We start from the raw sequence: 72,089 nt of genomic DNA on the forward strand, positions 1-72,089 counted from the left end.
ATTTTTCCCTTCTATGGCAATATCAAAATCACACTCTAACATATACTTATGACTATTGGTATTTTTTTCCGATTTAAGCCCTTTTACTCCTTTTCACTTAAAACCGAGTAGCATAATTTTTTTAACATAATTTAAAACCTCATATTCTATCATAAAACACCAAAATACACAAATTTCAGCTATGGGTATTTTTCCAAATATGAACCCTAGGTTGAATTATTGCTAGAATAAACTTAATCAAGTTACCGGGACTCCAAAAACGTAAAGATCATTAAAAACGGGGCTTGGAATCACTTACTATGAAGCTTGAAAGTTGAAGAAACCCCAGCTATGGAGGAGAGCAAAAATCAGCAGAAACTAATTGAGAAGATGACCATTTTTGTGTTATTTTTCCCTTTTTAATTCATTTAATATCCAAATGACCAAATTGCCCCTCCTTACTAAACTTTCAAAAATTCCTTTCATGTCCTAATTTTTGTACATGAACTTAAAATTGGTCAAATTGTTATTTAAACCCTTCTAATTAATATTCCAAAGCAATTTCATACTAAAAACTTCTAGAATGCAAGTTTTGCAAATTATTCGATTTATTCCTTAACCTCAACTTAAGCACTTTATGCATAGAATTTCATCACGAAATTTTCACACAATCATGCAATCATACCATGAACCTCAAAATAATAATAAAATAAATTTTTCTACCTTGGATTTGTGGTTTCACAACCACTGTTCCGTTTAGGCCCTATTTCGGGATGTTACATGAGGAGATCTCAATTTTTGGAGGCTTAAAATATCGTGTCCTAACGTGCTAGATGTGGTATTTTATTCCTTTGGAATAAGCGAATCTTAAAATTCAACTCGAGTTGTGCACACACTTTTAAGGGGAACGTATTTTAGTGTTTTTTTTTAATTTTTAACATTAGGACATAAATTAATCAATTAGGTACCAATTTTGGGCATTACGAGGGTGCTAATCCTTCCTCGTACGTAACCGACTCTCGAACTCGTTTCTTGATTTTTCGTAGGCCAAAATCCATATTTTAATAAAATGATTTGTTAGGTGATCCGATCACACCTAAACTAAAAAAGATTGCTGGCGATTCTATATCTCGTTTTAAAGTCGACCTCCGTTTGTTTTTTCAAACTTAAAAAAATGGCTTCGACAATGAGAAAAATACAAAAGAAATTTATAGCTAATAAAAATTTATAATGTTTCATGTATATTTGTATTTAATTTTTTATTAAATTAGTGTTATGAGTTAACTCACACTAACTCCATTAAGAAATAATTTTAGAAAAGATATTTGATTTAAAAATAAAAAAAGAATTATAAAGGTATTTTAGGGCAAATTACCAATAAAAACCCCGTTTTTTTTTAAATTTATCGTAATGGGCCAGGTCAGAAATTATTAACCGGAATGGGCCAGTTTTTACAACACATCCATGTCAGCGCGTTGTCAGGGAAAAAAGCAAGAAGACGCTTCCTCAATGAAGCGCTTTGCCTACGTGGACAGAAAATGCTTCCTTGAGGGCGCACTTTCTGTCCACGTAGGCAAAGCGCTTCCTTGAGGAAGCATTTTCCCAGTGTTTTTATTAGGGTTTTTTGCAATTAGGGTTAAGGTTTTGAGAATTTTGGGTTTTTAAATTTTAGGGTTTTAAGGAAAAAAATAAAATAAATTAAGGTCTAGTATTTGTTAATTAAATTAATTACTAATTTAAAAAAATTAGATTATGGCTTAGTGTTTATGGTTTTTAAAGAAAAAATCAAATAAATTAGGGTTTAGGGTTACTTAAGTAAATTAATTATAAATTTTAAAAAAAATTAGATTAGGATTTTAGGGTTTAGGATTTTAGGGTATTTAAAAAAAATCAAATAAATTAGGGTTTGGGGTTTAGGGTAACTTAATTAAATTATTTGTTAATATAAAAAAGCTTCTACGTGGACGCTCTTTTGCTACAGTAGTCTCTGAAAAAATAAATTTGAGAAGACGTGTCTACGCAAATAGTGTCAAAAAACGCTTCAAGCAGGATGCATTGTCAGCAAAAGTACTGAAAGAAGCTCCCACGTGGATGCTCTTTTCCTACAGTATATCTGAAAAAATAATTTTGAGAAGACGTGTCTGTGCAAATAGTGTAAAAAATACTTCAAGCAGGATGCATTGTCAGCAAAAGTACTGAAAGAAGCTTCCACGTGAACGCTCTTTTGCTACAATAGTCTCTGAAAAATAATTTTGAGAAGACGTGTCTGCGCAAATAGTGGTAAAAACGCTTCAAGCAGGATGCATTTTCAGCAAAATTACTGGAAGAAGCTCCCACGTGGATGCTCTTTTGCTACAGTGGTCTCTGAAAAAATAATTTTGAGAAGATGTGTCTGCATAAATAGTGTCAAAAACGCTTCAAGCAGGATGCATTTTCAGCAAAAGTACTGAAAGAAGCTCCCACGTGGACGCTCTTTTGCTATAGTGGTTTCTGAAATAACTTGGGCTATAAATGAGCCAAATTTTGTTCTCAGGTTGCATAACTTACAACAAAAAAAATAGAGAGGCTAAGAAGGATAAAAATTAAAGATGAGTGAACGCATTAGTGCTGTTATTTACTATGATGGTGAGGTTTTTCACACCGAGAACGATGTTTTTTTTTCGGAGAATACAATACGACTGGTTTTAACCAGAACATAGATTTGACAGAACTTCGTAAAAGGATTAGGCGTAAAATATTCGGAACGACGCCAATAAAAGTGTTGTCTATTAGGTATCGATTTTGTGCTTCTATTGATCCAGTAACATATGACTCGTTCGACATCAAATGTGCTCGTAGCTTGGAGGTAATGGTGCTAGTGGAGCACCATATATTGAGTTATATGTACAATTTGCATCGCCAAATGATACATTTGCGGCTGCTGTTCGAGAGGAATACACGACCCCTGCCCGACACTCCGTTAGTGGGTTACATAACACGGAATCGCCAGCTTTTGGTAGCGGTATGGAATACACAACCCCTGCACGACACTCTGTTAGTGGATGGGACATACACCTAGGTGGGCCGATGTTTGATGCTGGAAATACGTACTGGGGAACGACATCAACTTATAGTGCTTGGCAATCTACATCCAATTGGGGACGTTATGAAACGCCCAGAAGAAGGATGATGTACTCCCCATGACGTCCACTGGTGAGGGGACCTCATACGTCGCAGATGATGGTGGGTTAGATGATGAGTCCGATGTGGATCCACCTCGAGAGCCCGGCCGCGATGGTACAGAAGTTGGATTATTTTCTGAACCGGAGCCTATTCCAACTAAACCTGAAGATGTTGAAGGGGGTTCAGATGAAGAAGAAGATCCACGATTCAGGGCATACTCGCCTCCAGCCCACATGCATAATGTTGATCTATCTGCAGATGATACATTGGAGTTTCCAGATCTACCACACAGAACACGTGATCATACAAGTTCGTTATTGGATTCGAGTGAATTTGAAGTTGGTAAGGAGTTTTCCAATAAGGATAGTTTTCTTGGTGCATTGAAACAACATAGCATCAATAACGGTGTTAACTACCACGTGGTTAAATCTAAATCCGATAAGTTTGAGGCGAAGTGTGCAGTGCAAGACGGAAGTTGTTCATGGAAAATCTACGCCTCGTTGAAGAAAAGGACAGGGTTATGGGAGATAAAAAAGTATAAAGGTCCACATACATGTGTTGCAGGTACAGTATTTAAGGTTTTGAATAAAATTGTTATTATGTAATGTTACATTATTTAACGTACTTCGTTGACAGGTATTTCACAAGATCATCCCAAGATGGATTCAGCTATGTTAGTTAGCTTAATACTACCCACGGTGAAGGTAAATCCTAGGACTTCAGTGCCAGTCTTAATTGCCAATATTCGTAACCAAATGGGGTACACGCCTTCTTACTGCAAGGCTTGGATAGCTAAGCAGAAGGCTTTGGAGAAGATGCATAGTGGGTAGGATGCTTCATATAATGAAATATGGCAGTGGTGTCAAGTGCTAGAGAGATACATCCCAGGTTGCATAACAGACCTTCAAACAGAACCTGCATACTACAACGACCGATTGCTCCGTGGATGCCAAGTATTTAAGCGTCTCTTTTGGAGCTTTAAGCAATGCTGAGACGCATTTGCATATTGTAAGCCATTGGTACAAAGTGACGGTACCTTTATGTACAGTAGATATACCCATCGGCTATTGCTAGCAGTTGCACAAGATGGTAGTGGAAGAATCCTTCCAATTGTGTTTGCAATAACACCGGGGGAGTTAGCTGATGACTGGGATTTCTTTCTTTCTAGGTTAAGGATGCATGTTTGCCCCCAACATGATATATGCGTTATATCGGATCGAGGCACTAGGATACTAGCTGCAATTGAGCAACAGAGAAGCCTATGGCATCGCACACACCATCGGTACTGCCTAAGGCACATTGCTTCCAACTACTACAGGCAATATCCATCTAAAAGTGAACGACGACAAGTGGCCAACATGGGTATTTAACTTTATCTCTATTAATATAATTTCGTTTGGAATATTAAATTTATTTTAAATGGAAAAGTGGTATGTAATTTTCGCTATCAACTTATATTGGCAGGCTATGAGATAAGTAATGACCGTTTTCATGAGATGTTGGCAGTTTTCCATTCAGTTAACGAAGAGGGCCATGACTACCTATGTAATATACCTTTCGAACAGTGGACACAAGCATACGACGGCGACTTACGATATGGTCACATGACCTCAAACCTGGCCGAATGTATAAATTCTGTTCTGAAAGGAACATGTCATTTACCGATAACATTAGTTGTGCGAGAGACATATTTTCGTTTAACGGCACTATTTTCGAAACGAGCAGCGAGTTATGCAGGCCAAATGCAGGGAGGCCATGTATGGTGCGCAAAGGTATTGCAATAAATTAACAAGGCGAATGCACGGGCGAACACTATGCACACAGTGTGTCACGATCGAGACAACTTATGGTTTCGTGTGACAGAGTTTGAAAAACCGCACCAAAGTATTACTGGCAGAAAATATCGTGTACACTTAAGAAATAGGACTTGCGATTGTGGGAGGTTTGACGCACTTCGTTATCCATGCGCTCATGTAATTGCAGCTTGTCAAAATCTTCGTCTGGATCCCATGAGCTATATCGACGACGTGTAAAAATTGGAATACATGTACAACGTGTGGAGACACATATTCCTACTGGTCCCAGATGAGCGTAAGTGGCCCTCTGTATCGCTTGCTCTGTTTAAGCTGTTACCGGATAGAGAGTTGCGGCGTAAACCAAAGGGTCGACCTTGCTCGACTAGAATACGCAACAATATGGATATCCGAGAAACAACCAATCAATAGAAGTTATGTGGATGGTGTAGGAACCCAGGCCATACAAGTAGATCATGTCCAAATCGCAATAGTTGATAGTTGTTGTAATTGTCAATATGTTGTATTATTTATATTTTATTACATGAAATTATATAAAAAGATTCAAAATGTTTGTACAAATATATTAAAATAAAAATCAATGTCCGTGCCGGTCGGATTCAGTGCCACATGGAGGTCGTCGACGGTTACGCGTTGGATTTCTCCTTTGTCCAGCTTCTGGCGGGGGTTGTACTTGCTTCGGCGAGGATTCTGGTTGTAGGTGTTGGGAGGATGACCCACCTTGATATAATAGTGACTGTGGAGGTGTTTGCATCATTAATGGTGGAGGTGTTGAAACCCATAAGGTGATTGGGATTGGTAAAAAGAAGAGCTCCCCGACGACCTCTCTTGTGATCCCTCGTGCGACGGCTGCCTATAGATCAGCGGTCTACTCGGAGTAATCGAAAATGGAGATGAACCGGGCCATGCATTCCAACCTGCCATAGGACTAGAAAAAGAAAACATATAAGGGCTAGGATACATAAAAGGGCTAGGATACGTACCTGGCATCATCTGAAGAGGCTGTGCTGTGGGTGTCGACGGTTGAACTGTTGGGCCCGATGACTGTGTAGGTCCTGTTGCTGGGCCGGGTGATTGTGTGGGCGCTGTTGATGGGCTTGTGTCGTCTTCTCTTCTTTTAGGATTTAAAGGGCCACGTCGTTCCCTTTGGACATGCAATTGCCGCTGCCTCTTCTCTTCTAACAGTAAATATGGCTTGCCATGGATCCTAAACCATGGCATGTATTCCGGCACGCACGCCAACTCTAGAACGATGATCGGTTCCCGAGTAGGTATATAATCACACCGATCTTCCCACATTTAGATATAGTGTGACCAGAATCTCGGCCAATCTGTATGCAATTGCCGTAAGTCGATTTTGTGATGATCATCCAACACCTGAGGTGCCACAGGAATCGGTTGTCGGAATCCAAATTGTCGTAATACTCTGTCTGGTTGGTGCATCTCCACAATAGCAAAGTTGACCAATGGGACCTTCACGTGCCAAGCGTTCGGATTTTGCAAGTATTCATCGGGAATTACTGCCCGAATTGCCGGATCCTCGTATGGTGTCCATTGAAACTATATACAAATGATGGAAATATTAGTTAAATAAAAAATACTAAATACTAAATACGAATCCAATATTTTATTATGTATGTATATATATTTTTAATACTTACTTGTGCTTCCGATCGTTGATCTAATAGAAGCCGTATATCTTCAAGACAGGTAGGTAATCGAGCATAACTTGCCGAATGGTTCCACCCAATTAAATAATTTTTTAGCATACGATTATATTTTAAATCTACGTAATAATTGTAAAATCTAATATAAAATTTACCTCGTTATGAGTGGGAATGTATATAGGTGGTCCACTCGAGGACGTAAAAATGGAAAGCGAAACTGTACCCATGATTGCAGTAGTGATAGGCGGCAACCTTCGATTTTCGCTTTATTCGGTTGTGTAGCCCCGCACATCTCCCGGTACAGTGTTGCCAACACGGCAGACCCCCAACTAAATTCACCAGCTGCTCTAAAATCAACGAGTTTCAGCAACCATCTCAGATGTACAAGGTTTCGTGACAAGTCCGGCATCAGATAACCTCCAATTATTTGAAGAATGTATGCTCGAGCATATCAAATTTTTTCTAGTTCGGTATAATCATCATCCGGCTCCGAAAATGTGTCCCGTAACCAGCCCATCTCGATCCGACCTCCGTTAATATTGTCCAGAATAGCACCCAAAAGCTCGTAGCATACCGCTCCCCAATCAGCAGAATGAACGAACCCAGTGACTGTGTCCCCGTCCACCGGCAATCTGAATTGCAAATGCACGTCTTCCAAAGTGATAGTGCACTCTCCACATGGAAGATGAAATGTGTGCATCTCGGGTCTCCACCTTTCTATCAACGCACTAATAAGTTTCGGGTCCAACTTGCACCCCCGGCCTATCATCGCCACGTGCCAAAAACCTGCTTCCCGTAGGTAATCCTCTATCAACGGTGATGGAGGACCAGTCATGTTACGGATATAGCATTGCAATATCCGATCTACAGACTTTTATAAGAAATAATAAAATAAAAATTATTTAAATTTGCATAAATGACAGAAATATTAAATAACATTTAAATATTAAATTTAACACTTACCATTTGCATTTGTTCAACGGATATGTGTTTATCATCGAAGCGAATTAATTCTCCGGCCATTGCTAACAAGATCAATTTTTTTTATTTTAAAAAATAAATCTAGAAAAAATAAAATTAGAGCTTTTTTGAAAAAAATTAACGAGAGTTTTGAGAGGAATTTAAGAGAAATTTGAGAGATTTGAGAGGAATTTGAGAGAATATTGAAAGATTGAAGATTGAAAGGATTTAAGTATGAAAAAAATGAAAGAGGTGGGGGGGTTTATAGTTTTTTTTTTACCGTTGGGGGGGTTACCAACGGTTAAAAAAGTATCTATTGCTACTGTTCAAACACGGGGAAAACGCTTCCTCAAGGAAGCGCTTTGCTCTGTCCACGTAGGCAAAGCGCTTCCTTGAGGAAGCATTTTCCTGCTTTTCCCCCTGACAACGCGTTGACGTGGACGCGTTTTGTAAAAACTGGCCCATTCTGGTTAATAATTTCTGACTTGGCCCATTTCGGTAAATTTAAAAAAAAAGAGCTTTTATTGGTAATTTGCCCGATATTTTAATATTTTTATATTAAATCTATAAACTCAAAATAAATCTATAAATACCGAAACTTGAACCTAAGTAAAAAATCATTAAACTCTTAATTTTAATATTTCAATCAAAGCCTTTTTTTTTCTATTTATATATAGTTTCTTTTATATACATATTTCAATATGAAATTCTTTTAATTTATACCGACATAATCTAATATATAATTTTAATTACACTTACCAAAGATTAAGCTAGTGCTTGTGGTTGAAGTCGGAAACGAGAGTAGTAAAATTGGTAGCAGCAAAACTAATATGGAAAGTGTGGGGAATATCTTACAAGCCATGTATGTTTGGTTGGTGCAGGCGGTGGAAGATTAATGGGATTGGATTATTTTGGATGTAGAAGACAAATTTGGAACTCAATATTGTATTGGCTATATATATATATATGTATAACTGCTTACCAAAAAAGATGTATCGGATTTCATCTTCCATTCCGGTATCACATTAAAGTTTTGATTCAATAGTCTTTGTTTCTTGTTGGACAAGTTCTGATGTTGTAAACTGAACTGAATAAAAAATGGAGTTGATCCAACACGGCAGATATCGGTCTAATATGGGCTTCTAACGGCCATTTTGACTTCCAAGTAGTTGGACTACTTTTGGTTTACAAAAGTAATAGAATTATTAAAATATACTTTTATTTAGCACATTACCAACTTTGTATTAATAGAAATGAATGGTTGAGTAGAAGTGGGAAAATCCCTAAATATAGCTAACTAGCAATTAACCTTGCTTGGGAACGCATCAGCCATTAGAATACTAACACTTCAAATACATTAGAATACTTGGCTAACCATTCTGCAACATATATAGTTAATTCATCAACCAACATTCTTCTTATTTCTTCTATTAAGCAACAGTGTAGGTGAAACTTATTCATCATCTGTACAGAAATGAAAGAATCAGATTCAATTAAAATTCTCCTAATACCATTATTCCATGCAAGTCGGATGCCTATAATTCTGTGACATCAATACTAAAATTCCCAGTTACAATCGAATAACCAAGGAACTAGGCCCCATGATTATCTCGAATGACTCCACCAGCATCTGCAACTTCATTCTCTCCAGATCCCAAATGTCATCTATATATTTTATTTATTTATTTATTTTAAATTTTAGGATATTTTTAAATATTTTAAATTATTTAAAAATTTTATGTTTCTTAGTCAATAAAAAAAATTTAGTTCAATTGGAATACTTTTTATGTAGATTAATTAGAGCTTCATTACATTTAGAGTTTTTATTTTGATGTAATTAGCTTACTTATATAAAGACATCAAGGTCTATCATTTTTGACTATTTAGAATATATATAAAAGCACGAGTTTGAAAAAACCTTTTGAACCGATCAGAATACATTTTATTTTCTACCATATTCCTAAATTAATATTTATAAATATTTATAATTTAATTTAGAGTTATTAGTTATAACTTTATTTAAAATAAGTTGTGATAATTTTATTGGCTCTAAAATAGAGTTAAAATTTAAATAAAAGTATAAACATACTTGCGACTAGTCAAAATAACTAATAATTAATTATTTTTATTTTTTATAAGTCAACTTTTTCTATTTTCATATTTATTAATGTAATAAAATAAAATTATAACTCAAATAGAAGTTCAAGTATATAAAGAGACATTGATTTTATTTTTTTAATTATCATTTAATTATCCTCTTATTTATAAGTTGAGGGAGACTATAGGTAGTTCTAGGTATTGTGTAAAAAAAGAACAAATATGATCAGAACAATTCCATTGGTTGAGTTTTTCGATAAATCTTTCTTAAATGATTCAATCAGACATTTATTCATCTATTCATATCCATCAGTTTATTCGATCATTTATTCTTTTGTCTCAAGCCATCTCCATTCTTTCTTTTTCATTCACTTTTCTTAGTCTCTTCTTTGCTTTGATCATTTCTTAAGTCTCACTTTTTTTTTTTTTTAATTTTCCAGCTTAAAACACCATTGCTTACTACCGAAATTGTAAGAATTAATCTAGAACTTCTTGAGTCTAATCGAATTTTATCTTTCGAAACAAACTTTTGGAACCTGTGTGGATGCTGCTCCTTTACCATTGATTCGTTAATCGAGAAGGCAACCAATTTGGGAGATTAGGAAGCAATATATCATTGATTAACAAAGAAGTGCTTTACCGTGATGAGCATCTGCCTAGTATCCAACTCATTTGTATAATGCTAATCAGAGGACCATTCAAAGTCCACTTATCAAGCCAAAATTGAACATTGGCACTATCAGCACTCTCCAACAAAGCCCTTTTTCCAAATTGTTCTACTTGTTAAGACATTACGCAACAAGTGAGAGAATTGCGAAGAAGATTCAACCTCGAACAAATTCTTGTTTGAATACAAATATTTGGATATACAAACTTACACCCATAATTTATTAGCTTTTGTAACCAATCTCCTTCCAATCTTCACAAGCACCACCAAAATCCAATCACACATTATTTTCATCCCCAAATCACCAACTTCCAATGGTAAATAAAAAATATTCCAATTAACAAGGTGCACTTTTCTTGTATTTTACATAAATCCTCAAATAAATATCTGACAAAGCTTGCCAATCTAATCATATACATGTAAGCGTAATTTTGTAGTTTTCATAGTATAAGTTCATAGCAAAATCAATTATTTAACTCCTAGACTTGAATTATAATTATTAGATGATTGTAATTGTAACTCATACAAATCTAAAATCAAAACCCAAAATAACAAAATTTATCTGAATATAAGAAAATTCTCAAAATTTCCCAAATATTTTGATACTTAACCACACATCTAATTTTGGGTTTCACAACCACAATTTATGGTAATCATATTTCGAAGTATGGGTACGAATGCAAACCAAGTTAAGAATAAAGTGAGGTTGTTGATGGCAGAAAACAAAAAGCATGGCCAAGGGAAATGCACTTTGATTTAGCTGAGTGAGTGGGTGACAATCTTAATGAAACACAAACTCGGGCCACATGTATACTTGTAAATTTATCTCAACTTAGAGGCCCATGTTACTTGAATTTAGGATCTCCAAATCATTTTCTTCACTCAAAAAACTAGGGCCAAAATAGCATTATCAGTTAAAACTATGTTTTCCATGCTATTTCTTTCAAATCCTTAAGATATGTGCTCAACCCTATGTCTTCTGAATTCACTAATGTATCAACTATTGAAGAAACTGACTTATTGCTCGTATTTTATATGTATAGTGGAATGCTTACATCGTTGAGTTTTAGATTTAGTATAATTTTGTGTTTATTTCCGTAGTGCTTGCTTGATAAACCATACCAAAATTTTATATAATTTCAAGTCAACTCTTTTTTATTATTATTATCTCATCTATTGATTATAAAATTCAAAATTCAACAAGCATGCTGCATTTCACTGATATAAAAGATAAATGAATAAATAAACATGTCTTGATTTTGCTTAAGGATCTTTAAATTTCATAATTATAATTTTCTTTTAAAAAATTATGATGATCCAAATAAGCATGTATTTCAAATGAAAATATTGATTGCTATTAAATGCTAATTAAATTAGGCGAAATTAAATTTTCATTTAAGTACAAACAAATTTCAAGAGTATTATTGGATGGAGAGTGCTTATCTGGGTGAAGTCATAAAATTAGAGGGATTCTTTTTTGTATTTTATTTATAGATTATTTTCACATAAATATGATAATTTATTATAAAACACCTTCTTTTAAAAAAAAAATAGAATGCATAAAATAGGCACCGGCTTGCTGTATAATATTTGCACTAGGAAAAAAAAGAGAGAAAGAAAGTATATAATGGTTAAGACTAATAGTGATTAAGTGGACCAAAACCAACCACTTGTCCATCACTCAATTTATCTTCTTTTTCTACATCAATTATTTTTTTCTCCAATATTTTAAGTCACTTTTTTTATAACATTAATGAGTATTTAGTAAAAAATATATATACACAAATTATTCATGAAATTTTTTTAATGGAAATATTATATAAATAAATATATATATATATTTTTGTTAAAAGAGCATATAAAAAGGTATTTTGAATTACAGGTTGAGTTGGTCAAATTAGGTGGGCAAAGTTTGATTTTTAATGGAGTATCATTTGACTCTGAAGAATTCAAAGAGCCCACCACCAATATGGAATGGAAATATAATAAATAAAAGTAGGTGTTTAAGGTGGTCCAGACAGTTTTGTTGGGCCCAAAATGTCCTAACTAGAATGGGCATCATGTGAATGTTGATATAATCTTTGGTGGCTCAAATGTGTTGTGCAAGTAACTTAGCTCAGATTTTTTCTATCCCTATTTTCTTCTTTGCATTACACATTATTTTGTTTAATTTCAGATTTTTTTTCCTTTTTTTCTTTGACTAATAAAAGTCGCCCAATTTACTAACGGGATTCACAAGAATATTTGTTTCAGACCTTTACACATTATGGTTAGGTAAATCGCACGATGATGCTTAATTGATTTTTATACAATTATTTTAAAAATAATTTTTTAACTGTTTTCATAATTATTGAAAATGAATATTTCCGACTATATTTACTTTAATAAATTATAGATATACTAATTGGTTCTTTAATTTTATAAAAAAATTATTTTAATTATTATATCATATTAAAAAATATAAATTTAAAAATTAAATAAATTATTATGCTTAAATTATATCAGTGTAACTTTTTATAAGAACAGTTAGAAAAACACTTGGAATCTATTATTGAAATGTGGGATTTACATCTACTTGATTGAAGATTAAAATTTTAATTAGGTTTAATACATAATTTAGTATCTCAGTTTGACATTTTTTTTCTAATGTAGTACTTGTGTTATTTTTGTTTTGTCCAATGTAATATCTGTATTTGATAAAAAAAATATACATTTTAGTACTTAAAGGTAACAATGTTAATCTTTTAATGTTTAATTCAGGTTATCTAATAATATTAGCACTTAACTGTCATCAAATCAATCTTAAAATCTGAATAAATACATCCATCATATTATATTTGATAGATTAAATGTAAAATTAAATAAATTCATAATTAACACTAAATTTATTCTAATAATTAAATCATGAAAAATTCAAACATAATAATATTAACAATTAACTTTCACTAAATAAATCCTGAAACCCGACTGAACACTAAAAAAAGTTGACATCGTTACCTTTTGGGTACCAAAATTTTTGTCAAATACATGTACCAGGTTGAATAAAAAATTAAGTACTACATTAGAAAAAAATGTAAATGTAAAACTTAAATATAATGTGATTTATTAAGCCTTTTAATTGTTAAGTTTTCTATTTAATATATTATTTTATTGAAAGTTTAAAAAATAAATTATTAAATATATTGACATTTCTTATGCATCTACCTATTCCTACAAAAATAAGTCTTAATTAGGGATGGGAATGAGCCAATAATTGTAAAATTTTGCAGAGTGCCTTTAGAGCTTTAAAGATAACAACAACAACAAAATAACCCATATTCAGGGTCATGTGTCTGCATTAAATTATATATAGAATAAATTATTTATGAATTTCAATTAATAATAATTTGTTTAACATAATAATCTTGAAAAATATATATTATTAGTTGAATTAGCAAAATTACAGACTTGATATGCTGGAATAATTAGGAATTAGTTATGAATTCTGACATTTCCATTAGAAATTTTGCCAAATTTTCCTTAAAAAAGACTCATAATTTGGACAGAGTGATAATATTTACATTCTAAACAAAGAGAAAAAGTTTTACATTTTTTTGGTCTGCAAAAGCTAAGGAGAAGAGGTAATCAAAATAATCAATATGAACACTCCATTTTATGAACATGAACACGGTCCCTGAGAATTCCATTGTACAAAGCTATCCTATTAGCAGGCATTTCACTTCTGCAAAACCCATCCATTTTTCTTCTTCTTCTTGATGCTGCTGCAATTACCTTATTGTGTTGTTCTTTTCTGTATTCTTGTCCATTGCCACTTGTTTCTTTAACATTCTCAGCAAACTGTACTTTTTTCTTCCTCTTTTTATCCCTTTTCTTTCCATCTACATGACCAACAATCAACAAAACATTAATTCAATTCATCAAAAAACAGAGAAAAAGAAAAAAGAAGCTTATCCCAAGGTGTACCTGAAGACAAGCAAGAACGAAGGGTTTGTTTAGGAGGAGACAAGGTTTTTTGCCTTGAAAAAGTGAGGAAAATAACAGTGCTGGAAACAACCATAGCAGTAGCTAAGACCAAGCCTTGTGAACATATACCTGACGACATGGTGGCAGCGATGGAAGATGATGTACTCAGTGTTTTGTTTATATATAGAAAGAAGTGAAAACTGAATACAAAGGAAATCAAGTTGGAGAAAAGGGTCAAATAGAGGATATTATAGAAAGAAAGAAAGAAAGAAAGAAACAGGCGTGAGGAACTGGAGTTCTCTGGTTTGATTAGCTTTATATGGAGTTTGGGTTTGGGATTTGGCATTTTATTACAAAGTGAACCACATGGACAAGGCAAGGTGAAACTGAAAGGAAAGGAGCTTTGGGAATAGGTGATGAGGTCGGTCAACAGAGTCCTCGGTCATGGAGTTCTAGAACGAAGTAAAGTGTCAAAGTAGTTTCTTTTATCTTCTTTAACAGAAAAATAAAATAAAATAATTGGGAATGTGTGCATTACTGGGTGTTGTAACTAGCAAAGACTTATAGCATCTGGACTACACCTACTCATGATTAGGTGATTCGGTACGACTGAAGATTTATCTCAAAAATAAGAGAGTTTAAATAAAAATAAAAATTTAAAAAATGAGTTTTAGTAAAAAATAAGACCCGTTTAAAAAATAGTCAGGTTTCAGATAATAGATTTTTGGCTCGAGTTCGGTCCGGTATAACCTAAATTCACTAAATGTTAAAAAATATTATTTTAATATTATTTTCTTATTATTTTTTTCCTTATTTTACTATCATTTTATTATTATATTGCTACTATTTTGTTGTCATTGTTTAGATACTGTATAACACTTGTTTTATTATTAATTTTGTTATTATTTTAAAGATATTTTCTTGTTACGTTGCATCTATCTTAGTATTATTTAAGTATACATATTTTTTTAAATTTATTTTCAATTTGTTCGAAAATATTTATTTTAATATTTTTAGTATTTTTGATGTATTATATATATTTAAAAGTAATGTAAAAATAATATAATATAAAAAAATTAATATGGGCGGACCGGGTTAGGCTCAATTTTAGTAATTTTGTCTGAGCCAGATTTGGATAAAATTTTAAGTCTATTTTTTGAGTCGAGTCGGGCCTAGGAAATGAACCTTAATTTTTAATTAGGCCCGACTCATAATCACCTCTAATGTGGATTCATTGATTGGTTAATTGTTTAGCATATTGAAATTTAAGATACCCAAGTTTTTTTAAAAAAAAAAATCAAATGAACATTAATGCATAGGTAGATTACAATTAAATCACTACAAGAAAGTAAGAGAGTGAACAACTACTCTTGTATTGGAACAAAATGGAAGTAACTATGGCACTAATGCCACTTTCTTCATTGGAAATTTTAAGAAAGAACTAGAGATCGATAATAATTACTTTTTACTTCTATCTTAGTTAGATTTTTTTATAATAAATATTAATCAATCAAAAGTTTACAACAAATCTTTCAACATTAGTGATGCAGGAAATCAGTCATTATATAGTTCATCCTCTTTTTCATTATCTCAAAATTTAATATTATGTTGGATATCACAATACTTTACCTAAAGGAATAGACTAATAAGAAAATTGATAACTTTCGTAAAAAAAATACCAAGATTCATGAATGTTTTGTCTTCAAAATAAACGTATAAATTCTACATTAAAATATAGTTATTTTGTTATTGAATTGATGGATTGGGACCTTCTTTTTGGTCTCATTAGTTGTAACTTTTGGAAAAGATTATCCCTTGCATTTTTCAAAACTTTCTTACAGGGGATACTATGACAAGGGAGTGGCGATCGCCTCCTCTTTTTGAGGTATGGAAGATTAATATTAACGATGCTTTTAAAGAGGAAATGGAGATGTCAACTTCGAGAGGGATGATTACAGATTCAATCGGATGATTATGGGGGTTTGCACGAAACATTGGTTCTTGCAATAGTTATGATACTAGATGATTTAGATCAAATTTAGAAATTGGGAGGGCATCGAATTATTTTTGGAATAAGATAATTTAGCAGTTGTGCAACATGTTCAGAACACGATTAATAACTAAAGACCAAATTATGTTATAGAGAGGGGAGGGCAAATCTAAACCCGTCAGGTTTGGGGCGCATTCGCACGACGTGGGCGATGCGAAATATCCAGACCGGTTGGGCTTTCTAGGCTTGCGTATATTTTATCTCAATATGTATCCTTAACTTTTCCTCAGCAGAGCTTATCTTTTTTTAGAATCAAAAGGAGTTAATGCCTTTAATTAAGGTCTAAATTCTCCTTGATTCACAGACATGTTTTGGCTCAATTAGTCAAAGATTTCAAAAAATTCTCCCCTTGAATTTATTTTAAAAACCTAATAATCTGATAGGGAAGATACACACTGAAATATTTTCCAACTTTTTTGAGATATCATTCCCTACATATTATTCAATCTATTTTCCAGTGATAGACAAAAGCAAGGCTATTGTTCGTTGATCACTACAGTCGTGCTACTGTCGTGTTCATCTTGTTGTTGTATCCTGAGAGACAACCAACCGACATTTATCCAGCACCTAAAGGAGAAGCCGAATCTATCTTAAAAGAGATTGTCTAAACAAGCCTCAACCACCAATATAATATTTCAATTTTTTTTTGTTTTTTCAGTTATATATATATGTATTAAAATTGACCTTGCTCGATCTTGTGATTAATATAAAAAGTTTTATATTGCTGTTATTTTACTAACACTTGTGCAACAATCTTAAGACTGACTCATTCAAATCTTTCTAATCCGAGACGAACAGGACACCAACAAGAGATTGTTTGATTTCTGTTTCAAACATAAAGCCAATTAAACATTCCTGTTTTAGGATTTTACTCTTGCCATTTTACAGGATTTGTTTGATTTCTGTTTCAAACAGAAATTCAATTGAACACTCTTGTTTCAAGACTCTATTCCTGCCGTTTAACAGGATTTGTTTGACTTCTATTTCAAAACAAGAATTAATTGAACACTCCCGTTTCAGGATTTTTTCCTGCCGTTTAATAGGATTTGTTTGATTTTTGTTTCAAACAGAATCTCTATTGTCTGTCGTTCAACAGGAGTTGTTCGATTTCCTCAATTCAGTTTCAAGATTTTATTTCCTGCCGTTTAACAAAATTTATTCGATTTCTGTTGTTAACAATAATTGTCTGAGAGTAACAATTTGTTATCAAAAATTGGTTATTCAAGGCAGTGGTTTACTTGGGAGAAAGGTCAAACCAATCCTATTAACATTTGCGAGCGGTTAGATCAGGGGACTGCTAATGATGAATGGTGGACTTTGTTTCCAAACTACAAAGTATATTATCTGTCATACTTTTTTCTCGGATCATTGTCCTTTGCTCCTAAATTTGAAGGTGGAGAATATGAACACAAGAGTGCATCATTTTCGCTTCGAGGCAGCCTGACTCTTGGAGTACACATGTAAAATAGAGGTTAAGAATTTGTGGGCCACTAGCTCGGGCTCTATTCCAACGAGGCTTTATAAGGTTGGGAAGGGTCTTGATAAGTGGTTCATAAAATTTAAACGAGAAAGATCACTTTCAAAGAAGGACCTTGAAAAATAGCTCCAAAAGCTAAATGATTTAACTCCAACTAATGAAGTTCTGGGGGACATTGTTGATACAAAGCTTGTTGGGAAGAAACCGAACAACCGAAACAAAGCGAAAGCACAACCGGTGTTCTTTCTCTCCTTATAACTCCTGTTCAAAAATTATGGCAAGCACAATAGCACAAGATATGTTCTCTAGCAACCTTAATCAACCACAAATCAACTAATGCAACCACAACAAAAATAAATAGAGACACCGGTATTTTACGTGGAAAACCCCTCTAAATTAAGGGTAAAAACCACGGGACTTTAGAGTCCGATAAAGAGCTCCACTATCATCAAATGTTCGGCTACAAGATCACAATATCAAGCCTACAACAAGCATTCAACTCCGACAAGGCTAACAATATGTAATCTTTAGCAAAAGAGAGAAAAATGAGAGAACATCACCAAAAAATGCAGCTTCTGAAAAATGGGTATTTTCGACGCTAAAAGACTCGGATGAAAAATCCGACCGTACAAAGTCAAGAACACCTTATCGCCTAGCTGCTGTCCAAAAATCAGCTCAATCGAACCACGGATGGACCTTCGATCGAAGAGTTGATCACTGCTGCACCAAGCTTGAAAAACTGATTTTTCTATTCTCTCTTTTTCTCCAACGAGCTTCAATTTCACTCTCTTTCTCTCTGGATGTAATTGAGAATTTTGCTCTCAATTAAGAATGCTGCCTACTCGCACGTTAAAAGGCCAAAAAATTGGCTTTTGACAAAACCAAAAAGAAGGCAAAACATTGTGGCAGAAAATATGGGTTTCCCACATAGTGGGACCCATACCCAACAAATCTCCCCCTCCAACTATGTGGGGAATGCCTCCATGCCGGAGGTCAAACAACATGCTTCAAACTTTCCTCTTGGTAAGGCCTTCGTCAACATATCAGCACCATTATCATTAGTGTGTATCTTCTCAAGCTCTAACAGCTTAGCTTCAAGAACATCTCGTATCCAATGGTACCTCACATCAATATGCTTAGATCTAGCATGAAAAGTTGAGTTCTTACCAAGATGAATAGCACTCTGGCTATCACAGTACAGGACATACTTCTCCTGAGTAAAACCAAGCTCATGCACAAACTTCTTCATCCAAAGCATCTCCTTACACGCTTCGGTTGCTGCAATGAACTCTGATTCGGTGGTGGACAATGCAACACACTTTTGCAGTCTCGATTGCCATGCCACAGCTCCCCCTGCATAAGTGATTAAGTAACCTGAAGTAGATCTCCTCGAGTCAATGTCTCCGGCCATGTCTGAATCTGTATACCCAACAAGAACAGGTTTCTCATTGCCGAAACAAAGTTTCATGTTGGAAGTGCCACGAAGATATCTCATAATCCACTTCACTGCATTCCAATGCTCTCTGCCTGGATTAGAAAGAAACCGACTAACTGTACCAACGGCATAAGCCAAGTCTGGTCTCGTGCAAACCATTGCGTACATCAAACTACCCACGGCTGAAGAGTAAGAAATTTTCTGCATTTCTTCCTTCTCTTTTTCTGTGGAAGGACTATGCTTAACACTCAATCTAAAGTGCATAGCAAAGGGAGTATTCACCGCTTTAGCTTTGTCCATACTAAACCTTTGAAGTACTTTCTCAATGTACCTCTCTTGTGATAACCATAATTTCTTGGCCTTTCTATCACGTGTCAGTCCTATGCCAAGAATTTGCTTTGCTGGCCCCAAATCCTTCATTGCAAAGGATTTACTCAACTCTTGTTTCAACTTCTCAATTCTAGAAGCATTCTGACCAACAATAAGCATATCATCAACATAGAGCAAAAGAATAATAAAATCATCACCAGAGAATCTCTTAACAAACACACAATGATCAGAAGTAGTCTTCTTGTAGCCTTGTTCCCCCATAACAGACTCAAAATTCTTGTACCATTGCCTTGGAGCTTGCTTCAAACCATACAAGCTCTTCTTCAATCTGCACACATAGTCCTCTTTCCCTTATGCAACAAAACCCTCTAGCTGCTCCATGTAAAGCTCTTCTTCCAAGTCACCATGAAGAAAAGCAGTTTTCACATCCATTTGTTCAACCTCTAGGTCATAACAAGCTACCAAACTCAGTATAGTTCTGATAGAGGACATCTTCACAACCGGAGAAAATATTTCTTCAAAATCAACCCATTTTTTCTGAGTATAACCCTTGACGACCAATCTAGCTTTGTATCGTGGAGATGAAGACTTCTCTTCTTGCTTCAACCTGTAAACCCACTGATTATTCAAAGCTCTTTTGCCCTTAGGCAGTTTCACCAATTCAAAAGTATGGTTCTCATGCAAGGATTGAAGTTCGTCTTTCATCGCTTCAACCCACTGATCTTTGCATTCACTCTCCATAGCCTCTTCATAACATTCAGGTTCTCCTCCGTCAGTCAAAAGAACATATTCATCAGGAGAATACCTGACAGAAGATCGTCGATCTCTGGAAGACCTTCGAAGTGGAACTGCTGGTGGAGCTATAGGTGCTTGTTGTTGATCATTCACAACATCATCTATGGGAGTATCAAAGTCACCTATAGTCTGATGGTCACCACTAACATCACCATGCACATCATCCTGGATAGGATCTGGTGAAGAGTCTAGGGGAACCGGATTCACATCGATCAAGTCACCACTACCTTGTGAATCCACTTTCTCCGTCTTATCAATGTCATCAATGATCTGATCCTCAATGAAGACAACATCTCTGCTTCTCACGAGTTTCTTCTGAACTGGATCATAGAGTCTATAACCAAACTCACCATCTAGACCATAACCAATAAAAATGCATTGTCGAGCCTTGGCATCCAACTTGGATCTTTCATCCTTTGGAACATGAACAAATGCTTTACAACCGAACACACGTAGGTGATCATATGACACGTCTTTACCAAACCAAACTCTATCTGGCACATCACCTTTCAAAGGAACACTAGGAGACAGATTTATCACATGTGTCACTGTATTCAAAGCTTCAGCCCAAAACGATCTTGGTAACTTTACATCTGACAACAAACATCTGACTCTCTCAATCAATGTTCGGTTCATTCTTTCAGCTAACCCATTTAACTGTGGAGTCTTTGGTGGTGTTCTCTGATGTCTGATTCCCTGTCGCAGACAATACTCATGAAACGACCCTGTGTACTCGCCACCATTATCAGTACGAATGCACTTCAACTTCTTCCCAGTTTCCCTTTCAACTGATGCTTGAAAATGTTTAAACACCTCAAAGACTTGATTTTTAGACTTCAAAGTGTAAACCCATAGCTTTCTTGAACAATCATCAAATAAAGTCACAAAGTAAAGTGCACCACCATGTGATCTTACTTTTATCGGACCACAAACATCTGAATGGACCAACTCTAGCAACTCTGATTTTCTATGAGGAGGATGGCTTCTAAATGAAACTCTTCTCTACTTTCTTGCTAGACAATGAGCACAATTCTTCAGTGTAGCATTCTTTAAACCCGAAAGTTGATTCTTCTTCGCTAAACAGCTAAGCCCCTTCTCACTCATGTGACTGAGTCGTTTATGCCACAACTCAATTGAGCTATCATTCAGTGTCACATTCACCGTCTCTCGAGAAGTCAAAGCTTGCATCAAGTACAAATTTGAGCTCTTCTTTCCTCGAGCCACAACCAAGGAGCCTTTAGTCAGCTTCCACTGCCCTTCACTGAAGGTGTTACAGAATCCCTCATCATCAAGCTTTCCTGCAGAAATCAAATTCAAACGGACATCCGGTGCATGTCTGACATCCTTGAGAGTTAACTTTGTTCCATTGTTACTTACAAAGCTAACATCTCCCATACCAATAACCGAAACCAAACCATCATTACCCATCTTCAATACCCCAAAATCACCAGGAGTATAAGATGTGAAAAATTCCTTCCTCGACGTGACATGAAGTGATGCACCAGTATCAATCACCCAACTAGTCTCGTCGCATGCTAGGTTGACCAAATTCTCATCACAAATAACTAACAAATTTTCACGAGTAACAGTAGCAACACGCTCGAATTTTTCATCGTCATTCTGATCGTGTTTATCACCACCACCTTTGTTCTCTTTCTTCCACTTGAAGCAATATTTCTTGATATGACATTTCTTACCACAATGATGACACTCAAGATTCTTGTATCTCGATCTTGACTTGCTTCGGCTTTTATCTTTACCCTTTCCATCTTTGTCTCTGTTTCTCCCCCTGTTCTCGATAACCAACACCTCGGACTGTGATGTAGAACCCTGAGATCTTCTTCTAACCTCTTAATTCAACACACCACTCTTAGCCAAATCCAAAGTAATAATACCCTGTGGGGCAGAATTAATGAGTGAGACTCGAAAGATCTCCCAATAGTCTGGTAGAGTAGCAAGCAACCAAAGTCCTAAAATCTCGTCATCAAATTTGACACCCATACCAAGCAACTGATTCATCACACTCTGAAATTCACTAACATGGTCAGCTATAGACATTCCTTCTTTATATTTCAGCGCCATCATTTTCTTCAGCAAAAACAACTTGTTATTGCCCGACCTCGAAGCATACAAGCTTTCAAGCTTCTCCCACAATGTTCGAGCATGTGTCTCTTGATCAATGTGGTTGTAAACATTTTCTTCAACAAATTGCCTAATAAAGCCACACACTTGTTGATGCTCAAATTCCCATTCTTCATCACTTTTCGAATCGGGTTTTTGAGTAGTAAAGACCGGAAGATGCAAAGCCTTCACAAACAACAAGTCCTTCATTTTATTCCGCCAAAGTTGATAATTTGTGCCATTCAACATAATCATCTTGCTCGTATTAATTTCCATAATTACCTGACACAATAACCAAGCTCTGGTACCAGTTTGTTGGGAAGAAACCGAACAACCGAAACAAAGCGAAAGCACAACCAGTGTTCTTTCTCTCCTTATAACTCCTGTTCAAAAATTATGGCAAGCACAATAGCACAAGATATGTTCTCTAGCAACCTTAATCAACCACAAATCAACTAATGCAACCACAACAAAAATAAATAGAGACACCGGTATTTTACGTGGAAAACCCCTCTAAATTAAGGGTAAAAACCACGAGACTTTAGAGTTCGATAAAAAGCTCCACTATCATCAAATGTTCAGTTATAAGATCACAATATCAAGCCTACAACAAGCATTCAACTCCGACAAGGCTAACAATATGTAATCTTTAGCAAAAGAGAGAAAAATGAGAGAACATCACCAAAAAACGCAGCTGCTGAAAAATTAGTATTTCCGACGCTAAAAGACTCGGATGAAAATCCAACTGTACAAAGTCAAGAACACCTTATCGCCTAGCTGCTGTCCAAAAATCAGCTCAATCGAACCACGGATGGACCTTCGATCGAAGAGTTGATCACTGCTGCACCAAGCTTGAAAAACTGATTTTTCTATTCTCTCTTTTTCTCCAACGAGCTTCAATTTCACTCTCTTTCTCTCTGGATGTAATTGAGAATTTTGCTCTCAATTAAGAATGCTGCCCACTCCCACGTTAAAAGGCCAAAAAATTGGCTTTTGACAAAACCAAAAAGAAGGCAAAATATTGTGGAAAAAAATATGGGTTTCCCACATAGTGGGACCCATACCCATCAAAGCTCATTCCTAGTATGGAGGCCAATAAAAAAGAGTTGTATTGGGAACAAAGAGCTAGAGTGAACTGGCTCAAGAATGGAGACATAAACATGAACTTTTTCCACCAAGCAGCATCCGAGAGAAGAAGAAGAAACATAGTGGAAAAATTGATGGACCCTAACAGAAATTTTTATGATAGTAACGAGGGTCTTCTGTCACATGCTACTAGTTACTTTGATTCCCTGTATTCATCAAATGGAATAGCAAATATGGATGCCAATTTTGAGAGAGTTGAAACTTGCATTACAACATCAATGAATTGTGATCTCACAAGGGCATTTTCTTATGAAGAGGTGTGTATGGCCCTTAAAAATATGAGTTCATTGAAGGCATCGGGAAAGGGTGGTTTGGGTGCGGTGTTTTTTCAAAGATTCTGGCACATTGTAGGTAAGGAGGTTGCGAGTTACTGTATTGATGTGTTAAATGGAGACCATAATATCTCAAAATTAAATTAGACACGAATCATCCTTATTCCAAAGGTCAGTAATCTTAGCTCTATGTCTCAATTTCGACTTATTAGCCTGTGTAATATATTGTACAAAATTGTTGCAAAAATGTTAGTAAACAGATTTCAGTCGGTACTCCATTTTTGTATCGATGAAGCGTAAAGTATTTTTGTACGTGGAAGACTCATCTTTGATAACATCTTGGCCGCATATGAAATTCTTCATTCGATGTCTAGGAGAAGACTAGGGAAACTGGGTTCTTTTGCTTTGAAACTTGACATAAGCAAAGCATATGACAGGGTGGAATGTCATTTTCTTAAGATTATGCTTAGAAGAATTAGTTTTTCAAAATAATGGGTTCAGAAAATAATGAGATATGTTAAATCAGTCTCTTATTCCATGGTTCTGAATGAGCAGATAAAGGAAAGGTTCTTTCCACCTCGTGGGCTTAGACAGGGTGATCCACTTAGTCCCTACTTGTTTCTCATATGTAGTGAGGGTCTATCAGCTTTGTTACATTTGACTTCTACAAGGGGTGCACTCAAGGGAGTTCATGTGAATAAACATGCCCCACTCATCATGCATTTACTTTTCGTAGATGATAGTCTAATTTTTGGAGAGGCCACAATGTATGAGGCTAGGGTTCTTAAAGATATATTGAAGATCTATGCCAATAGTTTGGGGCAGTTAATAAATTTCGACAAATCAAGATCTTTTTTCAGTTTAAATATGTTAGGAAATCAAGGAGAATGTTTTTCGAATATTGGGAGTCAATTCAAGTAATAATCCTAAGAGATACCTTGGACTGCCTTTGATTGTAGGTAGGAACAAAAAGTTAGTGTTTAAAGAGATTAAGGAAAGAATGAGCAAAATGGTGGCTAGTTAGAGTGTAAGAATGCTTTCTATAGGGGTAGATAAGTCATTATCAAAATAATTATCCAAACAATCCCGTTGTATGCGGTGCTATGTTTTCTTTTACCTAGCTATTTGTATAAGGAATTGGAAGCTGTGGTCACAAGGTTCTAGTGGCAGAAAAAAGCCAAAAAGAGTAGATTGCATTGATACTCTTGGAAATTCTTATGTGTTTCGAAACTAGATGGGAGTATGGGTTTTCAAGACTTATCAAAATTCAACAGTGCACTTTTAGCCAAGCAAGGGTGAAGATTAATAGATAATCCTACTTCTCTGACGGCAAGGATCATTCGCGCTAAGTACTGTCATGACCCAAATTTTATGGAGGTTCAAACCCATCTCTCATTTGGTAGAGTATTTGGAGTTTTAAAGCTCTGCTGGAATCTGGGCTTTGATGAATGGTTGGATCGAGACAATCTGTCTCAATTTGAAAGGAATATTGGCTATCAGGGCATAATTGGGTGAGGATCACTACTAGTCCAGTATCGGGTCTAAATTGGGTTAGTGACTTAAGGTTACCTAGTTCAAGCAGTTGGAGTTATGCTATAATCTTTAGTATTTTCTTTTATGAAGAAACAAAGAAAATTGTAAGCATTCCTATTCAACTAACTATTCATCTGATAAGTTAGTTTGGTCTCAGGAAAAATCTAGTATATATTCTGTTAAGAGTGGGTATAAAGTACTTATGGAGCATTCAAACACAACCACCATAAAGAGTGACTTATACTAGCAGCTTTGGAGCCTTAACTGCCTAGCAAAAATAAAAAATTTGGTTTGGAAATTTGTTTGAGATTACATTCCTACATTTCAGAATTTACATTTTCGACGAATTATGATGGAAAATTGTTGCTTACGTTGTCATGATTATAGTGAGTTAAACAATCATGTTGCTTATGACTGTATGTTTGCAAAACAAGTGTAGTCGAAGCTTAATTATCAGTGACCAATTTTAATTGTAGAGTCAAGTTTTATAGAGTGATTATCTTAGATGTTTGATAATATAGTAAATGATAAGAATGAGGAAACTGCTATTACAATCTGAGCCCTTTGGTTTTCCCGAAACAAATTGCTATATAATAAAAAAGAATTATCTATGAAAGAGGTTATTACCTTCATCAGAGGTTATGAAAGTGAATATCGGGATTTATCGGTGAATTTGCAACACCCTAGACCAAGGGAGATGATTCGCTGGAATCCCCTCCATCGAATTGGGTTAAAGTGAACGTAGACGTTAGTTTCTCTATTGCAAAACAGGCAACAACCTCAAGGTTTATTGTAAAAAACAAAGAGGGGCACATACCGGGTTATGGGTTTCGAGTACATGACCTTACCACAACAGCTATAACGGCAAAAGCTACCGCAATGTTCCATGGAGTGCAGTTCGCCTCAGAAATAGGTTTCATGGATGTAATTTTTGAAAATGATTCAAAGCTCACAATTAAAAACATTACATATCCAAATGAGACCAGTTACCTAGAATGTAAAGTAAAGGTTATCATGGGTCGAGCTGGGCCGGGTTCGACCGGGCTCAACTAAAAATCCAGGTCTATTTACTAGGCCCGGCCCGGCCCGAAAAATAGGCCTAAAATTTTGCCCAAGCCCAACCTGGATAAAAATGCTAAAACTTGAGCTCGACCCGGCCCCCTATATTAATTTTTTATATAATTTTTAAATATATATATAATACATCAAAAATACTAAAAACATCAAAATAAATATTTTTCAACAAATTGAAAATAAATTTTAAAAAATATGTATACCTAAATAACACTAAGATAAATACAACTTAACAAGCAAATGCCTCTAAAATAATAACAGAATTAACAAATGCCTTTAAAATAATAACAAAATTAATAATAAAATAAGTTTTATATAATATCCAAACAATAACAATAAAATAGTAGCAACATAATAGTAAAATGGTAGCAAAATAAGGAGAAAATAACAAGAAAATAACATTCAAAAATTAAAAAAAAGAGTAATTTTTTTTTTGTCTTTTAATGAATTCGGGCCTGGCCGGGCCAAAAATACCTTACCCAAGGCCCAGCACGCTTTTTAAATGGGTCTTATTTTTTTGTACAAGCTCATTTTTTGGGCCTATATTTTTGCCCAAACCCTTTCACATTTCGAGCGGGCCTTCGGGCCGAGTCAGGTGGCCTGACCCATGATCTGGTCTAATGTAAAAGCATGGGCAAGGAATTTCTCCGGTTGTCGATTCGAGTATACCGTGAGCCAAGGTAACTCTATTGCACATGCATTGGTGGAGGAAGGTATGAGAAGGCTTGATGACCATTTTGGGTCGAAGATGCACCCACGAAAGCAAAGGAGTTGGTAGATTTTGATCGCCGATTTTAACAACCGCCGTAGTCATCCGATTCTCTGTTCTGCTTGTGGATTGGAGGACATTTCTAATCTAAAGTAAGGCAACCTTAAACCCTTTGCATTTTGTTTTTTAGTTCACCAGAATTAAAGGAAGGTTTTGCTGCCATTTAGGTTTTGTGGTATCCAATGGGGTCTGGAATGAAGTTCCTTGATTTTTATTTTTTCTCTTTTGTTTTTCATGGTTTTTATTGTTTCATGCTTTAATTTTAACTATTGACGTGTTTGTTGGGTTTTCTCGTATATATTGTCTTTGGACTTGTGCTTTGTTTTTTAGGCCCATTCATTTAATCCTAAACGGTATTCTTTTAAAAAAAATCATAAATTTTACATTTTTGCATCTATCCAAATGAAATTGGATAAATATGTGTTTAGATTAAGATAATTTTGGTATCCATTTGTCTAAATTTATTATGAGTGTATATTTTTATTAACTTCTGAATAATATTTTGGACTTTTAAATTTTAAATTTTTTTACTTGCATGGCATAACACGTTGGCATACTTATCCAAGTGGCACGTCACATGTCAACTTCTCATGGTTTCCGTCTGCCACATCAACAACTATTAATGGTTAAAATGATCAATGATTGTTTTGTTAACAAAAGGGGCCAATTGATTTTTATCATTATGTGCTCAATTGAATGCATCTTTTCATAAAAGCTTGATTAATTCTTTTCTATAGTAAGGATTTTTTATCCATTAGCCTCAGCCCATATTATGGTAAACTTTTCCCTTAATGCATACTACTTATAAAGTCTCTAATTGAGTTATTGTTACAAGTTAATTAGACATCAATTAAATTGAAAAAAAATTGAAAAAATATAATTTTTAAAGACAACAAATTTTATAATAAGGTTAAACTTACAAAAATAGTCACTTCTATTTGTCTCATATTACATTTTAGCCACTTATGTTTGAAATGTTACATTTTAATCAATTACGTTATTATTTTGTTACGAAGTGGTCACTCTACCTTTAAGCTTTGTTACCTCCCTAATGGCGGTCTTACGTGACAGTCCAAATATGTTTTAAATGCCAACTTGGATGTCCTATGTGGTAGTCCAAATTAACTTTATTTAATTAAAAACTTATTTTCATCCAGCAACTGAACATCCAAGTTGACATTTAAAACTCATTTGGACTGCCACGTAGGATTGTCGTTAGGGAGGTAACGGAGTTTAACGGTAGTGTGACCACTTCGTAACAAAACAATAATATAAGTAACTAAAATGTAACATTTCAAATATAAATGATTAAAATATAATCTGAGACAAATAAAAGTGACTATTTTTACAATTTAACCTTATTATAAAGATATTTATATCTTTCAATAATTTTATAATTTATTTTTAAATTAAATAGTTTAGATTACAGAAAATTTCAAAATGTTGAGTTGACAGTTGCTCGATTTTTAATGTTGATTTTATATGTTTTTTTATCTTTACTCACAGGATGAGCATCACATAATTTAATTAAATATTTTGAATTTGGTTTGGAATTTTTCTTTCTAAATAATCTGATGTGATTTAATCATATTTCGTGATTTGTACGTTGTGTATGCATTAGGCTTCCTTTTTGTCAAAGATTTTTACTTTTATATTTATATAATTATATTATCAAATCAAATCAGAAAAATGTTTTAAAATAAATATAATTATTTTGTTAATTAATTAGATGTTTTTATTTACAATAATATTGAATAAAAAATAATTATTTAATACATAATTTGAGAAATTTTTAAACTACACGAGTATAATTGAAACGTGACAAGTATTTCATTTGTTTATATATTAATTTTAAATTTCTTTAATATATTCTATAAGACGTTGTGCACATGTTATATATAAGATAATATTTCATGTAAAAATTATGAATTATTATAAAATGTTTTAAATTTAAATAAAAAATATTAGAATAATTAAACCTTGGACACTTGAATTTTTATTTCCAAAATAGTCAAATATACAAACTATCCATATAAGATTTTTAATTTTTATAAATTTATAAAAATATAAATATAATTTATTGTAAAACATTTTAAAATTGAAATAGAATAAAACAAATGAATGCTTTATGCTTTTTTAGTTGGCTCACATGTCAAAATATATATACCTACCATTCACTTACATTTTGTTTTGTTGTTTTTAATTAGAAATTTAGGTTGTGTTTGGTTTAAGGAAATGGAAGTTATTTTATATTTTTTCTGGAAAATAGAAAATATTGAAGAAAATGTGTTTAGTTGAAATTTTTAAAAACGATTTTTGGAAAATGAAAATATATGCAAATTAGAAAATAATAAAAAAATTATTTTCATTGTTTTCACTAAAAATATTTTGTAAAAGTGAAAAAAGATAATAAAAAAAAAACTAAATGTTTTTAACTTTAGATGAGTTAGCTCTGGTTCAAACCCGTATAAATGTAAATTTTTTATTTTGTTTCTGTTAGAGAAAAGTAGTTACCAAATATTTTTTATATTTTCATTATTAAAATTTTTTTTCATTTCTATTTACTAAACATGTTTTTCAATTTTAAAATTTATTTTTTAAAAATAAAAGTAGAAAATGTTTTCAAAAACCATCACAACTCTAGTTTTTAATAATCCTAAAAACATCCATTATTTAGTGAAAATAATAGATAAATAATTATGTATACTAAAAATCCTTTCTGTTACACCAAAAAATATATAAAGTTAATTGAAATAATTAATTAAGTAAAGAATTAGGTTTAATAGTTAAGTAGTTAGTGCAATATTTAGAGGACTAAGTTTTCTCCACTCTTCTTCCATTTCTTTTCTTTTTAATTTCAACAAACTAGAATAAAAACCACATCATTATAATATTATTAGGAGTGAAAATTTATCAAGATTTGAGTAATATTTAGTGGTTAAAGCTTGTTTCTCATCTCTTGCATGCTTAAGTTCAAGCCACCCTATCTCCACCATTTAATTTTTACTTGTCCTCCTTAATTTCAACCAAAATGTTAAATTAATTGCCTAAATCTCTCCTATGGTTTCAAACTCTAAGTTATTTAATCCATATTTCTAATTAGGTTAGGATTTTGCTTCATTTTCAAATCCCCTCAGAATTTTGCTTCCAACTTTTATATTTCTTCTCACTTTCTTTTCTTCCCTTTTCTTGTCATCAAAATTTTATTCCATTGCTGAGAACATTTCTTGTTTCCCGATTTTTAACTCATTTCTCAATCAAATTTGTGTCGCTATTAGAAACATTCTTTGATCTTTGCTAAGAATCGGATCCGTTTTAGGTGCAACATACCAGATTTGATTGCAAGGAATGATGTTCGGGCTTTCAGTGAAAGATGTGTGTTCTCTTTCTTATAAGTGAATCGGGGTAAAATCGTGCCTAGGATAGGGCCACACGATTTGCCACATGGGCGTGTGGACCACACAACCCCTCACACGGCCATATCCCCCTAGAACCCTAGGATAGTTCGAATCTCACATGGCCCAAAACCCTTCACGACCTGGTATACGATCGTGTCTCCCCTGTACATTGATTTTGCAATTCTTAGACAACCTCAATTTGTTACACGGTTTAGCCACACGACCGTGTAACTCCTTCACATAGTCCAACTACACGGTCGTGTGCCTTTATTTTAAATTTTTTCTCAAAAATTTATGTTATGTGCAGTTTAGTCTTTAGATATACTCAAAATTGTTTTTAGTATTTCATTTATTCGATTGAGTCCCTGATAAAATGAATAAAGTTAAATTCTATAATTTTATTAACTGAGTTGTTATTATTATATATGTATGCATGAACTGTGAATAACATGTCTCTTTTTTTTGGACAAAATAACATATATGTCTTTTGTATCTGTACTTGTGATTATACATACAACATGCCTTATTTTTACCGTTAAATTGAATTCATGATAAGCATGTTTTTGTTGTTGTAGTGATTAATTGAGAACATCCATTGCTGCCATATTGATCTATTATAAGCATAATATTTTGTTTCATTTATAAGCATGCCATATTACATTGCATGGGGCAGGACGTTTTGAAAAGGAGGAAGTTATGGCATATTAATAATTTGCAACTTTGGTGGTTTATCCACCTACTTTTTGGCAACTCTCTTCTGCAATTATGATGTGTACTCACAACCATTTGATAGTGTATTAACCTGCAATACTAGTGGCTCACCCACCCATTTTTTGCCAACTATTATCTGCAAATATGTTGTGCATCCACAATAATCTGGCAGTGTATTAACTTGCAACTTTTGTGGTTTATCCACAACTCAGTGTATAGGGATGGATGAGTTTTGGGAAACTCTTATTATGGTATGTAGCGGTAGGGTAGTGTAACACCCCTAACCCTTATCCGTCACCGGAGTAGGGTTACAAGGCATTACTTATCATAGTACAACTCAAATAGACATTCATTACATTCCATACTTTGTAATTCATCCACATTAAAAACACTTATTTCAGCCAGAAATTTTGAAACTTTAATACAATTGCAAATTTTATCATTTAATACTTCTTTATAATCAATCATGTATATTTAATTAACATGTACCGAGCATGTGACAAAATGATTAATACATTAGCTTAATATTAAATATACCACTTCATAATCAATACACATGCACATTTTAAAACTAAATGAGCCATATTACTCAACTTAAATACGACTCACATATGCGGCATAGGTATTAGTCAATATGAACAAACATGCTTTGCACATTAGTTTAAGTTAAAACATCCACATGGCAATAATCAAATATTTACATATACTTCACTTAAATAAATATCATTTAAGACTAAACATACCTCTTTTCTAGTCACTAGACAATACGCATATTAAACCAAATAAAACATAAGTACCAGAGCAACATTACAACATGACCGAACATACCATAGTTGCTTATACTACATGTGCATATTTACTAATATTAATAAACTATATCTAGACCAAATGTACCTCTTCTATTATCACAATTTATGTGCATAGACCATAATAAATCGAACCATTTTGAGCACAAATAACAACCAAAAAGTACACCCATTTCGCATGCTTATTACCATGCCTAAAATTACATACTCACTACCAAACATTTAGCCAACATTCGGTCATTCAAAATAACTTCAATATGACTTTTAAAATTTTGTTCACTATTTGCTATCCAAGACCTAACCTAAATAGCTAATTTATAAGTGAACATGTCATAAGCATGTACCTTTTATTTTAATTAAGTTTACCCGAATATACTTATACATTGAACAACCTACCATTTAACTCACAAATAACCAAATCAATTACATGAACATATAACATAAACATTACTTAATCAACTTAAATATCATTTGCCATAATTCATCAAGCATTGATCATATACCTTATAGTTTAAGCCAAGTTCATAAATCATTGATCACATATATGAATACAAATTACATTGCATAATCAAAAATACCATTCATGCATGTCGTATAGCATATTTACCAAAAATGAGCTTAAACCATGATCAAACATTATCGAACTCAAGCATAAAAAAATCAAGCAATTTTCGCATGGCTTTATATATATACACATTCAAACTCAAACATGTTAAGACTAGCTTATACACATATACACTTCCAAAATCAACCGACACAAAGGCTAGCCTATACATGCCATATGTTCATAGTTTCAAACTTTTGAAATACCGAAATAGTGATCGATAATGTGACGGATTTCCTTGACGATCCTAGAGCTCGTAACCAGTTTCCAAAATCTATAAAACAACGAACGAACACACACTGTAAGCTTGAATAGCTTAGTAAGTCATAAGCAAATTAATCATTTCAATAACATATATAATTCAATTGAACTAAGCCAAATCAAGCGAACCTTAATCACATATACATTTATCATACTTGCAAATTCATTTATCATCACCTGAATATTAACATTATAATGTCATTTGACCGAATATGAATAATCACATGTACATATAAGTCACCTTTTTCATCATGCATAGTTTATCTCATTATTTCAAGTACTAAACTTACCTTATTTTCATGAACATTTAACTTCGCACGTACTTGAACCATTTAGCTCGATTTCACATTTGATCTTAACTTAATATTCCCGTTGAACCATTAGGAATCAATAAGGATACTCGGATAGCTCGAAAAGCTCGTACAATGCCTACGTCCCAGACGAGGTCTTACATATAATCGACTATCGATACCACTGTCCCAGATGGGGTCTTACACGAACTCATATACGATGCCGATGTCCTAGACATGGTCTTACACGTAAACTACAAATCGATGCCAACATCCTAGATGTGGTCTTACACAAATCACATATTGAAATCCTATGTCATGACATATATACCTGATAGTCGCTAAAACTAACTAAAAATTCGACTAAGGCAAGTGCACCTATCGAACAGTAGTATAGTTATGATGAGACAGGAAATATCGTATCCACGAAGACTAAAAGTACTAGTAATTACTATATTTTTATTATCTAGCCTAACAATTAAGAGAATTTTTAATCTAAAACTAATGATCTAATTAATTAATATTGTGACAGAGATTAAAGTTGGAAAATACTTTTGGAAAACCGATGGTGAAGACAATACCCAAGGAAGAATTCACCTAGACTTCACTTATTACCTCTGAATTAGATGATTTATTCACTTGACTTAATCTATAGGAATCCCTGATTTATGTTAATATCTCTCTCGGGACTAAAAACAACTGACTCTAGGTTGATTAATCGAAATCTCTTTCTAATTAAAACCCCTATTATCGCATTAACTCGATCTATGGATTCCCTTATTAGATTTGACTCTAATCCGGCATATTTATGTCGTCCTATCTCTAGAATTACATGTAACTCCGCTTAATTATGAACGATCTACTCTTAAACAGGGACTTTTGCTTTTGCTCTACTGAATAAGCACATCAAAAACCTAAATTAATATCCTGAAATATTAAAGCAAGGGTTAAATCTCACAATTAAGAATAAGAACAAGTATTTATCATATAATTCAAAGAGTAATAAGATTCGTCTTAGGTTTCATTTCCCTTAGGTATTTAGGGAGTTTAGTTAATAATAATGGAAAACATCTCAAAAATTGGAAAACAACAAAACATAAAGAAACCCAAAGAACTTCTAGGAAATTGTATGGAAATCTTCAGTCTTGATGTAGATCCTCCTTCTGAGCTGATCCCGATGGCTGTTCTCGAGTATTTTCTGCCTTCTATTCTCCGTGTCCCCTTCAATCCTCTTCTAGGGTGTTTATATAGACTTTAGAATGCCTCAAAACCCTCAAAATTAGCCTTTTCTAAGTAGAATTAGACTTGGGCTCGACAGGGACACGGCCGTGTGCCACGCCCATGTAAAAGTGCTCAGACTATGTGTAATTCTGCCTTGGTTTAATATCGACACGGCCATGACACACGGGTGTGCGGTCTACCCGTGTGTCACACATGGGCGTGTGGATCACTCGTGTGGGAGTGTTTAGGCCATGTGCCACACTGAATTAGGCCCATTTTGTCTGTTTTTGGCCTGTTTCTTTCTCTTTTCGCCTTCCTATGCTCACCTAAGTGTAAAACATGAATTTAAAGGATTAGAAGCATCAAATTCAATAAAACCAAGGAAAAATCATCCATAAATATGCCATGCATGGGGTAAAAATATGTATATATTACGGTTTATCAGTACCCTAACTATTCCTAAGGTTCGTAGGGGCTTTCGGACATCGTAACTCGATCGATTCATGCTCGTAACACATTATTCCATGCTAAATTCAATTCGGCTAAGTAGTTATGCATACATAAAATTCAATTCGGCTATTTACAAAATCAATACATTCGATTTAACAACATTTATTTACTTATGAACTTACCTCGGATAGAGACGAACGAACCGGAACGACTATTCAACAACTTTTATTTTCCCCCGATCCAAATCTGTTTTCCTCTTTTCTTGATCTAAATTAGTATAAATTAGACTTATTTAATCACATATGTACTCAAATTCACCTAAAAACACATAAAAGGGAAATTTGCACTTTAACCCCTAACATTTCATATTTTCACAATTTAGTCCATATTTAACAAAACACAAAATACACATGATTTCATTAAACTCTAGTATAGCCGAATTTTACTAAGGTCATAGCAGCCCATTTATTTCATTTATTTCAAATTTTGATCCCTCAATTTACAAAATTTACAATTTAATCCTAAATAGACATTTTTACCAAAAATCACTAAATTAAACATATTAATCTAACAACATATTTTTATTTTTTATCATCACACAAAAAAAAACCACAAGCTATCATCAATGTCAATTCATGAATACATCATCAAATTCAAAAATTCAAGCATGGGCTAGCTAGTATTCGAAGCAACGATCTCAAAAACGTAAAAATTATCAAAAACCGAGCTAAACACATACCTTAATTGAGCTTGGACATGGCCGAAACCTAAAAAATCTTTTTCTTTTCTTTTTCTTTCAAGTTTCGGCTATGGGAAAAGATGAACATGCTTAATTTTTAGTTTATGTTTTATTACAATACATATTAACATATTAATTACCATTTTAACCTCATTGAAATAATACCAAAATTTTATATTGGCTGTCCATTTTTGTCCATGCATAATTATAATGGTTAATTATCAACATAAGGACCCCACATTATAAAGAACATAGCAACTTAACACTTTAACAAATAGCTGGCCAATTTTACATTTTACGCGATTAAGTCTTTTTATAAAATCGAACGCTCAAACAATAAAATTAAATCACGAAAATTTCACACATATAAATTAACATGCTGTAGACACCAAAAATAATATTAAAATATATTTCTGACTCGAATTTGTAGTCCCGAAACCACTGTTCTGAATAGGGTCTAAATCGGGCTGTTACAATAGGATCTTTTCTGTTAAATCTGAAACTGTATTACATTCTCAAAACATGTGCAAACGAAATTGGGATGTCTGAGATAATAAATATGTATATACGTTGATTGTGTTCATATGATATTACAATGCTTCAAAACTGCTATTGTGAATTATTCTATGTGATGTGATTTTGTATGCTAATCGGTTGCACTAATTTTCTTGTGATGGAACCCACACTGAGCTTCATAGCTCACTCCCTTTAATTTTCATCCTTACAGATAACCCAACAAGTTAGGACGCAAACACGACATTTGGAGGGTCTTGGCTCGATTTTGTTAAAATATTTTAGATATTTTATTTGTTACTTTATCATTCAGAGATTGTATTATTTTATTTTGAACCGTGACATGGGATATTGAGTTTGTTGTTTTTATTTTATTTATAGTTGAATGACATTTAGTTTAATTTTAGGACATTTAATCACGATTAATAATTAGTTATACATGAACTCCAATTTTTATTAAAATCATAAGCATATATCACTTTTTCGTTGCTAAATTATGATTTGAACTTGAGTATTAAACAAATTGGTAATAAACGAGGTTTTCAAAAGTAAACACTGTATATAGGATACTAAATTTAATAGTTTTTTTTCTGAAAATAAACTAAGATTTTCTTCTAAAATAAACAATTATTTTAAAATGACTATTTTCAAAACTCTGATAGCTTACTGAGCCATCTCGGTGGCTAATCTAATCTTTCAAATTCGGGTCTAACATCTAGGCCGGGTTGGGGAAGTTACACTTTCACACGGGGGAGGTTACACTCTCACACGGAAACCATGAATTTAGAACACATATATGTGTTTAAGAATAATATACAACAAATAATGAAACATATGGTTTGAAACTAATTAATCATAATAACATATGAAATATGTAAGTATAAAAATTAAAAAAATAAATTAAATTATGAGTCAAACAAAATTTAAACATATAAATACACCAGATTAAAAATATTAAATACTCTACAATTGTTTATCATAGTGTTTTCATCAATTTGTGAGTTGTTGTTGAGTTGACTTGTGATACTAACTTGGTGACATTATCTAAATACACAAATTTGGTGAGAAAAACATTTTATGTTAAAAGTTATTTTTTTAAAGTTTACTTAAGAGTTATTATTGGTGTAGTGGTAAAAAAAATTGTTTATAAATTCATTAAACATAAGTTTAATCCGACATGTTAATTTTTAATTCTTTTATTTAAAAATTATATAAACGTATGGAAAGACAAAAAGGTTATCAAAATAATAATAGTAGCCATTTAATAAAAGAGTATATTTATTATTTTCTAGCTAAATTAATATCCGATTAACTCGTAATACCAATTTAATTAGAATTGTATTAATGGTATAGATAATGATATAAAGAAAGTGAAATAATTAGAAAGGAGAGAAAAATAGAGTAATGGAACCAACTGAAATAATAGCTACATAGAGTGTTTTAGAAATGTCAAAAAGAAGATAAGAAATGAAAAAGAAAGGAAAAGTGAGTTAATAAATAAATAGAATACCATTTAAACAACTTAAATTATGAATATAATCTTATCAAATATGTTATTTGCTTTATTATTTTTATTTTTTATTGAGTCCTAACATGGTTTTTTGATAATTGAATTATGGTAATCTTACATAATTCAATAATCAAAAATCTAATTATTTTATAAAAACATCTCAAATCAAGTTTTTAAAAGTATAAATATTATATCAATTAAATTTTTTCATTAGATTAATGATTAATTTATGCATTAAAGATCAACTTAAATATCATGGTAGTATATAAATAGCTTAGATATGATAGTTTAGAAAACTAATTAAATAGTGAAAAAGGTGGAGACACAAAAAATTGGCGGTAGGGGTAGAGTGGAAGTAGCAAAACAGGTGAGCACCACGTCTCCAATCACTGATGTTGAAAGCTGCACTTCACACACGCTTTCGACATTCTCAAATTAAAAGTCACCAACATTTAACTACGAACCTTCCTCTGTATGCAACCTGACAATGTCGTACATTTTGCCTTTGCCTCCCCTCTCCCCCCCCCCAAAAAAAAATCAATTATAGGATCTCTTTCATTCAATTCAAACAAAATATTTTGTGAATTGCAATAATGAAGTTAAATGCATAGAAGAAGTTAGGAAAAAATAATAGGAAGTAAGATACCGACACCCTTTTTGTCTGGTCTTGTTATAAGATTGATATATAATAATTCCTGTAATTGAAATTTGGAAGGGTCCATGTGTTGCTTGTTTGTGTAAATAATCCATTTAAAAGACTAGTACAACAATTGACCTTAGGATAGGGTAGGGTAGGTTCCACAATCAAATCTTGTTTTCACATTTGCTTTTGAAAAGGAATGAAAGGAAACCAATAAGAAATCAACATTTGCAAGTCCATATATAAAATATTACAAAAATGATTCTCCTCCAGAATTTCTTTTGTTTAATTTTTGACAATTTTTCCGTCGACAAGATCATTTACAAATGAGAATTCAGAACATTACATGACAGCTCTCAGCTTGTCTGATAATAGAAAATACCAGTCCAGATGGCAAGTCCTATCCATAGTTTTCTTGATTTTTATAAAGGAGAATAAAAATAAATATATATATAATATTTAAAAAGTAGAAATCCATATATTAAACTTGTGGAGTGTAATATAATATGTGACCTTTTGCACATATACTGAACCAAGGCCCAATCATAAATATGAAATGTTGAAGGCTTATAATAAAATAAAATAATCGAGTGCATTCAATTGATTTCTGGTTATCATGTGTAGAACTCAGAAGGCCTAGATATTAGGAATTTTGAATAACGAGAACCTTGAGAAAGTTGTGGATGAAATTGCAGGATGAATCAGAAAATGATGCTTCAATTGAAAATAACAGAAGCAGGAGAGTTGAGTACCCTGTTGCATAAGATACAAGATCAACAACATAAGTAGACAATCTCATTCAGGCTACTTCCAACCTGTTGTGATCAATGTCTTTACTTGACAACCAGTGAGCTAAGTTAAGAACTAGTCAGTAAAGCAGATCATGAAAAGTCTCTAACACAACGACCGAAAACTGCCGTTCAAATGCTTCCGCAATGTGGTAACAACTAACAAATAATTAACAATAACGGCAGAACATATACCCGGAGGCTACAAGTTTTATTATACCAGTCAGCACTAAAATCACAACACGGTATCACAGATGACGGAAAAGCAATAGCAACACAACACTGCAGCTCTGCTGACACAAGCACAAAAACAAGTTTTATTGTTACTACCAAAGCCAGTAACACCAAACTAGACAAGTTATTATTGCTTAAGAACAAAGTAAAGATCCCCTAAGTAGTGAGGATAGGTGGCAGATAATCAGATTTGGCACCAAGAACACGAGCCTTTGTGTCAGGGAAGAACTCGGCGCCAGGCAATTCAGTGACAGATCCATCACTAGAAACACCGATGGGGTAGCGGAGTAGGTGTCCAGGCAAGTCTCGCTCAAGTGACTCACTTGAATAGAGATCCCAATATTTGTCAGCAACCTGATTCACCTTCCTGACACACTCTTCACTTTCTGGTGCGAGGAATGTGTCATCAAGCATGCCAAGGTGCTCATACCACAGTGACAAACGGAAACCATGGACCTCACCTCGTGCTGGTTCCCTTAATGATAAATGATATGGTTGATAGGCTCCCATGGCTATTTCAGAGTCTCTAGCACCATCCATGGATCGCTGGTTGATGTTGGCAGACCCAATTATTATGTATTCATCATCAACTGCAGAAAGCCAACCAAAGTTATATGAGATGTAGGTACTAAAGAGAAACCTAAAAAAGAACTGAAGGGGAGCTCAATGTTCAAAACAATTCGAATGAAAAAGCCAGTTAATTTTCATTATTTACAGCACCATGACCATTGCTCCTTATTCCACCTTACTTCAAAGGAAATTTTCCTCATGACCCAACCATATGGTGGATATATTCTGCAAAGGCTTGTATAAACTCAAAAAAAGAAAATCTCAACTTCAATGTCTCTGTCCCACTAGTGGTTCATGGACATACCAGCTCCCCCCGGGCCGCCAAATTCAAAGCTAATATTCAATAACAGAAGCGAGTGAGGTGTGTGAATTAAATTTAAAAAAGGTATTCATCACCTACCAATCATCATTTTAGCATGAACATAGATCATGAAACGACGGGCCTCCTGAGCTCTGGCATAATCTGTATCAGGGTCGGGTCTTTCAGAAGGTTCATATTCTCCACTCTTCTTAACCTCTCGGTTCCCAAGGCAGAAAAATGTTAAATAGTTTCTGGGATTCTCATCGCTACCCTTGGCTCTGAGAGCCTGAACAACATCCTTATACATCATGTCCATCGTCCTTCTCTGCCAATCTAATATTGCCTGAACTGAGGCACTCTCTGGGATTCCTTCTGGCCACATAGGGACAACAACATAAACGGTAAACCTCTCTCCTGCTTCAATCTTGCTAACAATTTTAAGTGAAAGTTCTTTGGGAATCAGATGCAAAGCATTAATATCCTCAGGCTTAATGTCATCAGGACTCCAGTCAAATGAGCTTCCGAGGAAATACTGATTTTCAATATAGATAAAATTCTTTGCTCGTCGTATAGCATTAATATAGGCATCCTGAATACTTCGGTCAATGATATTGTCCTTTCCACTCACAAGCCCAGCCCTGGCAGCATCTTCAGGTGTCTCAGGGAAACCAAAAGCTGCCCCACCATCAATTGATCTAAATAACTGTACATTCCAAGTTTCATGGTCATCAGGAAATGTAACTGGAGATGGGGGAATGATGACATCTTCAAGTTCCCTCAGCTGAAGAAGCACATCTTTACCGCCTTGTCGTTTCCATCTTTGCTCAAAATTGAACAAGACATCCCAGGCAATTGGCCCTTCCAGTCGGGAGTGGATATCGTGCCAAGGTTCCCTTGGTCCACCTTTGGTGATTGAAGCATCAGTGAAGTTTGGCTGATGGAAATCATCATGGTGAGCGGTGTCCAAGGTCCTGAACAGGGAATGGAAAGGTGTGTCATATCTCCCATCACAAAGATCAATACCTCCAACAAAGCTCACAATTCTCCTTTTCTCTGGATCTCCATTAGGCATTGCAGCATCCACTACAACAATCTTCTGGTGATGAGTGAACATGGTAGATATTTGTAATTCCTGGACAAAACTTCCACCATCATCTGGATTACGAGGGCATAAGACACAGTTGACATCAGTATCCTTGAAGAATTGTTCAGTTTCCTCATCATGGGTGGCCATTAACCCATCCTTCTTCAGCAATCCAACAGATGTTCTATCATCCCAAACAAGCATATTAACCCTGACACCTTCACTTGCTTTCTTTTTTAGCAATTCACCAATAGTGATGTCACCCCCAGGCTTTGGCCTTCTTGAGTCTCTCACCAAAGCGATCTCAGTATAAACAGACCAACCAGTAATGTAGATCATGTGTTTAGCATTGGTGATAGCATCAAAAATATCTTCCCAGCATCTATGTGGCTCATAATTCTTGCCTCCGGCAAGAGGAATTTTAGGAACAAATCCGTCTGGGATATGGGCATCTTGGTACAGAGAAACTTTACACCCTTTTCTCTGCGGATAAAACGTATAGGGAACTCCAGGAAACTTACGACTTACGATACCACAGGCCCAGTTGCGGTCCTTTGTCACATCAAAATATTGAAGCCTCACATGGATTTTACCACCACTTTTTATGGGATTCTTGTCTTCATCCAGGATTACAACCCACCTATCCACTTCATCCCCTTCTGTGAGATCCTTAACAGGGACATATGCTCTTCCAATCAGAGTTGCTCCAATAGGATTGTCGTCTTTGACAGTGAACACCACATTGGAAGCATTATGGGCACAGTAAATGTGGAAAGACTCATACCACCTAGGGTTGGAAGTTTCATTTTCTATTGTTCTGGTTCGTCCAACTCTGGCCCTTTCAAGATCAATAGTTGCATAAATCTTTGGAACTCCTTTGCCAATGCCAATAGTCTCCTGAACATTTGCCACAAGCTGCAAGACAAATTTCATCCAGCAGTAACTTAAAGAACAGAAATGAGGTGACATGTTAACAATTCAAAGATTTAGAAGGCAGTTAAAACAGAAAAATTCACCACTACATTGTGAAACGGGCTAATAATATTTCAGAACCAGTAAAGTGAACAAGACATAGAATAACGGAAATATTTGTCAAAATAAAAGGAGAGACTATATTCCAATAGCACGAATGAAACAGAAGATGGAACCTTCCAATATAAGGATAAATAAACCTTCCTATTACAATCTTCATGAAATGTAGCAGTCTATAAACGTATATGAGAAGAGTAAAAATAGCGTACAGGTGTTCATATTTATATGAAAGGAAAGAGTAAAATATATAGCGATCAAAAGCATCAATGCAGGTATATGAGAGAAATGTTAAAGACAGGAGCAAATTGGCAGAAGCTCAGTCTGCTTATTTCTACTCCAAAGAGATGGGGAAGTTAATGATTAATGGTTCCATTTTTTAAGAGCGCTGATCATTGTCTAATTACTACAAGATCTAAGATATGCTTGCTGCAAAGAAAAAAGTACTAGAAATAGGTATCAAATGCTTTTTCAAGGACAAACAGTCATTTATTTTTAAGCCCTGACCTGTGTCAAACAAGAAATATGTGACATATTTCAAAATCAAGAAAATGAATTTACAGAATTCTATTACATTGCTATCCAATTAGTATTGCGTCCAACGCATATACATATGCGCACTCAAACAATCACACATATACATCTTTCCTTTTCCACTTGCACAAAGGACTCTGCAACATGGTTAGTAGATTCAAACATTTTCCTCCCACATAACTATCCAGACCTCATGGATATCCAAGTACAACAACCTAATCAAAAGAAACAGATCAAAGACAAAGACATGGATACGTCCTTATTTCCTGACAACCTAAACAGTCTTGGAAAAAATGCTTGCTAAGAGCATCTCAAATAATTTTCTTTCTTTAGAATCACCCAAATAGTCCCCATATATTTTCAAAAAATCTGCTGTGTGACTGTTCAACAGTGAACCCATCTCCAAACACACTTACTTTTAACTAGGAATAGTCTTCACTATTGGAGTTACTGAAAAGGAACATCTACAGAGCATTTCTCCAGGCCCCATTGATGGGATCCACAAAACAACGCCTAGATCTTATCTAATACTCCCACTTCTGGAGGGATCCATATATCCACACAAGTAATGTGAACATTCATAACTCAGATTATCCAAAAGGAAGAAAAAAGAGAAAAATCGATTATGTTTTCAAGATAAAAAAAAAATCGATCCATTACTGATCTTTTATGATAAAAACAACTTGGTTAACCTTAAAAAAAATGAGGTGATTGGATAAGTCAACTAAACTAATCCAAAAAAAGAGACCCAAAAAACAAAAATATAAAAAAGAGGTAAGCAATGATCCTGATCTAGCATAAGAATTTATACCTTGCCAAAGAAGTTTCCACCTCCATCATGAAGCCTATCAACTTCATAGATCGTAGCATGTAAAGTCCCATGGAGCAAAGTTTCCTCCATTTCTCAACTAAAAGAAAGAGAAAAGAAAGTTAATTCAACTAAGCCAGAGAGATATTAACATAAGATAAACTCCAAAAGAAGAGTGGGAAACAGAGAAGATAAGTTCTTTTTAAAAAAAAAAAAAAAAGCTTGCGAAGCAGAGAAATGAGCAAAGAAAAAAGGTAGATTCAAAAAAATATACCCAAGGTTAAATCAGAAGAGATCTTGATCTAAGGATATCAAGGCAGAAGTGAGAGTGAGTTGTCCTTGATTTTCTCTTTATGTAAGGGATTTATATACGCAAAATACGCGTATCTAGTTTTGTAATAATGGATATATAAATTATGGCTGCAACGTGGTGGCCGTGGGCAGACTAAAAGGAAAATTACTGACGGGAAAGAGACCCGGAAAATCAGCCCCTTAAATAGATCCGCGTGGAGCCGAGTGGATCAGGGACTACGAAAGATTTTTTTTATAGGGACTGAATTACATAAAATCCCGATTTTTTCAATTCAATTTTAACTTTCTCTCGCACATTTTCAAATTTCTCTCAAATTTCTTTTAATTTCCTGTTAATTTCTCACTCAAATTTTATTTCTCTCTCAATTTTTTTATTTATTAAAATTATTTTAAGATTTTCGTAAATTATTTTTCTATTACAATTTATTTCATGTTTTTAGAAATTAGCAATGGCAAAATTTCTAATTTGTTTAAATGGCAAGCATATTTTGGCCGATCAATTGTAAATGATAATTTTTTTATTATATCTAATCAAATTTAACTTAAATACTTTCTTGTTATATTGGAATTTAAAATTTTGTATTTTTTATTTATAGCCAGAAGATCGGATTTTGGAGACGTATATTTGTAATCTAAGAAAAACCATTTTTGAAGCTCGATCTATTCGATCCCTAATTTGTAAGCATTTTTCAAGCCATTTTAATTTTTATGTTTTTGAGGTCATGAGAGCTTGATTTAGCTATCCCATGCACCAATTTGCAAAACTGTTGAAGTTTTTGATAGCTTCTGTTTTTTATTTCTTGAATAATTTGGTGTTAATTGATATATTTTAAGCTCAGATTATAAAAAAGGACTAAATTATAATGTTTGGTTGTTAGTTATGTACAAAAGGACTAAGGTGAATAAATTGTGAAATTGATGTGAAATTCAGTAATAATAGATAGTAAAGAGTCCCTAATGGATGTAATTGAAATTGATTTTAAAATTGAGGCTAAAAATTGAAAGATGTAGTTATTTAGATTTTAATAACTAAATTGAGTAAAATGTAAAACTTTGGTGGTATCAAAAAATGAAGTTTCATAGGTTCATTCATATCATGATATAATGTATAAATGTTTAATATTAATGAATTGAATGGAATAATTGTCTAGATCGAAAATTGGATCAAATCGGTGATAATTAAGGAAAAGTAAAAATTATAGATTAGTCCCGAAGTTTCAACTTGTTTGTTGTTTTTTTCCAAGTAAGTTCATATGGTATTTGTTAATCTAGATTGTTGTGTAATTGGTTTGTAATTATATGTGTTTGGTTGTGAATTGGTTCAAAAGGTGATATTTGGACTAAATTGAAAAGTAATGTTAATTTTTGTAATAGATGCACGTTTGAACTCAATAAAAGTTAGGATACGATTGACATACCAATAGGGTCTTGTGCTTACATGTAACACAGGTTTAGCTCGAACGAGTAACCTAATGTCGTTTTAAAGGTTTAGCCCGAACGGGTAACCTGACATGTATATATACTCAGCTTGGACAAGCAATCGAAAGTTTCGTTATGAAAGTTTAGCCTAGACGGGTAATCTGACACGAATATATTCAGCTCGGATGAGCAACTGGTGTGGTATAGTTACTTGTGCATCCAAATTTGTTTACAATGGTGCATCGAACAATACAATTCATATGAAATAAGAAATTGAAATGAGATATAATGTCCTTGATGTTCACTTAGAGAAATGTTGAATTGAACTTGAGTATTGTATTGGAGTAATGTCATGAACATGTATTTGATTACATTATCCCCTGATTGAATGATATTGAAATTTTTGTTGTATAAAATGACATGAATTGGTATGATAGTTTTTATATGGTTTGATTACATGTTAAAGCTCACCTTACTAATATTTTGGTTTACCATGTTTAGCCAAACTATGCCAATTTGGGGTGGCTTATTGTATTTAATTGAAAGATAAGGTAAGTTTTTGTTTAATGCCTATGAACTTACTAAGCATCTTAGATGCTTACCCTATTTGTCCTTCCCTTTTCCTTGTAGATCGTCACTTTGTGTGTAAAACCCAGTTTTGGCGGGTTCAAGGTTTTGGCGCATAATGTAACAGGTCAGTTATAGCCAAATCGGAACAGTGGTCTTGGAACCACAAATTCGAGGTCGTAAATTTATTTTAATATTATTTTTTGTATTTATAGTATATGATTATATGTGTGAAAGTTTCGTGTGATAATTTTATCATTTAAGTGGTTAATTTGACTAAAGGACTTAATCACGTAAAATACAAAACTTACTTTCTATATGTTAAAAGTGCTTAATTACTATGTCTTATTAAATGTGAAGTCCTTATGTTGTAATTAGACCATGATTAGTGAAATTTGACATAAATGGCGAACCATTCAATGTTTTGTTAATGTTTTAATTAAGGGTAAAATAGTAATTTGGTTATTAAGGTTAATTTAATTAAAACAAAAGCCAAAATTAGCTCATTTTATTTCTTCTTAACCGAAATTAAAGAAAGAAGAAACCATTTTTCATGTTTTTGGGGTTCGGCCATTGATAAGCTTAATTGAGGTATGTATTTTGCTCGGTTTTTTATGATTTCTATGTTTTTGTTATCGTTGCTTTGAGTACTAGTTAGCTTGTACCCTAATTTATGAATTTTTTGATGAATTTTTGAGTTGCCATTGATGAATGCTTGAGATTTTGAATGATTATTGATGAATTATGAAAGCTTGATGATAGATATTGAAGTTTTGTTAAGTGATTTTTGACAAAAATGTCAAATAGGGATTAATTGAGAAAAGTGTAAATTGAGGGGTTAAATTGTGAAATAAATGAAATTTTTGGGCATTTAGGGACTTACATAAAATTTGGATAAGCATGGACTTTGTTAAATTTTAAGTAATTTGGTGTATTTGTGAAATAAGGACTAAATTGTAAGAAAGTGAAAGTTTAGGGCCAAAGCACAAATTGGTTAAATTCTGTGTTTGTGGATGAAATTGATTGAGTTGATGATTAAGTGGATTAATTTTGAATACATATAGATCCTGAAAGAAAGAAATCGGATTTAGATCGGGGAAAATCCAAAGTTATTGAGTAATCAATCCAATTTGTCTATTCCGATTATGAGGTAAGTTCATATGGAAATAAATGTCTTTAAATTGCCATTGAATTGTTATAAATGTTGAATGAGCACTTACGAGCAAGAATTGACAGAGTTTCAACATCCAAAAGTCTCATACGAACCTTAGGAATAGTATAGGATACAGATGTCATGACATTAGGTTATCGAGATGTGGTTACATGTAAGACCATGTTTGGGACATTGGCATTGTATTGTGATTACGTGTAAGACCATGTCTGGGACATTGGCATCGTATTATGATTTTGTGTAAGACCCTATCTGGGACAATGGCATCGATATGTGATAACATGTAAGACCATATTTGGGATATGGCATTGTACGAGATTATGTGATTTCCGAGTATCCTTAACGATTCTGAATGGTTCAACGGGCAAAGACAAGTCGAGAAAGAATGTGTTAATGAGTTAAACGACTCAGGTACGTACGAGATTTATACGAGTATTGGAAAGTGAAGTAATTGATGAGTTTACATGAGAAAATGAATATGTATTTAATGAAAAAGGTTTGTGTATCTATATATGTTTACTTGTACTTGGCCCAGTAATGGAAATGTTGTGATTCATATGATAGCTTTATTTGTATATGGCTTACTAAGCTTTTAAAGCTTACTTTGTGTGTTCTTTTCATGTTTTATAGATTATCAAAGCTAGCTCAGACTCGGGGATTATCAGGAATACGTCATCGCACTATCGATTATCTCGTTGGTATTTTTGGAAGCTTTGTATATATGGTATATGGCATGTATAGGCTAGTGTCATATTGGTATGTTTTGAGTTATGATTTTAGCCATGTGATTTGACTTGTAAATGTTGGAACATAGCCATTTAAGTTGGTTTGAAATATGTGTTTATTATGTGATACATATATTGTATATAATGCCTTATGTAATAGTTATTAGTTTGTTTATGTAATTAGTTGTTATATGGTAAGTTAATGCTAGAATGATGATATGTTGGGGCTTGAATTCCAGATGATAGAATGGTATATTTTGAGGTATGAAATAGGTGATAAGTTGATGGATAAATGCATTTAGAAGTTATACATGTTTGGTGATTTTGGCATAGTGAAATGGTATTTTTTGGTTGTGGAATTGATAAGTTAAAATAGTTCTGAATTGATAGCATGATATGAGTATGAATTGGCATGTTTGTGGTTGCTTAAAGATGTATTGAAATGGTGCTATTTTGGTTGCTAAGTGTGCTTGTGGTTAGGGTGGCAAATTGGCTTTGTAAATAACCTATTTTTGTCCATACGGGCAGAGACACGGGCATGTGTCTTAGCCGTGTGCGACGGTCATGTTACACGGCCGTGTGTCCCCTAGGGTACCCTTCGAATTAAATTCAGTATACCCTACAGTTTTGACACGGCCTAAACACACGGGTGTGTCTACTGGCCGTGTGTGGCACACGGGCTGACACATGTGCGTATGGTCGACCATGTGACCCAAGTCAAGAACCTTCCTTAGATTCTACATGGCCTGGCACACGGGTGTGTCCTCGGCCGTGTGGTGCAAGTCAGTATGTATGCCCTGTTGTGACACGGGCGTGTCTGGTAGCCGTGTGAGGCACACGGCCTGTTCACACGGGCGTGTGACCCTTTAATGTTTAAATTTTTTTTAAGTTTCCTAAAGTTTATAATTGTTATCAGTTTAGTGCCAAACCACTTCTAAGCATGCTTTAAGGCCTCGTAGAGCCATAAAAAGGGACAATGTGAATTTGTTGGATGAGTTTTATATATGAATGCTTAAATGTATACGTTATGTATGTGAATGATGTGTGATTCGTTCGGTAACGCCTCGTGACCTTATTCCGGCTTTGGATACGGGTTAGGGGTGTTACACATAACATCAAATTAGTCTGTGTGGTGAAGTAATATCTGCTCAAGTATCTCTTTTGGTGAACAGGTTGGGTGTATTTCAATTAAAGTGGAAGTTAATAATGGTGGTGTGTAAGATTACTATGTTAGTTGGAATAGGATGTCCACCAAGTAAAAAGGTAATTATGGAATCCGTTCACGCCAAAAGTGTAGTACGCCCTATTTGTCTGAAGCACTGTACAAGTTAAGATACAAGGTAATTGAGTTAGGAACCAACTGGATAGACTAACTAGATAATTAAAATATTGGACTTTCATTAATTCTTTTCTCAAATGCTGTAAGCCATTAGTGAAGACAATTCTAAAAGAATAAGACACATGTCAAATTTCACAATGGGGATAGAGGTCTTATATATATATATATTCGTATGTGAGCTTGAGAAAAAAAGTTCTTCATTTTCTTCCACTAGAAATTATGTTGTTGATATTCTTTGAAGTTGAATATAGTTCTCTCTCGTTAAGCTAAAATTGATAATCTGATTTCAAGTAAAAGATGATCCCATTCCTGGTGGTTGTTGCTATTTGCATGTCAAATGTTAGGTCTGGAGGTAGTTGTTGTGTGTGAGTATCAGGTAAGTTTTTATGAGGACTCTTGCATGTATACTGTTCATATTAAGATATATATTTGTAGCAAATAGTTTAAACATGAAGCTAAAACATGAAAAGTATAGCATGAAAATGTTATGTTATGAATGCAATTATATAGAATATGATAAGTTCAAGCATGAAATGAATGGTGCATGAGTACTATGATGTCAAAATATGGTTGTGTAAGTCTATATGAAGTAAAGGTTATGAGGTATGTACTAGTTTGGGCGTATGTTAAGGGATTAATGTGTTGAGTTCATATTGTGTCATTGCATAAATAGTCTATAAGGTGGGTCTGTGTCTAGTCACTATGGTAGTAAATGATGGATCCGTCGAGACAATAAACATGAAATCTAAAAGAAAAAATCCATGGCCATGGCATCCTCTAAAAAGAAATTAAAGGATAGTAATTTCCCTTAGGGTTTTTTGCGTGTCCCGAGCGATGATAGGCAAACCTCACGGAAGTGAGTTTAGTGTAAGTCTAGACTTTTGATATTTGTAACAAGTTAAGATTTTAGATGAAAATCTACTGTAATTGATTTTAGATGAAAATCTATTTGTTGTTGTTTTATATTTCTCCATTGAAGTATAGTGGCGCTGTACAGATTTTAAGTCATGATGCTATACAAATTTTGAGTCATGATGCTATGTTTAATTTATCCAATGAAAGTAGAGAACATTAGGGTAAGATGTATGGGATAAGCCCGTCGGCTTAAGACGTAAACTTTGCCCTCTCTTTTATTAGCTCGTGTTTTCTCATTTGGCATAATGAAATTATTTTTCTTAAAAAAATTGCAAATACTATTAAACACTAAAAGAGAACTCAATATCCATAAATATTAGAATACCCTAAAGCAAAACATATTCTAAAAAATAAATGTTAAATCTAGTTATTTTAATAATTAATTAAAATTTCACTATATTTAAATAAAAACCTAAATTTTAAGTGAAAATTAAATAATTTTTTTAAAAATATTGTTATTTAGTGAGTAAATTTGAAAAAAGAAATCTAATAATAATAATAATAATAGGCTATAGTATATTTTTTAAGCGGTTGGGTAGGTTTTTCTAAGAAGACATTATTTTTTCTAAATTATATAAACGTTATAAGTGGCTTTTTTGGTAAAAGAAAACGCAAAAGGCCAAGGCTAAATTGCCTTGTTTATTTTATTGTACACACAACTTTAGTTTTCTTTTTCTTTTTCTTTTTTTTTAATGCAATTGCGCACGTTTAAGAAAACAAATAAATCTAACTGTTTTATTTAATAAAGCTATCATAGAGACCCCACAATAAATTTTACAAAATTTCTTCATAAAAAATTTAATTTATATAAATAAAAAATTGACCACACAAAAAATTAAATACAAATCAATAGTTTTATATAAAAATAAATTAAAAATTTCCACCCACTAAAATATAAAAATTCCTACCCCTTTTATTGTCTTTAAATATTTGTCACTTTTTAGTTAAACTTCTTTTATGGTTTCTTTCTAGAATTTTTACAAAATATATGGTCCATCTTTTAATCTTTTAATATTTTCGAGTGAATCTCCTTAGGATAGTGATGGATTAATTTCTAAAAAATTAAGATAGTAATTTTGCTTGTGATAGATTAAAGTTTTTCATGCAAAATTAAGTTTTTATTGATTGGATTATTTTGAGATATTGATTTTGTATGATATTCCTAGTATTTGTTGGAAAATTTGTAATTTATGAGAACTTTGAAGCATATTTTTAATAGGTAAACGTAGAGAATTGAATCATAAAATTATAGTTTCATATTCTACTCCATGTGATCTTTACAACAATATATCATATGCTCAAAATGGTTGAGTGATGAATGAGAAATTGATGCTCAAAATAAGCTAGTTAGAAATATTTGTTGAGGAAAAGAAAAGCTTAAATCCCACATTAGTTAAAAACTAAGTGTGAGATGTGTATATATATGAGAACCGACTTAAAGAGTGATTGAATGACTAAGATTAAAACTTTGTCTCGCGCGCAAGGGGTGTAATTCCAAACTTATTAGGGTTGCATGACGTGGGTGATGCGAAATGTTTGAAACGGTTGGGGCCCAAAATGAATTTGCGGATATTTTAGCCCAACATGAAATTTATTTTTTCCAACAAATATATACAAAATCTTATATAAAATGACATATATCTTGTTTTTATTTGATTCTAATAATTTTGATTTGATTGCCCCTTTAATGCAGATTTTGTCTTGTTATACATGAATATTTTCAAAATTTCTCCACTTTGAATGCCTATAAAAGGCTAAGGTTTCTTTAGATTTTTTTTGCTCAATCTCACTTTCTCTCACACTGAGATTATTTTCTCTTCAAAATTCTTCTTTTTTCCTCTCCATATTTTTCAACGTTTGGTGATAAAAAAAAGGCATTGTTTGCTCATTGATCGCTGTAAAGGTGTTGCTGCTTCGACCATTGTGTTGTTGTATCTTGAGAGACATTCGACTAACATTTCTTCAAATATCGTAGGAGTGACCAAATTTGTCTTAAGGAAACTATGTAAAATAGGCCTCAACATCTAGTAAAACTCGTTTCTTCTGTTTTATTTTTGCTTTTTGTTATGTTATTTATTGGTTTTTTCATATCTGATAATTTAAATATAAATTATTCAATTTATTTTATTTTTATATATATTTGTTTATTTATATTTATATATTTTTGTTCGCTAACGTGTTTTGTCTAATAGTATATTACTTAGGATTTAATGTCTTTATATTCTTATATTCTTGAACATTGAATAGAAATTTAACATTTTTATTTAGAAATAATTGTTAATAATGTGATTATTGCAAATATTGAATTTGACATATTATATTCTCAATTAGGTGATAATATTTTTTAAAAGAAATTATATTTTATTCTTAACCACCAACAGCGAATTGCAAATTCCTTTCAATTCAAAGGATAAAAATGGTATGCATAGAATATCAAATAATTTTAAATATTTTATAAATTTATGGTGAAGTTTTGACTAAAAAAACTAATTAAATTATTTTTTTGTCTTAGTTATTGATTAGAAGATTTAACTTGTATGAATTGTTATTGATTTAGTACTAATAATATGCTTGATTTTATGAAAATTTCATGTATTTAAGATTTAGATTTATTTAGTTACTATTTTAATAATTTTATAATATTTTTATGTTTACATATATTATATAGTGATTTATCGAGTGTAAAAATTATATATTAATTTAGATATTTTAATTTTTTAAAATTTGACCCACAACTAAATTGATAAATATAATTATTTGTATATGTAATAAATAAATATAAAACAATGTTATATAAGTGATTAAGTTAATGGTATATGAACACCAAAACAAAATATAAAAAAAATTCATATATACAATTCTACCAAATAAAAAAATTTAAATTATATTAGACATTAATTTAAAATTTGTGTATAATTTTATGATTTATCTCTATTATATTATATTTTTTAAATTTTGCAATAGATTTTGTTTCAATATCATATTGTTTAAATATGAGATTAAAAACATGTCAAATTTTAATTATTTATTTTTAATTTTTAAAAATATTATTATTTCACCGAAAATTATGTTTAAATATTTGAAAGAAAAAACGGCAGGATTGATGAGACGACAAGAATCTCTCTTACCTTAATTAATGGTCGAGAGTTCGATCCTTACATTAGATATAGAACAACTTTAAAATTTGTAGCCGGCATTTACCTTTAATAGGAAATAAAAAAATCGAAAGAAAAATTAAGAAGATAATGCTTATCACATTATTTATGTAAAAATAAAAATAAAAAATTGAAAAGCAAATACTAATATATGGAATAACAATCTTTTTAAATACTTTCTCATCTTATTAAAAATTCCCAATGAATCAAATAATTTTACCATATTTATATTATTGGTTCTTTTTTTATTCATTGTAAAATATAGAAATGGGTGTGATGGTTCCTAGATTTTAACTATTGCAATGAACAAGAGCAAGGTTTTACTACTATATTTATAATGTTGCTTTTGTGTGTATTTTTTATGGAAATGGTCTGATATTTCCTACAATTTAACTATTGCAATAAATAAGATTGAAGCCTTGATGTACATACATATAGTTAAGTATATGGTGAAAGTGTCTCACAAGTCTTTTTATTATACAAATTAGTTCTTTCACTATTAAAAAAATAATTACGATCAGATTTTATTAGTATAAAGATTTAATTAGTTTATCTAATAGTAATAGTAAAATGATTAATTTATTCCAAACCTTATAATAAAGTTTCAAGTATTATAAATTTATTTTTGTAACTGAAACACAATCACACATTGTGTGATCCTAATAAAGGATTGCTTTTTTAGAGGAAATACCACTTGTTTTCCCATTCTTTTGGTTTAGTGTTAAATTCATCTATATATGATGATTTATTATTGTATTTTTTTTATCGTAGGAGGATAATGAGTTTCAACGCATTTAAACTCACGTCTTCTTACATTGATAATAATAACCATATCAATTGAACTAAGATTAAATCGATCAAATTATAGTAATTTTATAACACTATGAAGGGCATTAAAACGTTGAATTACAATAATAATATCTATTTATCGGAGATCCTTTTTCTTTCCGTAATTACAAATCTCTCTTACTTAATATATTTTTAATAGCAATTTGAATACCAATTATTATTTTTCCTGATAATTTTAATTATTTTTAAATAATTTAATTAAAATTAAATTAAACATAATATCATATATAATAATATTTACATATCTATTATTGGTATCTAAAATTCTATAGTCTAGGATGATACTAATAAATTATTCCTATTATTAAATAACGGATGAAATGTTATTTTATTTTATTTTAGAGGGATATTAAAAAATACATATAAACTCTTTTGATCCATTCACGCAATTCAATGGACTTCAATCTCATTTTATAATATTACAATTCTTTTACAAAATAAATTAATTCGTTGGATTTTTTTTATATAAAATAAATACTTACTCAACTTTACATGAATAATTTACAGTATAAAATATAAAAATTATATTATTAAAATATAGATCATGAAAATAATTATAAAATTATATAAAATTATGTTAATTTTGCACTGATGTAAGTCCATTTCCTTCGGTAATGATAAGATCTTTGTTGAAGGGATATTCTTAAGTAAATAGATAATTAATGTTTTTTAAATCATATTGGTGATCAAATCGATCAAATTATTAGCTCACCAATTCAATTAAAAATTTATTAAATTTTAAAAAAAAATTTAAAAATCGTGATTCAAACGATTTTTTACTTAATTCAACTAATCCGTACTAATTCCTAAGTCAATTAATTTAAAATCTCATTTCGAATCAATACCTTGACCGATTTATAATCCAACCAATCCAATTTGGTTGAAATCACATTGTAAACAACATAAGTTGATAAAAGATGAAAAGGAAAATTTTATTTTTTAAAAAGAAAGTAAACTTCAAAAGATAATAGTTTTTTTTAGGAAAAGTTGGTGATGGACACACGTGGTCGGCTAAATTGAAAAAGCAGCTGAGAATTTTAAAATAGAAAATGTAAAGAAACGTTTCCCATTGGCGTATAAAAGAATGATTGCCGACAGAAGTTTGAAGATCCAAGGCTGCCCCAAAACTTCTTCTGCTTGTCTCGGCACTGACAAAATGAAATCCAATGGTTGTTAGGAGCATAGTAGTCCCATCATGGCCGTTGAATGGCAAGATAAAGGTTAGGCTACATCAAGGGCCAGCTTTTAAATGTTAAATGCCACATGATCCCCTAATATTTATTTATACAAAAATAATATAAAAATATATTATCAAATGAATTGACTCATCAATCAACCTTTAATTATTCTTGTTTTCAGTGGCATCACCACATTTCTTATTTTCCTCAAATTTAATTTTTATATTTTTATTTTTAATAAAAATTGTCTTTCTATTTTTAAAATTTTAAATTTCAGATTTAATTGCTAATACTATTAAAATTATTTTATTAAATTTAGGTTCATTATAAATTTATTTTTCTTAGATTATAGAATTATTAAGTGAGTATTTTTTATTTCAAAATGTTACACCAATAAATTTAACAAAAAAAAAACTTTAACAATGTTAACAATTAGATATTAATTTCTATTTATAAAAAATATAGTGAATAAATTTCAAAAATAGAATAATTAAATTCCAAATTTATTAAAAGTATAAAAACTTATGACATATTTTAACCTAATACCCAACATACAAAACTCATAACCATAAATATACTTTTTTTTTGTGCATGTTTGGAATTTAAATTTAAGGGTAATGTATTTGTACTTAATAATTCTATAGTATTATGAGTGCTTAGGATTTCTTTGTATCTCTTTGGTGGGATTAAAATAAGAGGTCATCAAGTCGTTTATCAAGTAAGCCTCATTTCCCAACCGTCAACTGTATACCCATCTTCGTCGTTTTGGATATTTTGGAGACTGAGATCTTGTTTCCTTCGACAAATTTTCATTAACAAATTCCAATGATCGAAAGGACTATTCTATTGCCTCTTCATCCACTCTTATCTATGACGCGTCACAAATTACAGATGCAATGATATTCTCTTTAGCGTTTATCGTTACCAATTGACCATTTGTTACCAACTTCAATTTTTGGTGTAGTGACGATGGCACTGCTCCAGCCGAATGAATCCAAGGCCTACCCAACAAGCAATTATAAGAGGGTTTAATATCTATCACAAAAAAAGCTACCTCATATATGTTCGGACCAATTAAGAGAGGTATTTCAATTCTTCCCATCACCCTCCTTTCTGTACCATCGAATGCTCTCACTATATTTTGACACGTCTTCATATGAGAGCTATCTATTGTCAACCTATTCAGTGTGGATAGAGGCAAAATGTTCAGTGCAGATCCATTGTCGATTAACACCCTTGGCAATGTATATCCTTTGTAGCGAGTAGTGATGTATAGAGCCTTCGTGGATCCTATGCCCCCTGGAGGTATTTCATCGTCATTGAAAAAGATGAAATTTTCGACACATAGATTGTTAACCAGACGATCTAGCTTGTTTACAAAGATATCATCAACGACATAAGTTTCATTTAACACCTTCATCAATGCGCTACGATGTGTCTCTGAGCTCAAAAGCAAGGCTAGCACTGATATGCGAGTTAGTTGCTTGTGTAGCTGCTCTACAACACTATACTCACTATGCTTCAAGAATTTCAAAAATTCATTAGCCTCATTCTCAGTTACTGGCTCATTAACAGGTGATTCAAGTCTAGCCGTCTTTTCTTTCTTATGTTTATCTGCCAGGGTTTTTCCTTTAATTGGCTCGGTTCTTACACTTGCAGGGTCATAGCGCCTCCCATTGTGCGTGAAGAAACCAATATTCTGGCCCTCTTCTAAAGTGCTAATTGAGTTCTCCTCTCCCGAAATCATCACGTTGCAATCATAATTTCATGGAACCCTTTTGCTATCATTGTAGGGAAAAGCCACGGGTGTTCTAATGAGAAATAGCATAAATAAACCTTCCTATTACAATATTCATGAAATGTAGCAGTCTATAAGCGTATATGAGGAATAAAAATAGCGTACAAGTGTTCATATTTATATGAAAGGAAAGAGTAAAATATATAGCGTCAAAAGCATCAATGCAGGTACATGAAAGAAATGTTAAAGATGGGAGCAAATTGGCAGAAACTCAGTCTGCTGATTTCTACTCCAAAGAGATGGGGAAGTTAATGATTAATGGTTCCCTTTTTTAAGAGCACTGATCATTGTCTAATTACTACAAGGTCTAAGATATGCTTGCTGCAAAGAAAAAAGTACTAGAAATAGGTACCAAATGCTTTTTCAAGGACAAACAATCATTTATTTTATAAGCCCTGACCTGTGTCAATCAAGAAATATGTGACATATTTCAAAATCAAGAAAATGAATTTACAGAATTCTATTACATTGCTATCCAATTAGTATTGCGTCCAACGCATATACATATGCGCACTCAAACAATCACACATATACATCTTCCTTTCCCACTTGCACAAAGGACTTTGCAACATGGTTAGTGGATTCAAACATTTTCCTCCCATATAACTATCCAGACCTCATGGATGTCCAAGTACAACAACCTAATCAAAAGAAACAGATCAAAGACAAAGACATGGATACATCCTTATTTCCTGACAACCTAAACAGTCTTGGAAAAAATTCTTGCTAAGAGCGTCTCAAATAATTTTCTTTCTTTAGAATCACCCAAATAATCCCCATATATTTTCAAAAAATCTGCTGTATGACTGTTCAACAGTGAACCCATCTCCAAACACACTTACTTTTAACTAGGAATAATCTTCACTACTGGAGTTACTGAAAAGGTACATCTACAGAGCATTTCTCCACACGCCATTGATGGGATCCACAAAACAACGCCTAGATCTTATCTAATGCTCCCACTTCTGGAGGGACCCATATATCCACACAAGTAATGTGAACATTCATAACTCAGATTATCCAAAAGGAAGAAAAAAGAGAAAAATCGATTATGTTTTCAAGGTTAAAAAAAATATAAAATCGATCCATTACTGATCTTTTATGATAAAAACAACTTGGTTAACCTTATAAAAAAAATGAGCTGATTGGATAAGTCAACTAAACTAATCCAAAAAAAGAGAGCCAAAAAACAAAAATATAAAAAAGAGGTCAGCAATGATCCTGATCTAGCATAAGAATTTATACCTTGCCGAAGAAGTTTCCACCTCCATCATGAAGCCTATCAACTTCATAGGTCGTAGCATGTAAAGTACCATGGAGCAAAGTTTCCTCCATTTCTCAACTAAAAGAAAGAGAAAAGAAAGTTAATTCAACTAAGACAGAGAGATATTAACATAAGATGAACTCCAAAAGAAGAGTGGGAAACAGAGAAGATAAGTTCTTTTTTAAAAAAAAAAAAAAGCTTGCGAAGCAGAGAAATGAGCAAAGAAAAAAGGTAGATTCAAAAAATATACCCAAGGTTAAATAAGAAGAGATCTTGATCTAAGGATATCAAGGCAGAAGTGAGAGTGAGTTGTCCTTGATTTTCTCTTTATGTAAGGGATTTATATACGCAAAATACGCGTATCTAGTTTTGTAATAATGGATATATAAATTATGGCTGCAACGTGGTGGCCGTGGGCGGACTAAAAGGAAAATTACTGACGGGAAAGAGACCCGGAAAATCAGCCCCTTAAATAGTTCCGCGTGGAGCCGAGTGGATCAGGGACTACGAAAGATTTTTTTTTTATAGGGACTGAATTACATAAAATCCCGATTTTTTCAATTCAATTTCAACTTTCTCTCTCACATCGTCAAATTTCTCTCAAATTTCTTTTAATTCCCTATTAATTTTTTACTCAAATTTTATTTCTCTCTCAACTCTTTTTTTATTTATTAAAATTATATTAAAATTGAAAAAAAATATTTAAAAAAAGAAAAAGAAAAACCACACATAACTAGAAAATACCAAAATATTTAAAAGAATAAATATTGTTTTTTACATAAAAAGAAAAATCACACTGTGGCACAATAACATTGACCAAAGATTTGATTTCAAGGGAAATCATTTATAATAATATAGCTTAGGTGATGTTGCCATTCCTGGGTTAGAGTTTGGAAGATTGGGATTTTAGTTTGGTGGTAAAGGCCAGCCTCTCTCTCCTTACTCGGGCTAAGCAGATAGCCCATGTTGTCATCTACGTACACCAATAGCTGTTCTTGGACCCACCTGATTAGGCTTTGCTCTTTTAAAAATATTAGAGTTAGCAAGTCTTGTTACATGTAGTCATATTTTATACTAAATAACATCCTTCCATATTATTAATAAGGTAATGTTTGAAAATTCATATTATAATTGAATTTAAATGTAATTATATAATGATGACATATTCAGGTAGCCATTGTAATTGGTGACTCTCGCTGAATTGGAATACCTCAATTATACTTTTCAATTTTTAGGGAGAGAATGAGAACTAGAGTAATTACATAAGTAATTGCATTCAAATTCAATTGTAAAAAATATTTTTATACAAATTATAAAAATCATATTATAAACATGAACATGTATGAGTGTTTGGGATGGTTATGAAAAAAAGTTTCTTATATTGTAAATCCTAATAATATAGTTTTTTATGTATTTTATAAAATTATATTATTTAAATCTTAAAAAAATTATAAAGGTATGGCTAAAAATTTTATTATAAAAAATGATTTACATGTTATAAAATTGTTATAATATATTTATTTATAAAAACTTATGGTCAAAAAATACGAACATAACTTATTTATGTGTCCATGCTCATGCTATATATTATAAAAAAATAATATATTTATTCGTAAAAAATGTTACAGTTTTTTTTATCATAATTTGTTTATAAAAAAATAACTTTCTAAATTTATGAAAAAATATATTATTTATAAGATGTGTTATGAAAGTTATTTGACAATTTATAAAATTTTTATAAAAGTTATATATTATAAAATTTATTTGATTTTTTATTTAATTTACGTATTATAAAAAGGGATATAACCTAGCATAAGTCTTTCTCAAAATTAAGTTTATACAAGTTTTATAATTAAGCTATAGACTATTTGGATTGCAAACCTAAATATTATAAAGTTGATACAAAATGTTTTCTTATACCATATCGTAGGTCATGATATCATTTGAGAGAATGGTATTAGACACAAATACTATAAACAATTCACAAACTCTTTAATTTGATGCATTTAAAACTTCAAAATGTGGTTGAGAAAAGAATTTGTTGTTCTAAAAAACTATTTTCCATATTAGTAACATCACCTTAGTATAGCATAAAAAAAGGTAAAATCGTACTAACATATTGCATATTTTATAACTTGAATCATATGTGGAATTAAGGTAATACATACTTTAAAGAGTACATGGAAGAATGAGATCTTAATAATCTTAATGATGCATATTCAAATTCAAATGTTGAACTCAGTCAAGGACCAATGAATGATGATAAAGAGTATATATTAAATATTAAAGGTGGAATAACCCAACAAATATGCAATAAAACAATTAGATAGAATTGCATATGATGTGAATTTTTTATTATTAGTAATCATATTATTAACTACTTTTTTAGGCTAACATAATACATATGATGATTTGATTTTAATTTTTGTTACTTGTTTAGAAATTATTTTTATCATACTTATATTTTTTATAGTAATTTATATTTTTATGTAACTATGGAATTAGATTTGTACTACCAAACATGACACAGGAAATTACGAGGTAATTACACATTATCAGCCAAACACGTTTAGAGAATTACAATTCTTTGTAATTACAAGAGAGTGTAATTACTAATAACTATACTTTCATTTGATTATATTGTGCTTTCCAAATGGACTCTTAGTTTCTAAATTTGACAATTTCTCTCAACTTATCTCTTAATTTTTTGTTCATATAGTCCTAGAACTTGGTATTTTTTTTCTTAATTTAATCCCTAAATTTGGATTTCGATAAGTCGTGATGATGTGGTACTTTAATATTGTGTCACATTATCATCTGAAAAATTTAAATATATATAAAATCTAAAAATATCAAATAATTATAATTAAAAAAAATTGGTGATAGCATAACACAATCTCAAGGTGCTGCATCATCACACTTTAATAGAATCTAACTTTGAAACTAAAAATTGAAAAAAAAACTACCAAAATTTGAAACTAAAATGGATAAAAAAAATACTTTCCTTTTATCTCTATTAATAATGAAATACACAAAAAACTTTTTTGTGTCTTTAACCAAACCAATTGCAATTATGTGCATACCCACGACCATGAAAGCCCTAGTCTAAAAGTTAGATTACATTTTGTCCTCTCTATTTAAAAAATGGGCAAATTAGTCCTTATACATTAGATTAAATAGCAAACTAGACCTTTTGTTAAAAATTCTATCAATTTCCATTGTTAAAAACTAGCCCTTATACGTCAACACGAGATACATGTGGTACGTCACATGTACTATATGGTTATTTCATCAACCGTGCTGATTTTTAATAGCACAAATGGATGAACTTTTTAATAGAAAGGACCAATTTGCCCTTTAATCTGACGTATATTGACTAATTTGCCTACTTTTAGGTAAAAGGGTCAAAATGTAATTTGACTTTTAATACAGGAGCCTCCATGGTACTTTTACCCTATGCCCACTTATAGTATAGAATTAACTTCCATTAATTTAGTCGGTTGAGTATTAGCTTAATTGTTATCTTGCTATTACAACAACAAAGAGGATATGAATTTAAGTGCACTTAAATACATTTTTCTTTAGACTTAAGAGATGAGAAAAGATTATGGATAAAACTAAATTACAACTCAAGCATGGTTGTGGGTCAAAATTGTGTGAAAATAGCTTAAAAATGGTGAAAAATCAGTTTACCACACGGCTTAGCCACATGGCGTGTGCCCAGGCCGTGTGCCCCTTGGATGCTTAAGAAATTGCAAGTCAGAATTGCCCACGGGCTGGCCACACGATCATAGGAGCCACATGGGCTGGCCATACAGGCATGTGCTCCCAACTTCAATAATTTTTTTTTTAAAGTTTTCCAAAGTTACCAGTTTAGTTCCAAATCACTTCTAAAGCATTTATTGGGCCCCGTAAGCCCATATTAGGAACTTTATGGTGAAATTTGAAAAGTTTTGATTTGGAATGCAAATTTATGACTCGATTTTGTACAAATGCTAATGTATAAGTTTGGTAATGCCTCGTAACCCTATTCAGGTTACGGATACGGGTTAGGGGTGTTTCAAGCGGCCGCCACAGTGGCCGATCATTGGAACCCTAGGCCGAAATAGTAGAGTGTTTTGAGAGAAAAAGAAATTTTTCAAGTTTTTTTTAAAATGAAGGTAGAAATGAGGGTTTTGAATTTTTTTTATTTAAATAGGTGCACGAAACAACATCATTTTGAACCATTACTCATAGACGCCAAAACAGCGTCGTTTTGAGTAAGACCCGATAATCCGACCCGAATCCTCCTAGGATCCACTTGTTTTTGAAAAGAGGGTCTATTTGCGTGACTGGTCCTTCCGCTTTTGCGACGCGCTTCATTAAGCCTTACCCTATTTTCTTTATTTTTAATTTTTCCCTTAATTTTGATTTTTGATTCAATTTGGTCCTCAGGCCTTTTAAAAAAGGAAGACACCTGAAACGGTGTCGTTTCGGGCCAACTCGACCCGCCTGGAGGATCCGTGTATTGGTTTAAATGGGATATTTGTGTAGTTAAAACCCTTCCATTTTTTTATTTTTAATATGGTCCCTTTTTATTTTTTAAATTTGCCCGCACAGTTCCATTTTCGTTTCATTTCGGTCTTTTATGAAACGGCGCACTTTGAGGAAGAGGAATAATTTCCCATTTAGTCATCGTCCGTTTGCACGCGTTTTATTTAGGCCCTATTTTTTTTTCTTTTTTAAATTTAACCATTCAATTTTAATATTTTTAATTTAGTCCTTTAGTTTCAATATTTTATAAATTATTTTCCTTAATATTTATTTATGTATTTATTTATTTCTTTGTCTTTATTATTTTTAAAATTGGCATTGTTTTTTTATGCACATACTTTGTTATCATTATCATTGTCATTATTTATTTTTTTATCTTTGATTGTTCATATTAGTGTTAAAATAGTGTATATTATGTGATTATCGTAAATTATTTTTATTAGTATATTCATTATTGTCATTTATTAATGTGACATTTGATTCATATATCATTATTCTGTTTTCTACATGTCACATCCCAAAATAGGGCCTAGTCGGAATAATGGTTTTGGGACCACAAATCGACTTCAAAATATTTATTTTATGATTATTATGAGGCCTAGAATATGAGAATATGAATTTGTTAAAGTTTCATGAAGAAATTCTCTGAGTAATGTGTCCAATTGGAAATTAGGGACTAAATTGAATAAATTGTAAAACTTGGATTCTAGAAGTAATTTGTATGAAATTGCTTTAGATTATAAATTAGAAGGTCTTGGAGAGAAATTTTCCCAATTTCTAAGTTTTTGGATAAAAATGGACTTGCATGGATGAAATTTTAAGGAAATGGCTTAAGGGTATTTTGGTCATTTGGCATTTTAATGAAATAAAATGGGAAAAATGAAATAAAATGGGAAAAATGAACCAAAAATCATCTATTTTCTCCCTTGTACCAGCCAAAACTCTCAAGCCTTCCATAGCTAGGGTTTCTAAGCTTTTTAAGCTCAATAGTAAGAGCTCCCAAGCCCCTTTTTAATGTTCTTTGTATTTTTGAAATCCTGGTAGCTTACTCTTTCCATTTCTACCCATATTTCATGCTAGGGTTCACGTTCAAAAATTTACCCATGCATGAGTTACTTGTATTTTGATGGTTTATGGAGGAATATGAAAGTTGGAGGTGTGTTAAATATCTTTTCCTAAGTGATTTTCATGAAAAACCCTTAAAGGGACTTTTTTGCAAAAGTTGTAAAATGTGTGGTAGAAATGAGAAAATAATGGAAAATGTGGGCTGCTATAAGAGATAAAAGTGTTTGTCTAGGCTTGGGTAAGGTAGGAATTGCATGTGTTTCATTATACGAGCCTAGGGACTAAATAGTAAAAATATGAAAGGTTAGGGGTAAAATGGTCATTTGGACTGGGGTGGAAATTTAGACTTGAAAAGCATAATGTAGAGTGTTAATGATTTAATTTTTTTTATAGACCCTGAGGAACAAATTCCGGAGGTCGATCGAAGAAAACGAAAGGTTTCAGAATAACAGAAACACAGCACCGAAATGAATACCAGGTAAGTTCGGATAACTTAAAGTAAACTCAAAATGTGTCTGATTATATGATTTATGAATGCATGATGATTGTATTTATTGATGGCATGAAATTACATGAATTGCAACTCTGATAATGACATGTTGAAAAATTGTCACGGTTGAGGTTAAAAAGGGAATTCGATGGATAAACCATGCTTGACATGTGAATTGAGATCCTGCATGTGTTGCAGTAAGGATTTAGCTCGGACAGGTAATCCGTTGATCTCAATTATGAAAAGGATCTAGCCCAAACGGGTGTTCCCTTGGATGATCGAGCCTCTCGAAGAATATAAGTGCATTACGGATTTAGCCCGGACGGGTAATCCGATTAGGGTCTGAATTTAGCCTGGACTGGTAATTTAGATCCGAACTCATTAAGGGTGTTTGTCGTGATAAGGGATTTAGCCTGGACTGGTAATCCCAACATCACCTTATGAGTTCATAATATAGGGGATTTAGCCTGGACTAATAATCCCGCCATAAGATTTGAGGTTCGTAGGAGTGCATACCTGAAATGATCATTCGTACAAATTGACGGATTATGGATTTTCCATTGAGATTTCCTAGAAACTCAACGAGATTAATATGATATATATGTACAAAATGAGATGTGGAATGATGAGCTCATCTAAGATAAATTACATAGTACTTTGTTATATGACTAACTCATTGATTGAGTGTATGTGATAGGGAAGCCATTTCATACTAATTGATTTTATTACCCAATTTGGTGTATGCTAATTACTTGGTAAGTTTACTTTCCGATTATTCGGGCTTACTAAGCATGTAAATGATTACCTATATCTTTTCCCTGCTTTTTAGAGCTCAAGGACTCGTAAAGATTGGAAGACGGTTAGGAGAGCCAGCACACTATCAAATAGATCAGCTTTGGTATAAAGACATTTCTAATTTGTTCAGTGGCATGTATAGGACTTTTGAGTATTTTGTTATATGTGTCATTTTATTTGCCAAATGAAGGCATGTAAAGATTACCTATCTTTTTGTATATGGCCATAGGAATTGGCTTATTTTGAAGTAGGCTATGACCTACAAATCTATGCAGGTTTATACTTCATATGATGGTTTGTTTCTAATTAGCAATGAGTCACAAGAACGAGCCAATCTTGAATGTGTTAAAGAGACATGGAATCCCCCTAAATACAAGATGGGGAAATAACCTAGCATGTGTGAAACCAATGACATGAGGTTTCCATGCAATAAGTTTTGCTAAGAACATTTATAAGAGTATAATCATGTTTTGCTTTGCATTTGATAATCATTAAGTATAGTGATGAAAAGGGTGACCAGAGGTTTGGAAAATAGTCTATTAGGGTCCACACAGTTGGACACACGGGCGTGTGTCTAGGCTGTGTGTGACACACAGGCCACTCCCATGGGTGTGTGGTATGGTCATGCGTCCCCTGCACTTAAAATTTTAAGTCAGTGTTGTACACGGACAGGCCACACAGGTGTGTGTCTTGGCCGTGTGCCCTTAATTGTATGATATGGTCAAAGTCAGTGTTGTACACGGGCTGAGGGCATGGGTGTGTCCCAAGCCACAGGGCGAATGTGACCACACGACCCCACCCACACGGGAGTGTGACACTTCAAAGTAAGGGAAATTTTTCAAGGTACCCAAAGTTTATCAAATGTCCCCGGTTTTGTCCGGAACTGTCCCTAGGTATGTTTTAGGCCTCGAAGGCCTGTTTAAGGGATGAGACGTACATGTTTGAAAAGTTTTAAATTTGAGTGAAACTTGGCGACCTGATTTAATATGTTTATGAATATGAAATCTTGGTAACGCCTTGAACCCTATTCCGACATCGGATACGAGTGAGGGGTGTTATATTACATCACCATTTTATCTCATTTCGTTAAAATCACGTTAAAAAAATAGCATTTAAACGTATTTATCCATAATAGACCATTTATATTATATCCCGAATAAAAGAAATATACATCGTTTAAATATTACGTTTGATATTATTCAAAAAAAAGGAAGTTTTCAAAATAAGGTAATGTTCTGTATTAGGAAACTTGAGAAGTCGTATCTTAACTTACAGGGTTTCAATTTTTTCTCATTGAGACTAAATAACCGAATATCCTTTTAAAATTAAAACACGTGAGATTTTAAATAAAAAATAAAATGCAAGCTTATTCTCAAGGATTCGAGGTGTTGTGTCCTAACTTACGGGATGTGGCATTTTGTTACTGATAATATGTTAATTTGCATGGTTTCTTGTGTTTAATTTGGTTTATTTTTGAATTGATCCCTGCTAAATTAGTGTTTTTATGATTTAATCTTGTCAGGGATGCAATTGGACAAAAACAAGCTAAAAGGGGCCAAACTGAAACACAATTATTGAAATAGGCCAAATCAAAAAAATAAAGGAAACCAAGGACACATCAAATATTTTGACTTTGTAAAAGCTAAAAATAGGAAAGTCTTATTTTACTTTATTTTATTTTATTTATTTTTATTTTATTTTTGATTTTATATTAAATTATTTTAGGCTAAATTTAGTAAACCCCATGTATATAAATAGGGGTTTTATGTTCTTAAGAAATCATCCATTAATTTTGTATTCCTACATTAATTTGGAATAGAATTGTTCTTTCTTTTTCTTTGAAATTGACGTGAGCTACTGCTATTTTCATTGGCATTTTGCTTCCTTTTATAAATAGGGCTAATTGTCTTTCAAGTCTTTCCATTCCCCAATTTCTTCCATTATCCTTAACCTACCTTACAAAACATACAAAGCATGAATAATTTCATGTTTCACTAAATTTCATCTTAGCCTTGGGCCGGTGTTCTTTCTAGTCGGGAATCGTGATATATGAATTCATGTTAAAAATCCGTCCAATCGGTATTCATTTTTTCCTAAGTATCGGGATAGACCAATCATCCCTTAAAGTTAAATTTGATTTCACGTCAAAGTACACGTTAGGTTGGAGTTGTCTTTGCTTACAGTTGGAGATTCGAGTCAACAGTGTTGTATTCGGATTTTCAAGAACAAATCAAGGAAGAAGTGATCGGGTTTAAACGATCCAAGCGGTTGAGGCCGTTGATTCGAGTTGGGTTTTTCAGAATGCAAGGCAGTCGAAATCTTGAGTTCGGAACACGTGTATCTCGGCTAGATAATCGGTAAGGGTTGGTTTGCAAGTCGTACCAGAACCAGCTATGAGAGGAAGAATTTGTGGTTAGGACGTTCTTAACTGTTATAACTAGCTTATCGTTTGGAGAAGAAGATTAATTTTCAAGGATCGATTCTTGATATGAAATTTTCCGAATCTAAGACTAAGACTTATTTTATCTGTTTACACAAGTCCGAATTTATTTCCAGTTTACATTTATTTTCAATAGTATTCAATAGTTTATTTAAACTAATTAGATTATTTTACTTTCTTAAATATTCTTAAACTCCCCCGATTTAATTATTTATTTTTGTTGCAGGTAAGTTTGGAGTCGTGGGCTCTCACTAACTCGTAGAAAGCCATTCGTTAAGCGACCAAGCAATATGTGTCAGTGTATTCTTTATGTACCCCGATACCTATTGGGTAGCAAATCTCTGCACTCTCGTAGTAAATTATCCTTTCCTCGATGAACTGATGAACTCAAGTCCAGGCTGGGAACAAAAATACCACGAGATGTGGAGTGTGATAAAATAATTTCTCTCTCCAAGCTAGGAGGTTAAAGAGCTGTATTAATAGCTGCTTTAAGTTAAGTCTTAGCTCTTTAGGAGCGACCAATAAGTGTAAACATCCGAAGGCGATTAATGGTTATTAGTCGTATCATTTTCACCTTAGCTGATAACTTTGCTTCGCCACTTATGCTAGCCGAAAGAAAGGTCTATGAAAGCTGTATTAAGTTAACGCGACGATTATTCTGTTCATAAGTGAACGCAGAAGTTGATTACGATATCTAATCCCTGTAGACTCGACCCTACTACCACTCTTTACTCCTATTTAGAGTTAATTTAGTAAGAATTATTTTTTGTGGTTTTGACACCCATCAATTACTTCGATATAAGAGGGTCTTTAACATACATTTCGACTTATTCAAGCAAATTTTAAGTAAAAATAACATTAATACAAAGAGGAATCGTATTTTAAGCTCTTTTCAAGTTTTCAACTTCCGACACTAAGACATTAATTAATCAACTAAGTACCAATTTTGGGGCGTTATCGGGGTGCTAATCATTCATCGTATGTAACCGACTCCTAACCAATTTTATGGATTTTGTAGACCGAAAAACATTTTTTTAATAAATCAAACTGTTTATTAAGACGATCGAATTACGAGGTGATCCGATTGCACCTCATAAAAAAGATTGGTGGCGACTCCCATTTTTCATTTTAAAAATAAAAGTTGATTTCAAAAAAATGGTTTCGACAGTTAAGATTGTGTTTAAATTGTTAGGTATTTTAATTATGAAGATGTATATGTTTGGTTGTAACTTAAATTGTTTTTGAATTGGTACAAAAGGTGCGATGTGAACTAAATTGTAAAGAAATGGTTATATGTGTTAAAGATGCTTGGGTGAACTTAGTAAAGATTAGGATACAATTGACATGCACGCTTGTATGAGATACATGATTGTATAGGATAAGTGATTGTATGGAGATCATTACAGATTATATAGGGATCCAACATTTGTTGCGGATCATCGAGTATTGCATGTCTCTACGGAGACTCTGGTGTGGTGGAAGGATGTATTATTATACGATTATACATATGATTGCCTACAAGCCTTGCACTTCGGTGCCCTGGTGTGGTATAGTTACTACTCGGACGAGCAATTTGGTGTGGTGTATTTACTTGTGTATCCAAATTAATTCACTAAAGTTCATCGGGCTAAATGGTTAAGGAAAAGTGAAAAATTGCAATAGAATGGTATGAGCTTGGGATTCAAATGGCTAGATGTTGAAATGATGATGAGAAAGGCATTGAAATGTTGATTTAAGTGAATTGAAATGTTATATGTTTTAATTACTATATGATATGGTTATATGTTAAACTCACCTTGTTGTTATGTGATTTGCCATGTTTAGGCAAACTTTTCCAAGCTAAGTAGCTTGTTTGTTTAGTTGCAAGCTAAGATAAGTTTTTGTTTAATGCCTATGAACTTACTAAGCATTGTATATCTTTACCCCATTTTTCCCTTTTCCTTGTAAATCATCATCTTATGGATCGTGTCAAGCCAGATTGACATAGAAACTCACACTCCACATTTTTGATAGCTTTTTAATCATTTTAAGTCAAGTATTGTGGCATGTATATAAGTGACTTAGTACATATCTGAAAGTTGTTTTGATGCATGGTGTTGAAAGGCATGATTTGGTAATGGTTGATGCATAGTTAGAATGACTTCTTTTGTTTAACATGTTTTAAAGTATGGTATATGAAAATGGTCAAAATAGATTTGAAATGGCATGTCTCAAGTTGATTTGGTATTGGTATAACTTAATGTTTGAATGATTGGTTGTTATGCCCTAATGGCATGAAACTGTTAAGGTTTGATTGATGTTTAAGTGAATAATATTTTATTGATGGTTGAACATGAATGTTTAAACTTGTTGAGTGTGGTTTAGGTATGTTTTGGACCAATTGAAACTAGTCTTTGATGCATATATTGAATAGGCAGGATGAAACGCTTGGAATAGGTACCAAATGGCTCCATTTTGTATCCCATTTTTAGCATCAGATAGTACCTGGAGCACCAACTCTGGCACCCCATAATTTTACCTTTGTTTTGCTAGCTCTTGTTCTTACCCAACCTTATACTTCATCAACCCAATCATGGGCGGAGCCACATATAAGATTGTGAGGTCAATTGAACCCACAAAGGAAAAGTAAAAAAATAATAATTACAAAATAAATTATATAATTCATGAATTGACCCCTAAAAAAAATTGAAAATAATCCCACAAAAAAATTGACTTCACAAATAATTTGAAAAAGAACTACAAAAATATTTGAAAATGAATTATTTTATAAAACAAATTATTTTATAAAAAGTTTAAATGAATTCTTCTCCACTACTAAAACCCCAAATTTCCTAATTCTTTTATTTTCCTTCAACACTCATCACTTTTCCCAAATTTCTATTTATTCTCTCTTACATACTCACTAAATTTTTTACAAGATATGTAATCAATCTTTTAGTACTTTCAAGTAGGTCTCCCTTATTTGGTAACAACTCTTCTTTTCTTTTTCAAGCATTATTGATTAATCTCTAGAAAATTAGGGTTGTGTTGACCCCTAAGAAATTAGGATTGCGATTTTTCTAGTGATTAAGATCTTTTATGCAAGATTTAGTTTTTTTATTTATTAAATGATTTTGGGATATTGATTTTATATGAGACCTTGACTAGGTAATAATTTTTAGAAGTTGATTAATACAAATCATTGAAAAAAATTAGGATTGATTGTATTTATAATATCAAATTTCTTGAGTATTAATTAAAAAAATTAATATTTTTATTTAGAAATAGTTGTTATACAATTATTGTGAATCTTGTGTTTAAAAATTGACATATTGTATTATGATGACATTAAAAATTACTTGAATTGAATGAGGATTTGTGTGAAGATGATGTAGGATGACAATTGCTACTCTCCAAATTGAGTTTCCATTTTGGTGCCCCCATCATGTACCGCTGAAACCTGAAAAACACAAAACATTCTTTTGTGTAATTCCAGGGATTAAAATATAATAAAAATGTATAATAATACCTTATTTATTTATTAAACTTTACAAGCTACTGTTTGATTACATCACATGTGTTGTAATCATTATTATGGTAAAATATTGATTATGAAGATGAAATATTTATTTGTAAACACTACAGATAATAAATTGGCTTTACATTTGAAGTGCAAGTTTGCTAAAAATTACGAGACCAACTTTAAATTAGTGAAAGTGATACTTGTTGATGCGGATTTTCATCATTCTTTTTAAGATATTTTCAGAGCCAATTGTATTGTATTCTATTTTATTATTTTTTTTAAAAGTACAAGTAAATTAATACATTAGTTCAAACAAATATGGTGGTTTTACTATTAAATGCATTTTCAAGTTACATTACAGATAAATTTATCAAAATATATTTATTTTACAATCACGTATAAATTTTTACATAAATAAATATAAACTTGAACTAGTATCGGTGGTAGAGACCAGAATAATTAATTTTATTTATTTTCTTTCTTCTCAAATTTTCTTGCCTTTCACTTTTTATTTTTTAAATAAACTAAGTAGAAGGATAGAATGAAATATAAACGAGTAGTGGAAAGGTTACAATCATAACATTCCGAGTTGATGCAAGACGTCAAAATGTAGACCAAATGAGTAAAGTGGAAGCAACTTTCGAAATTGAGTTCATGTCGTTGCCTTGATAGAAGTAACAATGAGTTAGAATTATTATTATAGCACTTCAATTATGGCGTACAAATTTATACTTCACACATGCTCTAGTTCGGCAGCTAAGAAACACGGA

The 72,089-nt window shown here is 32.5% G+C and overlaps 2 protein-coding genes across 4 annotated transcripts; both read right to left on the bottom strand.

The window, feature by feature from the left end:
- Nucleotides 1–13,817: 13,817 nt before the first annotated feature.
- LOC107897265 (uncharacterized) lies at nt 13,818–14,842 on the bottom strand. The gene is made up of 2 exons (XM_016822649.2): nt 14,310–14,842; nt 13,818–14,224 (listed from the first exon to the last, which is right to left on the bottom strand). Exons 1-2 carry the CDS (start codon nt 14,653–14,655, stop codon nt 13,980–13,982), a joined length of 591 nt encoding a protein of 196 aa, XP_016678138.1. The 5' UTR covers nt 14,656–14,842; the 3' UTR covers nt 13,818–13,979.
- A 24,570-nt stretch (nt 14,843–39,412) lies between these two features.
- LOC107897264 (phospholipase D alpha 1-like) lies at nt 39,413–59,097 on the bottom strand. 3 transcript variants are annotated; one of them, XM_016822648.2, is made up of 4 exons: nt 58,745–59,097; nt 58,476–58,572; nt 40,447–42,346; nt 39,413–40,066 (listed from the first exon to the last, which is right to left on the bottom strand). In XM_016822648.2, the coding sequence occupies exons 2-4, from the start codon at nt 58,563–58,565 to the stop codon at nt 39,633–39,635; spliced, it is 2,424 nt and encodes an 807-aa protein (XP_016678137.1). In that variant the 5' UTR covers nt 58,566–58,572; nt 58,745–59,097; the 3' UTR covers nt 39,413–39,632.
- Between the last annotated feature and the right edge of the window lie 12,992 nt (nt 59,098–72,089).

The sequence above is a fragment of the Gossypium hirsutum genome, chromosome A10 (genome assembly GCF_007990345.1).
Source record: "Gossypium hirsutum isolate 1008001.06 chromosome A10, Gossypium_hirsutum_v2.1, whole genome shotgun sequence".
NCBI lineage: Eukaryota > Viridiplantae > Streptophyta > Magnoliopsida > Malvales > Malvaceae > Gossypium > Gossypium hirsutum.

Excerpts from the sequence above, each read along its gene's own strand:
- LOC107897264 (XM_016822648.2), bottom strand. The coding sequence starts at position 58,565 with ATGGAGGAAACTTTGCTCCATGGTACTTTACATGCTACGACCTATGAA. Across the intron at positions 42,347-58,475 it reads GTGGAAACTTCTTCGGCAAG|CTTGTGGCAAATGTTCAGGA; the intron begins GTATAAATTCTT and ends TTTGTCTTGCAG. Across the intron at positions 40,067-40,446 it reads TCATGCTAAAATGATGATTG|TTGATGATGAATACATAATA; the intron begins GTAGGTGATGAA and ends GGCTTTCTGCAG.
- LOC107897265 (XM_016822649.2), bottom strand. The coding sequence starts at position 14,655 with ATGCCAAATCCCAAACCCAAACTCCATATAAAGCTAATCAAACCAGAG. Across the intron at positions 14,225-14,309 it reads TCGTTCTTGCTTGTCTTCAG|ATGGAAAGAAAAGGGATAAA; the intron begins GTACACCTTGGG and ends TTGGTCATGTAG.